The 72,089-nt window shown below is 47.2% G+C and overlaps 2 protein-coding genes, 1 long non-coding RNA gene and 2 pseudogenes across 3 annotated transcripts; 1 reads left to right on the top strand and 4 right to left on the bottom strand.

The window, feature by feature from the left end:
- The first annotated feature begins 2,211 nt into the window (after positions 1-2,211).
- Positions 2,212-3,283, top strand: LOC147957200 (putative carboxylesterase 13). The gene has a single exon (XM_087538118.1). The coding sequence runs from the start codon at positions 2,215-2,217 to the stop codon at positions 2,755-2,757; it is 543 nt and encodes a 180-aa protein (XP_087394244.1). The 5' UTR covers positions 2,212-2,214; the 3' UTR covers positions 2,758-3,283.
- A 20,382-nt stretch (positions 3,284-23,665) lies between these two features.
- Positions 23,666-40,505, bottom strand: LOC147957199 (uncharacterized; annotated as a pseudogene).
- A 9,083-nt stretch (positions 40,506-49,588) lies between these two features.
- Positions 49,589-50,424, bottom strand: LOC147957198 (uncharacterized). Its single transcript, XR_015612368.1, has 3 exons — positions 50,144-50,424; positions 49,976-50,033; positions 49,589-49,890 (listed from the first exon to the last, which is right to left on the bottom strand). It is a non-coding gene; the product is annotated as an uncharacterized LOC147957198 (long non-coding RNA).
- A 2,005-nt stretch (positions 50,425-52,429) lies between these two features.
- LOC125525093 (agamous-like MADS-box protein AGL61) lies at positions 52,430-53,165 on the bottom strand. Its single transcript, XM_048690119.2, has one exon. It carries the CDS (start codon positions 53,125-53,127, stop codon positions 52,519-52,521), a length of 609 nt encoding a protein of 202 aa, XP_048546076.2. The 5' UTR covers positions 53,128-53,165; the 3' UTR covers positions 52,430-52,518.
- Positions 53,166-54,467: 1,302 nt separating this feature from the next.
- Positions 54,468-55,471, bottom strand: LOC147957197 (uncharacterized; annotated as a pseudogene).
- Between the last annotated feature and the right edge of the window lie 16,618 nt (positions 55,472-72,089).

Here is a 72,089-nt window from a genome sequence, read left to right as displayed (position 1 = left end):
GCCACAACCATCTCCAGCGACGGTCTGAATGAGAAAAAAACAACGTTGACAAAAGAAAAGAAGGCACGAGAAGGCAGGGCGGCTTCTCACCCTACTGTTTGTAGCGAGGCCGGACGGCATGGGGACGAACGACAGAGAATTCAGGACGGCAGCAACGGCAGTCAGCTTCAAGGAAGAAGTAGGAGACACCCGCGGCTTCAAATTCTTGGTCCAGAGGAGACGCGGGGCCCGTCACGGTCCCTGGAGTTGCTCGGGGAGGAGGACGACCGTGACAGCGTCGCAACGGCGGCTGACGGAACAGAGGAAGGCGGCCTCGGTCCAAAAGTTTGCTGCATGCTCAGTGTCCACGAATAGCATCAGAACGATGGCCGGAGCTGAACAGAGTTAGAAAAAGTACCTAGGATCAAGGACTCACTGGAAAAATGAGGCAATGCATGGCAGCGTCCAGCGGGCCTGCATGTTGGACCCTGGGGCGTGGATGTCGAGCCGGACGGAGGGCTGGTGGATCCCGCCCGTTCCTATGGCTGGCGTTGCAGCGGCGAGCTCGACCAGAAAGATGATCCAGGAGGAAGAGGAAATGGATTGAGGAGGGAGGTAGTGGAGTAGGAGTAAAACGTGAAGGGGCAGGGGGTTGCGGGCGCGTGTCCTGCGAGCTGGCGCTGCCCGCCTGACTGGTGGGTTCACGAGAGGGACCCACTGGTCAGTAGCAAAGGGAGAGGTTGAAAGAAAAAAAATGAAAATGACTGTAATATCTCTTCCTCCTCTACTCCCTCATAATCTACTCAGTATTAATTTCAGTGCTCAAAACTCATCAGAAATATCTTGAAAAAATTCACATATGCTACTACTTATATAACTCTATGAAAATGTCCAAGACTTTTCAAGAGTATTTGACTTCCCTTTTTCAGATTTGAATTCAAATATGCCCCGAGTTTGGGTTTGAATTGTAAGCCGGTGATATGAAATTCCAAAATTCATTAATCTTTTACTAGAGTTTGTAAATAACACACAGCTCCGAGATATAGCATGGAGTATGACTTAGACTTGTCAAACTATTTTAACATTTTGTTTGCAGATAACTCTTGGTTTGGATTAGTTTTTTTCGTCTTAGAAAACATGTATCATCATGAACCATCAATCCGTACTTTTTTCCATATGTTTCATTCTGTATCTACATATTTTAATGCACACTCTTCCAATACTTGGCTTGCACTCGGCCTTTGCGCCATTGGCGCAACGGGTCATCTAGTTCCCTCAAAGGATCAGCTTGCAGATGGATTCACAAAAGCATTGCCTACTAGAAGTTTTAAAGAATTCAGACGTAATCTCAACTTAGTATAATTGTGATTAAGGGAGAGTGTTGGAAATATTCTTTGTATGTCACGTACCAATGTGGGCGTGTACATCAAGTATAGGTCAGGGTTTAGTTAGAGATAGTTAGAGATTTTCCTGTTTATCTTCTTATCTCTCTATCCCTCGCATGTATCTTTCTCTAGTCGTTTGTACGATCAACCACCTGTAAACCTACGAGACCTAGCTTTCGGTCTAATCAATAAATACACCGCAGGCTCCTGTGTATAGGGGTTGAGACGCTTTACCCATTCTTAACAGAAAGGTCAAGGGAGACCAAACCTGTGAGGCAGCCGATGCTATAGACGGGCACTTGTCCCGTAAAACTGGAGGTGGAGAGGTTGAGATGGGTGAGCCTGGTGAGCTGATCGAACCCGATGGATGGGATTTCGGAAAGATTGAAGTCGTTTCCACCCAGGTTGAGATACCTAAGGGCATCTCCAGCCGGCCCCAGGAAGCCCTCCAGGAGCTTTTTTTCAGCACCGGCGATCAAAAACGCTCCCAGCTACACCCCCAAGGGCTCGTTTTGCGCTGGTATTAGCGAAAAACACGGCCGGCGCTCGCGAGAGAAACCCAAAAACCTGGGGGTCGGCCGGGGCGCCGGCACTACTTTTTTGCATACAAAACCCCACACGTCGGCCTCTATCTCCACATCTCTCTCTCTCCCCCGTCGCTTTCTCCGCCCCCACCTCCCCTCTCCCCGTCCACTCTTCTCTCTCTCCCCGGCCAAGCACTCCTTGCTGCGCTCCCGCCCGCAGCGTCGCCTCCGCGCCCGGCCGCCCGCGCGCCCCGCCCGCCACTTCTGCGAGGCCCTCTGGAGCTACGTGGGACGGCGCCGCCGACGCCGCCACCAACCGCTGCGCCATGGATCCCGACGCCAAGATCGCCTTCGACTTCCCGCCCTACCTCTGCCAGTACAAGAGCGGCCGCGTGCACCGCCCGGGCGGCGACGCCTTCGCCCCCGCCGGCACCGACCCGCTCACCGGCGTCGTCTCCAAGGACATCCACTCCGGCCCCGCCCGCGCGCGCGTCTACCTCCCGCCCAACGCCTCCGCTGCCACTGCCGCGGCCCCCGGCAAGCTCCCCGTCGTCGTCTACTTCCACGGCGGCGGCTTCGTGGTCGGCTCCCCGACCCGCCCCTCCGGCAACGCGCTGCGGGGCGCGCTCCCGCCCGGCCTCCTCCGGCTGCGCCGCCTCGAGGCGTTCAACGGCAGCCACCCGGTGCTCCCCGGCGCCGTGAACCTCATGGCGTACGACGCGTCTGGCAACGGCTTCGAGGGCCCCGTGGACGCCGCGGCGGTCTGCGCGTCCTCGCCGGGCTCGTGCGTCGCGCTGGAGCCGTCCTCGCGCGGTGCCTCGGCGACGTCGGGAAGGAGCGGGTGGGGGTGGGGGGGGGGCAACGACTGAAAGAGATTGGAGCCCCTGAGTAAAATTCTCACCGGCAGCCCCCCAGGAGGCGAGAAAAATGCCTCCTGGGGAGGCCAACGGCTGGAGATGCCCTAAGGGAGGTCAACTCGAAAAGCACATGATCGACGTGGTGACTCTCCAAGCCGCGATCACCCAAATCAAGAGAAGTGACACGGCCGCTGGTGATACCGCACCGCATGCCCTCCCAACGGCAGCAGTCCGTGCGGGCCCTCCATGAACGGAAGGCCGCCGCAGACTTGGTGGTGGTGGCGAAGGAACGTTTCAGACCGAGCAGCGCCGAAGCTTGGTCCGGCAAGCACCGAACAGGTATTTTGGCAGTGTGGTTGGAGAACGTAGCAGCAGCCCAAGGGGGGTGTGAGCTTACTTTACTTCCACGAGCTGAATTTGTAGGAGAAACAACAGCAGTACTAATGGCACAGGATGTGGCATCATGGAGAACATATGGGTAACAACAACAGTACTAATGGCTCAAGGCTGAAAGAGAAGAGATTGGTAGATTTCTACCCTGCCTCACTCCCATTTATATACACAGTGGCTGAGCAGTCTCACACAATCTTGCCTTCTATGTTTGTGCAGTACCGTAACGATAACACACCAGTGGCAGCAAAGCCGTCCACGAGGTTTGCCCTTGAACTTGCACACTGTCTGGACTGGACACGTCCTTATCTTGTACCCAGCAATCAGCATCTTGGGCAATTGGAATTTCGTTACCAGCTAGTGAATGAATGTATGCATCTAATTACCATATCGCCATCCTCCGGTCAGTCAAGCTTGTCCTCGCCACAACAACTCCACGGAATGTTCAAAGCACAGCGACATCAGCCAATCAGGAGCCACCTATCACTCTCCTTCAGTTGCGATAAATGTTCAAAGTTTTCTTGTTGGAATTTTGGAAATAAGAAATACAATTTATCAATCATGTTTAACAAAAAAGCATGTACCTAACGCACTGGAGTTAATTGCACGGAGGTAACACAACTGGGACAGTATGTGCGGATTGGTACCCGCGCCACCGCATAACTCGATTCTAATGGCAGGCATCCATTCATTTATACACTGACTAATTGCGAAAACTTCGAAAAATAAGTGCGCGCACGAGCACGCCAGGATTCAGACCCGAGCCAAGTTGTTCGCTGCGTGCCATCGCCGCTGCGCTACTGCATCCCTTCATTCACTTGACACACTTATAACTTTTTATACTTCGGCCCGTTTCGGTTTTTTGTATATGTTTTATTTTCGTATTTCTTTTTATCTTTATTCAGATTTTGGGTATTCTTCGGGCTGGACGCAGTGGGTGTATCATATATAGAAAAAAATATACACACATTAAAAAATGTTCAATATATATACGATGAACACTTTTATAATACGAATAAAGTTCATCCTATATTTAAATAAGATCATTGTAAATAGGGCCTTCTATATTGTTTTTAATATTTAGATTGAAAACTTGAAAATCAGATGCATGGATTTGTTTAAAGAACTATTTTCAGAATTCGAACTATTGATCAAAGCTAGATTTTGAAGACTGTGCCAATATCCAAATGTCAACAGTCAAATCCTACTGTGTGATAGATATATCGTCTACCCAGCCAAATCCTACTATCATGTTTGTTTGTGTTTCCCTATTTACACAAAAGTTCACCGTGTATTACAATAATGTGTATATTAAAAATTCCATATCAAATGTTACACGATACTAAAAAGGGTTATACAATATTAAAAATGTGCATCGCATCGTATAATTAGAAAGATGTTCATTGCATCATATATTGAAAAGTTCATCATATATTAAATGAACAAGGATGGGTGTTGGACTTCGCTGAGATGTGTGTGGTGGGTGTCGGCGGCGACAGTGCTTCTCCAGTGGTGGCGGTGCCCTCCCTGGTGAGGGACCATGATGGTTGGGTGCTCTCCATGCTCCTGTAGTGCCCCTGACCGGTGCCCGTGGTTCCTAGACAGGAGGGGATAGGGATCCCTTCTGTTGGTGTCACTCCACTGAGCCGTAGAGCCAAAGCTTATAATTTTGATCTTGGTCCTGGCTGTTGCTCTTTCGTTCATCCTGGCGGCTTGTCTTTTGTGTGCTCGGGTCTCTGGATTTTGGCGATGTTCTGCTCGGTGAGAAGTTGGCGACAAGACGGGACTGCTTGGTTCCGCTCCTGTGGTTTGCATCGATGCCGTCCATCCAGGTTCTAGGGTGAACATGTCCATCTGACGATGGTGCGGTGCCTTCCGAGCTAGGCGAGGAGGCAGGGGCCTTCTTCGAAGATGGATCTGGATGGTAGTGCTTTTCGCTGGGGCCCTAGTGTTTTGGCGACGGCTGGCTTGCTCGGTGACGTCTGTTCTTCCTCTTCTGCGCCGGCATTTTCCTACTTCTAGACTTCGTGTGTGCAAGAGGGCCTTGTCATCCCCAAGCTAGGTGCTCATTGTCGATCTTCTTTAGCTTGTTGTATGCTAGGTCTGTGAGCTGCTCCCTGGCATCGTTGTATCTTGTCGTCTTTTTTTTATTTTTCCTTTTCTTGGTGAGTTGTGTGTTTGGTTTGTCGAGATGTAATCATCGCCGGTTGATGACTTTGTTAATTCAAAGCCGGGCTCTTCGAGAGCCTTCGTTTTAAAAAAAATAGTTCATCGTATATTACAAAAGCGTATCATATTTTAGAAAAATGTTCATCACATCGTTTAGTATGTATTGAATATTTTTAATATACAATTATCTTATCTTATTTAAATATAAGGCGAACATTTTTTTAAATATATGATGATCTTTTTTCGTATTATAAAAACGTTCGTCGTATATACATTGAAGATTTTCTAATATAACATTTATATATAAAAAAATTATATATATATACTACGCACACTGCATATGGTCCAAAGAATACCCCAGATCTGAAAAAAGATAAAAGAAATACGAAAAAAGAAACATATGCAAAAAAACGAAACAGCCGAAATTAGAATATTGTTTACGCGTGCGATTTGAATAAAACAATGCAGTGGCGCAGCGGCAGCGACGTCGCGCTGCGAACGGCCTGGCTCGGCGGGCACGCGCTCGTTTATTTTTCCAAGTTTTTGCAACTAGTCTGAGTATAAATAAGTAAACGCTTGCTATTATAGTCGGTGTATCCAGTGGCGCAGCGGTCAGAGCACGCACGTCTGTTGTCTTCGCTCTCGGGTATGAATCCTGGCCGGCGTGGCGGGCCTCAATGGTCAGATACACCGTCAATACACTATTATCCACGGTTTAGACTTTTTTTTAACAAACTGCCCCAAACATGATATTGACATGTAAAAATTATGAAAAGTGGTATTAATCCGCACGTATTGCTTCAACTGTGATACCTCTGTGCAATTAACTCAACACTCTGTAAAGAAAAAAAGGCAAAAATGTTCCAGTGTTTCCAGCCTCCCCTGGCAGTCTAAACTGCTTATCATTTTCTTCGATAAAATAAATGAGTGATCATGTCCTGTAAATGTCAGTAATTGTCATATCACCATCCTCAGGTCAGTCAACCTTGTCCGCAGCACGCAACACAGCGACATCGGTCCAATTGGGAGCCTTCTATCACTCTCCTTTATAATACTCTCTCCGTCTTAAAATTCTTATTTTAGATTTGTCTAGATATGTGTAACAATAACACACGGGTGGTAGCAAAGCTATCCGTTGGTTTTGCTCTTGCACTTGCATACTTTCTCGAAGGGGTCGTTATCTTTTGCTCTTGGGTAAGCAATACGGCCACCTGTCAATGAACGTATGCAGCCAGCTTCTGGACGGGTCGTTATCTAGTGTCCTGCATCCTGGGCAAGGATTCGGGTCACTTGTCAATGAACGTATGCAGCGAGCTACCATATCACCGTCCTCCGGTCAGTCAACCTTGTCCTCACCACAACATTTCCATGGAATGTTCAAAGCACAGTGACATCTCGGTCCAATCAGGAGCCTCCTATCACTCTCCTTTATCAAAGATGATGATTTCCATCCCAACAAGAAGCACTTACTTTGATCATCTTTGATTTTTCTTTCCTTTTTGAAATTTGGTAATAAGAAATACAGTTATAAGTTATAAATCGTGTTTAACAAAAAAAATGAACAAGAGTGTATCCTAGCACTCTATAGAGAAGGGAGAAACAAAAAGGAAAATTAATTCCCATTGCTTTCTGCTCCCATGGCAGACTAAACTATTGATCATGTAGACATCAGGAATTACTCCAAGGAATAATCACCCAGCTGCCAAGGATTTGAGATATATATTTTTTTCAACCAGATCGGTGAGTGAGACAATAGTCCTACCATCCTAGGGTTCTTGCGCTTGCGCAGAGGGTGTTGGGAGGGAGAAAGGGAGAGGATTTGGCTGAGCCAGAGAGGTACTTACTGAAGGAGGCGAGTGGAAGGAGAGGCGATGGTGATCCATCCGGTGTCAACATGGCGGCGATGGCGGTTTGCTCCGGCGCCCGATGATTCCGTATGTTCTGCATCTCATGGTGATTTTTTTTTGAGACATTCATCTCACGGTGAATAGAGCGACTAGGGTGGGCTGGGCTTGTAGCAAATTAATGAAGAACTCGAGAAGAGTGGGCTGGGTTGGGCCCACCTGATGCTTACCTGGGCTGGGCCCATGTCCCTGGATTCAGTTTGATTTTCCTTGGATTTTTCACATTTTATTGAAAAGGTTAATCTGTTAAAAATGGAAATCAAAGAAAATTAAAAACTGATTTTGAATATTTGAAAAAAATTCATCATGCATTCGTAAAATGTTCATCGCATATTGTAAACATGTCCGTGCATATTGAAATGTCACCGACAAGGTCAAACCGGCTCCGGTAGGGGAGCGTGACAGCGGCGCGTCGGCAGCTCGTTCTGGCGGCAGTGGTGATCGTTCGGTGTTCTCGAAATCTTAATGTAATTTTTGTTATGTTTGAGATGCTTTGTACTTCCTGTGAACTTCTATAATAGATTCAATTCTTTTCAAAAAAACAAAATGCCTAATTGATAAAAAAAACTATCTCGTCTCATTTGTTTTTTTTAGAAGAATTTAGTCTCACCTGCCAAATGTGGTGTGCGCCAAACTTGGGCTACCCGATCAGCCTAGTACTCGTGCTTGGGCCAAATTTGGACTAGCCCAAACTGGAATGTCTCCTTGGCTCAGACGCCTCTCCATCCATACTTCCCTCGAAGATGACGAGTAGGCGGAGCCGATCTAAAACAAAATTAGTTGATTTGAAAAAACTAGCAAAAGAGCCCGTGCGTTGTAACGGGAGAGAAAACATAACACACGCTCTTAACTCAACAACCATCACTCAAGACCACAATAGGTCCATCTCCTGTATTTTTGCGAGGCATCATATTTATGTTGCCGCTTATCCTCCTTCTCACCCTCGCCGGCGATGGCCTTGGTGTTCACACAAAACAATAAAAAATATGTGTTCAATATGGTTAATCCTAAGGCGTCTCTCTCTCCCTCTCTCCTCCCTCTCTCTCTCCATCTCTCTCTCTCTCTCTTTCTCTCTCTCTCTCTCTCTCGCTCGCTTTCTCTCATTCTCGCGATGAGAAATCTGTTGTTTTCCCCAGCGACATTTTTCAGACGTATGCATGTGTAGTTATCGATGTTTTCTTTTCCCTATATGGTTATAGTGGGGTGTTTATTTGCAATCTGGATCGCCGCCGGTATGAAAAAAACGGATCTTGCGCTATAAATTATAAATTTGCTTCCATACCAATATTTTTAAAATATTTAACAGGTAAAATTAATATCATATTTATATTCCACACATTTTTCAAATAATTTCATATATAATATGTTAAAATCGAAGTTACGGTTTAAAAGATACAAATAATTTAGAAAATCATTTAGTTTGACTCAAATATGTTCCAAAATAATATTTAAAAATACTTAACAGGTAAAAATAATCTTATATTCATATTCTACATATTTTTCCAATCAAATTTCATATATAACATGTTCAAATCGGAGTTACGATTTAAAAGATATGGATGATTTTAAAAAGCATTTGTTTGACTTAAATATGATCCGCGGATGAATTACCTAAAACATCACGGTTTTTTTCGAAAAATGTAAAATAACGGTTCGGGTGTGACTTAAATCCGGACGGCGGGTTGATTTCAAGAAAAGACATGGACTTTTGTGTAAAATACGAAAAATACGATTCGTTTTAACTTAAAACAGGACTGTGGTTTGAATTCTTTGAAATAGAGGGACTTTTCTGAAAAATACTATAACGGACGAAAGAAACCTAATTTGCTTTATTATTAGGTAAATATTTGTTTGACTTAAATATGATCCGCAGATGAATTACCTAAAACGTCAGGGTTTTTTTTGAAAAACATAAAATAACGGTTCAGGTATGACTTAAATCTGGGCGGCAGGTTGATTTCAAGAAAACACAGGGACTTTTATGTAAAATACAAAAAAAATGATTCGTTTTGACTTAAAACAGGACTGCGGGTTGAATTATTTGAAATAGATGGACTTTTTTGGAAAATGCCATGACGGAGGAAAGAAACCCAATTTACTTTATTATTAGGTAAAGATAGTTCACGAATTTGAAAAACTTCATGCATTGAAGGAAACAAAAAAGAAAAAGGAAAGGGGAAAGAAAATAGAAAAAGAACAACAACAAAAATGAACAAGGAAAAAAAAACGTGACCTCTCTATTCACCGAACTGAACAAAGAATAAAGCAGGAAAATAGTAGTCACGGAAGATGGCGTAGTGGTAACAACCGTTCTGTGTTACTCGATTGGTCTCAAATTCTATCACCATCGACTGCACCTTTTTCTGAAGCTTAGCAGGAAAGAGAAAAAAAATGTCAATGCGCCGGCCCAGCTTGGACGGGCGGTTTGCGCCAGATGGTGAAAATGCCTTTAACCAGCGTCTGATGCGCCAAATAGGGAATGCAACCCCTCTCCATCCAAGAGAGAGACGACAGGTGCCGCCGCCGATCGGGAGCCACTGGTAGATGGGAGGCCCGGCCCCTGAACGTGCATACATGGATGTAAGCAGGTGCGCCGCCGGTGCCAACCAATGCTCGTTGAAAAATCCAGCCTAGTCTCTGTTCGGTTCTTGTTATTGCCGGTACTGACCTCCTGGCCTTGAACAATCCCCGGCTTTTCTTCAGTGATGAAGCTGCAGGGATGGGGTATGACGACTTGGTGGTTCTTGAGCCTGATTACATTGTTTTACTATTGTGCATTTTCCATGTAATGGTGTAAAACGTAGGTTTTGAGGAAACTGGCTCAGCCCTCAAAGGGGTGGCCTATCACATATATATAATGATGACATACAAGTCGAATACCAATAAGGTATGGTTTACACAGTTGGGCTACAATACGAAGTCTAACACCCCCTCAATCTCAACTCACTCCTGAAGTATCTAGGAGGTTGAGATTGCGCCTACAGACCTCAAACATGGGAGAAGGTAGAGGCTTGGTGAAGATGTCCGCAGATTGATCTTTTGAAGAGATAAACCTGACTTGTAGTAGCTTCTGTGCAACACGTTTCCTCACAAAATGATAGTCAATCTCAATGTGTTTAGTCCGTGCATGGAACACCGGGTTTGACGACAGAAACGTAGCACCGATGTTGTCACACCAAAGGACCGAAGGATGTGGCCGAGCAACTCCTAGCTCTCGAAGTAGGGACTCAATCCATATAAGTTCAGCAGTTGCATTGGCAACCGACTTGTACTCAACTTCTGTGCTGCCGCGGGAAATAGTGGCTTGCTTGCGTGCACTCCAGGCGATCAGATTAGGACCCAAGAACACAACATGTCCTCCGTGGATCGCCTGTCATCTAGACACCTAGCCCAATCAGCATCAGAGAATGCAGAAAGAACTCCGGAGGAACTGGGGCGCAGGTGAAGACCAAAGGGGACAATGAGACGCACCTAACGCAGTATGCGCTTCACAGCAGACCAGTGTACATCAGTAGGAGCATGAAGATACTGGCACACCCTGTTAACCGCAAAGGAGAGATCAGGACGCGTGATCGTCAGATACTGCAGGCCACCAACAATACTCCTGTACTCAGTAGCATCCTCAGGAGAGAGAAGAGCACCATCAGCAGCAGAAAGGGTGTCAGTGGAGGACATGGGCGTAGGCGATGGCTTGCACTTGAGCATACCAGCACGGCGCAAGAGATCAAGAGAGTACTTCTTCTGGATGAGAGCCAAACTGCCATGAGACTGATGAGCGACCTCAATACCCAGGAAGAAATGAAGTTGTCCCAAATCCTTAACTGCAAAATCACGATCAAGTGCAGTCACAAGAGCATCAGTAGCCGTTGGAGATGAGCTCACCAGGACAAATCATCCACATACACAAGGAGGTACATGGTCACACTCGGTCGCTGAAACAAGAACAGTGAAGTACCAGCCGTCGAAGGAATGAACCCATGAGTGCGTAGAGCTGAAGTCAGGCGAGCATGCCAGGCACGGGGAGCCTGCTTCAGTCCATATATGGCCTTCATCAGATGACAGAGATGATGAGGTTGAGTGTGATCAACAAATCCAGGTGGATGCCGCATGTAAACCTCTTCTTCAAGCAATCCATGAAGAAAAGCGTCCTGCACATCAAGCTGGCGGAGAGACCATCCGCGAGAAACTGCCAGAGACAGAAGAAGTCGAATAGTGGTAGGCTTGACAACTGGGCTGAATGTATCCTCATAGTCCAGGCCCTGATGCTGTTTAAAGCCCTTAGCCATGAGGCGCGCTTTGTAGCGCTCAATGGAACCATCTGCATGTTTGTTCACCTTGAACACCCACTTCGAATCAATGATGTTGACGCGAGACAGAGGGGGAACAAGTGTCTAGGTCTTATTCCTCATAAGAGCATGATATTCTTGTTCCATAGCAGCCCTCCAGTGTGGAATACTCATAGCGGCTTGATAACTGCGTGGTTCGGCGGTTGGATCATCCACAGCATGAGCCAGGCAAGCAGCAAGATAGGTGACCGTGCCATCGGTGCGCTCCTTGGGACGAACAATGCCACTGCGGCTGCGAGTGTGTGGACGCCGCGGGGGAGCAAACACCGGGGCCAGCGGGATGTCCGGAGAAGGTGAGGCCGTTCCAGGGGACTTCGGCGAAGAAGGACCGGGTGACGTCGGGCCGGGCGACAGCAGGCCAGGCGACATAGGGCCCGGCGGTGTGTGAACCGCTGCAGACCCGGGCGAAGTAGGCACCAAGGACGCCCGCGCGGATGGCGAGGGCGACGATGGAGGGGACTCCGGGCGAGGAGGTGGCGTCGGAGACTGCTCAGAGGAGGCCGTCGCAGGCTCTGGCCCGGTCGTAGTAGCCAGCATGGGCTCCGGCCCAGGCGCGGTTGGAGATGGGGCGCCCGGTGCGGGGTCGAGGGCGGGAGGCGGTGCATGCACCGGCCGATCGACGTGCACCATAGGCGACGTAGCGGGTCCATCAGGGAGGAGTTCCAGGCGAGCTCCACGTCCAATTCCTGCACTATGATTAGGTAACAACACAGACGAATATGCAACATCTTCAAATTGGTCAGGCATAAGAGGAGATGAATGCATAGATGGTGCTGTGGTGGATGACTGCACTATGATTAGGTAACAACACAGACAAATATGCAACATCTTCAAATTGGTCAGGCATAAGAGGAGATGAATGCATAGATGGTGCTGTGGTGGATGACTGCGGCATGGCAGAAAATGGGAAGACAGTCTCATAAAAAACAACATCCCGAGATATGTAGACTCAATTGGTTGGGACATGGAGACACTTGTAGCCTTTATGGAGAGAACTATACCCTAAGAACACACACTTTTTTAGAGCGAAACTCAAGTTTGCGATCATTATAAGGACGAAAATGAGGCCAGCAGGCACACCCGAACACCTTAAAAAAGGTATAGTCAGGAGTTTCACCTAAGAGCTCAATTGGAGTCTTCATATTAAGAACACGCGTAGGTAATCTGTTAATGAGAAAACACGCGGTAGCAAAAGCATCACTCCAAAAACGAAAGGGTACAGAAGCATGAGCAAGAAGTGTGAGGCCGGTCTCAACTATATGGCGATGTTTGTGCTCAACAGCGCCTCAGCGCCATTCTGCTGATGTGTATGCGGGCATGATAAACAATGAGAGATCCCAAGCTTATTAAAGAAGGTGTTGAGGTTGCGATATTCGCCCCCCCAATCTGATTGAACATGGATAATTTTATGCTTGAGTAGACGTTCAACATGCAATTGAAACTGTATGAATATATCAAACACATCAAATTTGCGCTTAAGAAGATAAAGCCAAGTGAAGCGACTATAGGCATCAACAAAACTGACATAATAGTTGTGACCACTACAGATGTTTGTGCCGGATCCCACACATCAGAAAACACAATTTCAAGAGGGTTCTTTACTTCTCTAGTAGATGAAGCAAAAGGTAGCTGATGACTCTTGCCTTGCTGACAGGCATCACACACGGACATCTCTTTATTGCTAGACACTAATGGAAGGTCATGACGGTGGATTATGTGGCGAACGATGGGTGTGGCGGGGTGACCAAAGCGAGAGTGCCACTGGGAAGGCGACACACGAACACCGCTGAAGATGCACGGGGCTGATGGATCCTCCAAACGGTACAAGCCTTGGCTCAAGTGGCCACTAAGCAGAACATTCCGGGTTGCTCGATCCTTAACAAAAAGATTAAAAGGGTGAAATTCATATAGGACATGATTATCAAGGGTGAGCTTAGGACAGATAAAAGATTACGTGTTACCGAGGGTACCCGTAAAACATTACGAAGATGGAGCTGCCTAGAGGGATGACTAGTTAAAAGAGATGCTTGGCCAATATGAGAGATGGACATACCTACATCATTGGCGGTGTGAACCTGATCATGCCCGTAGTAGGGCTGGTAGGTGGAGAGTTTGTTGAGCTCGCTCGTCATGTGATCCATAGCGCCGGTGTCCATGTACCAGGCTGGATCAACAGGGTAGGATGGTGTGTATCCCTGCTCGACGCGCGGGTCCTTGCCCTTGGCGGCGATGTGGGCAGACGGGGCGGCAGCGATGTGGGCAGCCGGGACGGCGGCGGGAGGACCAAAGTCTGCCATGGCAAACTGGCGCTCGTTGCCCTTGCCATCGTTGCCGATGCCAAAGAAGCTACTCTAAAAGCGGCGGTGACACTTGGAGGCGACATGGCGTTCACAACCACATAGCTGGCACACCACCCTAGTGTTAGGGCCCCCACCCAGGGTCGATGCAGGGGGCGGGGCTGTCATGCCAGGTGACGGGGCAGGTGGGCGCTGGCCACGAGAGGCCCAGAAGGCCGCCGGCTGGGCGGTGATGGTGGCAGAGGAGCGACGAGCCTCGACGCGTTGCTCGGTGAAGAGGAGGCGTGAGTAGAGCTCGTGAGGAGGCATCGCTGGCTTGGCGTTATGGACGGCCTCGGCGAGATTGTCGTAGTCGGCATCGAGGCCTTTGATGACGAAGCCGGCGAACTCCTCGTCGCTAAGTGGCCGACCAATAGAGGTGAGCGTGTCCGCCAGCACCTTCATCTTGTTGAAGTAGGTCGTAGCGGAGCAGTCTAGCTTCTTGATGTCGGTGACTTCGCTGCGAAGGGCCATCGAGCGAGAGGTAGAGACCTGGGCAAAGGCGTGCTCCAGGGTCGTCCAGGCGTCCATGGAGGTGGCAGCGAAGAGACAAAGGCCAGCGACCCCGTCGCCGAGGGAACCCTGGATGGCAGAGAGGATCGCCTGGTCCTGCTGCACCCACATACGGTGTTCTGGGTTGATGGTCGGGCCGTGGACCATCAACAAACCCGAGGAGAGACCGGCTGCGTAGCAGCGGTAGGACCTTGGCGCGCCAGAACAAGTAGTTGTCCGGCGTGAGTCAGATGGCGAGCAAGTTGTGGAAGTGGAATGGCCCGGTGGGCGTGATTGCGCCAGCAGCAGGGACGATTGGCGGCGGAGCCGCGACAGGATCCACGACCGCGATCGATGCCGCGGGTGGCGGCGCGGGGACGATCGGGATCACGGCCGCGGGTGGTGCCGTGAGCGAGGCCGTGGGTGGCTCCGCGGGAAGCGTCTCCCCCGAGGTCGCGGGATGACGGCGAGTGTCGAGGAGGATCCAGAGGAGGCCTTCGCGGGCGGCGGCGGCGTGACTGGTGCTGAGGCCGTCGCGGGCGATGACGGTGTCGAGGAGGATCTAGGAGGGGCCCCCGTGAGCCCATCTCCGCCGCTTCCCCGCCGCCCGGCTCCTTCCCAGCGCGCCCGGCGACCGCCGCCCGGCTGCCGGCGAGCGCCGCCGTGGATCCACGCCGCCGGCCGCCCCGACCTCCGCCTCCCGTTGCCGCCTCGCGGGCTGCCGGCACCGCCTCGCCCGACCCCGTCTCGGGCCACCGCCGCCGCAACGCCGCCGCCCCGGCCCGGCCACCTCGCCTCCCCTCTCCACCTCGCCGAAACCACCTCGCCGGAGTCCTTGAAGTCCGCGCTTGGTGAACAGTACCCGGATCTGGATCTGAGATCTACTCCTCGGTTGACTTTTTCTTCCCCAAACCCTAATTTTCGAGCATACTTTGACCGGTGATATCTCGGCATCCGTAGCTCCGATTTGGACATATAGTATATCAAAATGTCCGTCTCAATGAGTACATCATTTCATTCCATTGCATCATTTTCATTTGAGTTCATCTTGATTCCCGAAATGCTGTTAGAAGGAGGCTTCGTGAGTTAATTGTCAGATCTGCTAGTTCATCTTAGACTTTTGTCATTTTTGCCATGATTGTTGTGTGCATGATATGCCTGTGAGTCCTTCATATGTTTTGTTAAGCATCTTGTTATCTTTCCAGAGGTGCAACCCATGCATTTTTAGGATGTGTGTGGTGACTTGTGCAAGCTTGCAAAGAGAGGCACCCGGTAAATCTGTTTTCAGGGACTTAGTTGTTTTCACTAAGTCTGGGATTATTTAGTTCATGATGCCATATGTTCTTGCTGTTTTCTAGTGATCCGTGCCTATTTTGAGGATGATCAGTAAAGGAGTTTTGTTAATCTTGTTATGCTCTATCCATCCATGTCTTTACTTGCAATTATGGAGCACCATAGCTTGAGTCAATCGAGCTCTACTTTTGCTTCATTGTGAATCTGGGCAGATCGTCAACTCGTTTGCGATTTTGCCGATGCTATTGTAGTTGATCCGTGCATGCTATGCCTTTGTTCTTGTCATGTCTAGCTAGAATTTTGTGCCTTCTTAATGGATGTATGCTTGACTCACCATGACTTGCACCGTGGTGAGTGCATCGAGCTCGTTTACATGCCTTCGTGAGTTATATTTCAGCATGTCTCAGTTTTCACCAAGTCTGAAAACTGATTGTGTTTTAGCTATGTTCGTGTGCTTGTTAGTATTTTTTGTGATCCCTTTTGGCCCCAGGTCACTTAGGGACTTTTGTTAAGCTTGTTGAGTAGCTCCATGCCATGTTCTTATTTGTGATGTTCAGGTCATGTATCATATTGTTTTGCTGCTCCGAAGAGGGCTTCATGATCTGAAATTTCAGACAAGTGTTAATTTCACTAAGTCTGAAATCTGTTTTGCATTTGCGTTTTTGCCATGCTTGTTTGAACCTCATAATGGATGAATTGGCCATAGCTCAGTGCTAGTCTTTTGTTAAGAATCTTGAATGCTTTCCTGCCATGTATTTTTTTGTCATGTTTAGTGGCTTTAGCATGTTCATCTCATTGCATTTAGATGCCTACTTGCTGTAAATCGCAGACCGGTGTCATTCTTAAATCGCTTGCCATTTCCAAACCGTAACTCCGATTCCGGCGTTCTTTATATCGTTTTCAAGCGATTTCATCCCATATTTCCAGTGGCACACTTGGTTTTCCAAGTTGAGGCCAGGTTCATGCATTTCCTGTCATATCTTGCATTTTGCATCCCGCATCGCATCCCGCATAGCATACCATCATCGCATCTTATTGTTTGAGCTTGCACGTGGTTGATTGTATCCTTGTTGCTTGTTTGTTTTGTTTGGGTAGAGCCGGGAGACGAGTTCGCTAACGAGGAGCCCGTTGAGTTTGCTTTTGAGGATCCAGTCAACTCTGACAGCTTTGCAGGCAAGATGATCATACCCTCGAAATCACTACTATCTTTGCTATGCTAGTTTGCTCGCTCTTTTGCTTTGCTAATGCTACGATGCCTACCTTTTTCTTGTCAGCCTCCCAATTGCCATGTTGAACCTCTAACCCACCATGTCCTAGCAAACCATTGATTGGCTATGTTACCGCTTTGCTCAGCCCCTCTTATAGCGTTGCTAGTTGCAGGTGAAGATTGGAGCCGTTCCTTGTTGGGACATTTATTTAGTTGTTGGGATATCATTATATTGCTATGTTATCTTAATGCATCTATATACTTGGTAAAGGGTGGAAGGCTTGGCCTCTCGCCTAGTGTTTTGTTCCACTTTTGCCGCCCTAGTTTCCGTCATATCGGTGTTATGTTCCCGGATTTTGCGTCCCTCACGCGGTTGGGCTATAATGGGAACCCCTTGATAGTTCGCCTTGATTAAAGCTTTTCCAGCAATGCCCAACATTGGTTTTACCATTTGCCACCTAGCCTCTTTTTCCCTTGGGTTTCCGGAGCCCGAGGGTCATCTTATTTTAGCCCCCACGGGCCAGTGCTCCTCTGAGTGTTGGTCCGACCGAGTAGACCGCGGGGCCACCTCGGGGCAACTTGAGGGTTGGTTTTACTCGTAGGATGTCTCATCTGAGTGTGCCCTGAGAACGAGATATGTGCAGCTCCTATCGGGATTTGTCGGCACATTCGGGCGGTGTTGCTGGTCTTGTTTTAACCTGTCGAGATGTCTTGTTGTACCGGGATACCGAGTCTGATCGGAATGTCTCGGGTGGAGGTCTATTCCTTCGTTGACCGTGAGAGATTGTCATGGGCTAAGTTGGGACTCCCCTGCAGGGATTGAACTTTCGAAAGCCGTGCCCGCGGTTATGGGCAGATGGGAACTTGTTAATGTCCGGTTGTAGATAACTTAAACATAAACTTAATTAAAATGAATCAACCGTGTGTGTTACCGTGATGGCCCCTTCTCGACGGAGTCCGGGAAGTGGACACGGTGTTGGAGTAATGCTTGCGCAGGTTGTTCCTCTAGATTCTCGCTCGCGCTTTGCCTCCTCTTCTCGCTCTATTTTGCGTATAAGTTAGCCACCATATATGCTAGTCGCTTGCTGCAGCTCCACATATATTTGCCTTACCCTTCCTATAAGCTTAAATAGTTTTGATCGCGAGGGTGCGAGATTGCTGAGTCCCTGTGGCTCACAGATACTATAACTCCAGATGCAGGTCCAGGTGTTTCCGCTCCAGGTGACGAGTACGAGCTCAAGTGGGAGTTCGACGAGGATTCTCAGCGTTACTACGTGTCTTTTCCTGATGATCAGTAGTGGTGCCTAGTTGGGGTTTGATCGGGACCGTGTCGCATGTTGGGTTTTCTTCTATTTTGGCGCCGTAGTCGGGCCATGAGTGTTTGGATGTTGTATGTTATTTATGTACTTTGATATGACGTGGCGAGTGTAAGCCAACTATGTATCTCCCCTTTATTTCTATATATTACATGGGATGTTGTGATGATTTGCCTAACTTGCGACATTGCTTTCCATGCGGTTATGTCTCTAAGTCGTGCCTCGACACGTGGGAGCTATAGCCGCATCGAGGGCGTTACAAAGGGGCGCGGCCGGGCGAAGCCCGGGCGTTACCGGCGGCGGCGGGGCTCCTTCGTCCCCGCTCGTGGGGTATGGCGCGGGCCAGTTCTCGCGGCTGGGCGGGGCGCTTGATGTCGGGCGTGGCGGCGCCCCGGAGCAGGCATGGTGGTGGTGCGGGGTGGTGGTGGCTTCGGCAGCGCTTTGGCGTCACGTCCAGCGCCGCGGGTCACGGTTGACCGGGTCGCGGGCGGCCCTCTCGACGTGATGCTCTGGTGGGGGGCGGCGCGGCAACGGAGGTGGTGGGTTGCTCCCACCCAGTCTGCCCCTCGCGGCTGGTTGGCGGCGCTCGGCTCGGGTGGATCCCCTTGTGGTGTCTTTAGGCGGCGGCGACAGCTCAGCAACCCTCCCTCTCCGGCTTCTGGCGTCGGCCGATGCCGCCTGATGCTCTGGGCCTTCAAAGCGGGGGCGGAACACGGTTCTGGGGGGAGTTGGAGCTGACACGGGTGTCGGTCGTGGCCATGGGCCACTTCTCCGCCTTCCCCTTCCCCCGGTGTGCTCTCGGCCCCTCTCGTGGCAGCTTGGCCGCCGACGGTTCTGGAGATGGTTGGGGTCGTGGATCTGGACACAGTCGTGGCCTTTGGTGGCTTCGGGGTGGTCTCATGGCGGGGCGGCGGCCCTAGTGGTGGGAGTCACGTTGGTCGTGGGCGGACCGCGCGGATCGGATGCGGGCAGGCAACCATGGCCGCTAGGGCGGCATGGCTGTGGGTGTTGGCGGACCGGGGTGGCGGCGGGGGAGCTGAAGCACCGGGGTACATCACCTACCCAGTCCCGCTCTGGTCGACGGTGACGACGTTTATGGACATCGCGTTCCTCCTTGCAGGCTCCATCGTGGTGCTTCTTCTCCCTCCATCTTACTCCGGGTGAAAACTTGATCTTCGGATCAGACGGTGGCGACGTTCTTACTCGTGCCCTTCCTGGAGGCACCGTCTTGGAGTCCTCGGTCCGGCGTGTCCGTCGCACATCCTCCCAGATGATCGCTCCTTGGTGGTGGTCTCCGTCGGCTCTTAGCGGATCCTTTTTCGCTCATCTTTCAGATGCTTTGTGTCGTTGATGTTGTGTGTCGGTGCCCGGCATTCGCGTATCTTCCCTTGGGTCTGTGTGGCGTGCGTTTGTATCGGATGCTTGATGTTGTGGTTGTGCTTTATAATATAAAGCTGGGGGGGGGGGCTTTTTCGTAAAAAAAAGCACACACATGTTTCAGCGGTATACATATGTCTTCATTCATTTCGACGTATGCAATTTGAAACGAAAGCACACACCTGAAGAAGAACCCCTTTCTCACACACTGATTAATTGGAGGGCTTGGTTAATTCACAAGGCCCCATCGTACCTCTTGAGGCAAAGCGACACTTGAAATTTGCCGATTCCAGCAAAAGAACCAGTAAGTATTTGAACAGCACACCCAACTAATAAAAGGAGCGCATCTCTTTTGTGCAGGTTGAACAAAGAGGCTAGAAACCAAGTGATTCCAGCACAAATAAGCAAAACTACGTGAAACAATGCACAAACTCTGTCAGTGGAGTAAAACAAAGTTTGGCAGCGTTGTTAAAGATATAGAAAAAACACGTACCCAAGTAGAAGAACTTATGATGATGAACACTCACAGAATGGAGATACGAAGAGCTACAGATAACATGAAAGAACTGCTATATAGAGAGGAACTTATGTGGATGCAGCGTTCTCGTGTTACTTGGTTGAAGGATGGCGACCGCAACACAAAAATTTTTCCACGCCAAGTCTGTGTGGTGTGCTAGGAAAAATCGTATAAAGAAACTTGAGGACATCAATGGTGTTATCCATACTGACAGTAAGGCGATGGGTGCAGCGGCAACTAGATATTTTGAGGATATTTTCACGGCTGAAAGTAATCTGGACTGCTCACCTATCATAGATCTTATTTCACCTTTGGTAGGAGAGGACATAAATGATATGCTGTGTGGCGAATTCACAGAGAAGGAAATATCAGCCACTCTTTTTCAGATTGGTCCTCTTAAGGCACCGGGTGCGGACGGTTCCCTGCACACTTTTTTCAACAGAACTGGTCTACGTTGAAGGAAAGTGTTATATCCGCTGTCAATGAATTCTTCCGTACAGGAGTAATGCCACCTGCGGTAAATGATACAGTGATTGTCATGATTCCAAAAATTCAGAACCCAGTGAAGGTTACTGATTTTCAACCTATTAGCTTATGTAATGTTATTTACAAAGTGGTGCCGAAATGCCTGGTTAATAGACTTAGACCTGTTTTGGATGATATTATCTCCCCCTATCAAAGTGCTTTTATCCCTGGTCGTATGATTACTGACAATGCACAGATAGCCTTTGAATGCATCCATCATATCAAACAAGAGAAGGACCCAACAAGGAGTTTCTGTGCATACAAACTTGATCTATCAAAGGCATATGACCGGGTAGATTGGTCTTACCTTAAGCAAATTATGCTAAAGCCTGGCTTTGCTCACCAATGGGTTGACTGGATAATGACATGTGTGACCTCGGTGAGATACTCCGTGAAATTTAATGGAGCCATCTTGGATTCTTTTTCACCGACGCGTGGTCTTCGACAAGGTGATCCACTATCCTCATATTTGTTTCTATTTGTTGCTGATGGTCTGTCTACTCTAATAAATCAAGGCATTGAATTGGGCAATATTTCTCCACTGAAAATCACAAGAAGGGCCCCTGGTATATCCCACTTGTTATTTGCTGACGATACTTTGCTCTTCTTTAAAGCTTGTGATCAACAAGCCACACATGTTAAAAATATTCTGGATGCTTATGGTCATGCTACGGGACAACTTATCAACCCAGCCAAGTGCTCTGTTTTATTTGGTAACTCCACACATGTTAAAAATATTCTGGATGCTTATGGTCATGCTACGGGACAACTTATCAACCCAGCCAAGTGCTCTGTTTTATTTGGTAACTCTTGCCCTGAGAACACAGTTGATTCAGTTAAGGTCGTCCTTTAAGTCTTAACTGTTGGTTTCGAGGAAAAATATCTTGGGCTTCCAACCCCTGATGGAAGAATGACAAAGGGTAAATTCGAGAATCTCCAAGTTAAACTTATGAAGCGCTTGTTTTCTTTCGATGGCCACCCAACTCAAGCTGGTAAGGAGGTGCTAATTACATCTGTTGCACAGGCAATTCCAAATTATTTAATGTGTGTCTTTAAGCTGCCTTTTGAAGTTTGTGATGATCTGAACCGTATGGTCAGAAATTATTTTTGGGGAGCGGAGAAGGGGAAGATAAAAACACATTGGTATGCATGGAACAAAATGACGAGGCCTAAGTGTCAAGGTGGTTTGGGCTTCAGAGATTTCAGATTGTTTAATCAAGCATTGTTAGCACGGCAAGCATGGCGTCTCTTAACTCATCAAGACAGTCTATGTGCTAGACTACCGAAGGCAAAATACTATCCTAACGGGAGATTGGAGGATACTGTTTTCATGGGTAATCCATCGCCCACTTGGCAAGCTGTATGACATGGCCTTGAGCTGTTAAAAAAGGTATAGTTTGGAGGATTGCAAATGGTCAAAATGTTAGAATTTGGCGTGATAGATGGATTGTTCAAGATCCTACTGGTGGACTCATATCTCCTAAAGGACGATGCAGATTTAAATGTGTTTATGAGCTTATGGACCAAAATGGAAACCGGGACAACGTAAAATTGCAGCAATTCTTTCTTCCAGTGGACATCTGTGAGATCCAAAAAATTTGACCCTCTCATCGCCTGGGCTCCAAAAAAGTCAGGTGTTTTTACAGTGAGGAGTGCTTACCGTTTGGCCTCGGATGACCTTCATAACGAGCGCACGGTCACTTCAAGTAACCGGCCGGATGGACGCCGTGAGGGCTGGAGGGCCCTATGGTCTTGTCCAGCTCCCCCAAAACTGTTGAGCTTTGCATGGCGCCTTGCAAATAATTCCCTTGCTACATGGTCTAATAAGTTGAAACGTAATCTGGAGACTAGTTCCCTATGCCCTGTTTGTGGCGTTGATGAAGAGGACACGTTTCATACCTTTTGTACATGCACAAACGCAAGAGTCCTTTGGAAGGCTATGGCTGCTGAATGGTTTCTGCTGGATGTTTTTTCGATCAAGCCAACGGGGTCTGATTGGTTCATTCAGTATATTTGTGAGATTGACGAGCATACATGAGTTCGCTTGTTGATGCTCTTCTGGAGGATCTGGTATGTTAGAAATGAGCTCGTACATTATAAGCCCGCCCCCCCTGTTGATGTCTCCGTTAGATTTTTGTTAAGCTATATATCCTCCTTACAATCCATTGCGTCTAGTCCTGATGATGATCATGTGAAAGGAAAAGCACCGCTTCAGTTCTGTTTCCCTCCAAGCTCACACATGCAATAACGCCACCACTGAACTAGTCCCTTGGACTCCTCCGGCCACTGGGCATGTAAAACTGAACACAGATGGATCCATTCTGGACGGCGTGGGAGGAACGGGCATGCTGCTCCGTGACCACACCGGCGCAATCATATTCAGTTCTTGCAGGCATCTTTTTTCCGGTGATGATGTATTGGAGGCTGAGATCTTAGCGATCCGAGAAGGACTATTGCTAGCTTTACAGTGGAGCAATCTACCAATTGATGTGGAAAGCAACAGTTTGGAGGCAGTCAACATGGTGAAAAGTGGAGATACAAACAGATCAAAATACGCCTTTCTTTTTAGACAGATTAAAGATAGTATGACCGAACGTACTTCTTGTATTACTCATATTCGACGAAGTTGTAATAATTCTAGTCATGTTTTGGCAAACTTTGGGAGGACTCAAGGCTGAACTGCTGTATGGCTTGGGTCGGGACCCGAGATCGTTTTGGACGCTGTTAAGCGTGACTGTACCTGTGATTTGATTGAGTAATACAAGAATTCTTCCGCAAAAATAAACAACTTAGTGCATTTTTTCTGAATGGGAAAATGTAATACATATTCGTCAACTGTAACGATCAAACAGCAAACTGAAAAACAAACTAACTGCAAAAGCTTGAGTAAAAGCCTCCTACAATGTTCTCAAAACTCAAGGTTGAAACTAACAGAAAAAAACATTGACACTCCTTCCACCATGAAAATCACCTATCCATGTTGCAGAAGGTCTGATGTTTTCTCAGAAGAAGCTGGTAGAGCTGCAAGCAGTAGTTGCAGATTGACGATCATTGGCCATTGGAACTGAACATGCTTGGGTACACCCAGAAGGCATGCACATTTTTGTACCAGTTTCTCTTGCAGAAAAGATTGGGGTTGGTGGAAGGATCCCACGCAGCGTCTGCCTCGTTACCCAAGCCATGTACGATCAAAGGCTGAGAGTAATGGGAGTAGTACAGCCGGTTACTCCGCCCTCCCCATTGTTCCGGGCTCAAGCAAGAAAATGATGGGCTCCTCAAATCAGGACTTACAAAGAGTGCCGAGTTGTCCAGCTTCTTCACCTCCATCCATTTTGCAGGTCTGGTCGACATGTCAAGACGGTAGGTTTTATAGAGGACTGGTGCTTCAGATTTTTTATTTTTTTTCTAAAAGAGGGACTCTCCGGCCTCTGCATCAGAACGATGCATACAACCATCTTTAGAAAAAAGCAAATAGGATCAACAAGGTCTTGCAGTCTGAAACATAGTAACGGCAAACTCACAAAGAGCCACAACGCCAAAAACACAAAAGCCAAGAGGCCACAACTGGCTAGCATAACAAAGATAGGAAAACTAATCGCCTATCCTATTACATGACCGCCATCCAAACCGGTTGAAGATATCCAGTGCTACCATCTCCCACCGAATAGATCCAGTAACGAAACGCTCCCTGGTCTCCGTCGGAGTGAGTAACGACCACATACGGATCAACGCAGTGGCTCGGAATATAACCTGCAAAAAATGAATATTTGTTGTTCTGTTAAAAGCCAAATCATTTATGCAGTTTCAAATTGCCCACAACAAAGAACATACTCCTAGGCGAATGTGTCTAGCTATTTCGGACTCTATCCCAACAAGCCACGTTCCAAATAACGTACTGACAGAATTCGGAGGAGTAATGTTAAAGGCAATGTGCACCCTCTGCCACAAAACTTTGGCCAACGGGCAATAAAAAAAAGGTGTTTGATAGTTTCATCCCGATCACAAAAACTACACCTAGTAGATCCTGTCCAGTTGCGCTTTACCAAGTTATCCTTTGTTAATATGACTTGTTTATGTACAAACCACATAAACACTTTAATTTTCAAAGGAACTTTGACTCCAAACATATTCGGAATTAGGAATGGCGCTAGAGTTGATGACATCGATATACACCGATTTAACTGTGAACTCTCCAGTCCTAGTAAGCTTCCAGCACAACTGATCGGGCTGATGAGATAGTTGAACCTCCATCAGTCTACTCACTAAATAAAGCCACGCTTCCCACCGGTTGCCAACAAGCGTCCTCCTAAAATGAATATTAAGGGGGATGGACTGCAGTATTGTTGCAACATAAGCATCACGTCATTGAACAATACTATACAGGGACGGATACTGAAGCGCCAGCTGCGTCTCTCCAAGCCAAGTATCCTCCCAGAAGTGCGTGGTAGTGCCATTACCGATTATAAACTTTGTCCTATTGAAGAAGGCTGCTTTGACTCTCATAAGCCCCTTCCAAAAAGGCGAGTCCGTCGGTCTCACTATCACCTGTGACAAAGTTTTTGACTGCAGATACTTACTACGGAGAATCTGCATCCACGTGGCATCAGTCTCAACTGATGACTTATACAACCACTTACTGAGAAGACATCTGTTCTTGACTTCAAGATTCTCAATGCCAAGGCCCCTCTGGTCCTTTGATCGACAGATGATATCCCATTTGGCGAGTTTGTACTTTCTTTTTAGTTCATTGCTCTGCCAGAAGAATCTGGACCACTAGAAGTCCAGCCTTTTCCTAACACCAACTGGGACTTCCAAGAAAGACAAGAGAAACATAGGCATACTCGTGAGCACTGAATTAATAAAAATCAATCGGCCTCCGTATGACATGAGTTTGCCCTTCCAGCAACTCAGTTTCTTCTCAAACCGATCCTCGATACACTTCCATTATCTGTTTCTTAGCTTACGATGGTGAATGGGTATACCTAAGTACGTGAAAGGTAATGTCCCCAATTCGCATCCAAACAATTGCCTATAAGCCTCTTGTTCCTCATTGGCTCTACCAAAACAGAACAACTCGCTTTTATGAAAGTTAATCTTCAACCCGGTCAATTGTTCAAATAAGCATAACACCAACTTCATATTTCTCGCTTTTGCCAAGTCGTGCTCTATAAAGATGATCGTATCATCAGCGTACTGTAGGATAGACACACCTCCATCAACTAGATGAGGCACCAAGCCACCCAACTAACCAGCCTCCTTTTCCCTACCTATCAAAATTGCCAACATATCAACCACAATGTTGGACAAAATAGGAGACATTGGATCACCATGTCTCAGGCCCTTGTGTGTCTAGAAATAATGACCTATGTCATCATTCACTTTAATACCAACACTCCCTTTTTGCGTGAAAGATTCTACCTGGCGTCGCCAGGCTTCATCAAAACCCTTCATGCGTAAGGCCTGTTGAAGGAAAGGCCATTTGACTTTATCGTACGCTTTCTCGAAATCCACCTTGAAAACAACTCCATCTAGTTTTTTCGTGTGAATCTCGTGGAGCGTTTCATGAAGGACCACAACCCCTTCTAGGATGTTTCTGTCCGGCATGAAAGCAGTTTGAAAATGCTGCACCACAGAATGCGCAATTTTCGTGAGCCTATTATTCCCGACCTTGGTAAAGATTTTGAAACTAACATTAAGCAGACAGATGGGCCTGAATTGCTCAATTCTCACAGCCTCTGTTTTCTTAGGAAGCAGGGTTATCGTTCCAAAATTCAATTGAAATAGCTGAAGTTGTCCAGAGAATAAATCATGGAAGAACGACAACAAATTTCCCTTAATAATATGCCAGCACTTCTTATAGAACTCCGCCGGAAATCCATCCGAGCTGGGAGCCTTATTATTTTTCATCTGCGAGATGGCCTCAAACACCTCTTTCTCAGAAAAAGGAGCAGCCAAAATATCATTCTGAACAGCAGTAAGTTGAGGAACATCCTCAATCCTAGACTCATCCAGAGAAACACAATTATCCTCTGGAGGCCCAAACAACTGCTTGTAATACTCGGTTATGTATAATTTTAGGTTCTCCTGTCCTAAAATCGTTCCTTCATCTTGTTCAAGCTGAAAGATCCTCTTCTTTCTGTGTTTGCCATTGGCGATCATGTGAAAGAATTGAGTGTTCGCGTCCCCCTGGACAACTCGTTGGACCTTGGCCCGCAGCGCTCACTTTAATTCCTCTTCATGAAGAAGCTCTTTCAATCTCATCTCCGCGTCAAGCTTGGCATGAAGCTCCGAGGCCGGCAGAACCGTGGATTCTGCTTTTACATCTAGGGATTGAATAAGGGTAAGGAGCCTTTCCTTTTCGACCTTGTAAATCCCACTAAGATGCTTAGCCCACCCACGTAGGAAACTTCTCAAGTGCCTGATCCTTAGCTCAAGCGCAGTCCTGCCTCCTTCATCCTTAGCCCATTCCCTGGCTACGAGATCAAAGAAGCCGTCTCGTTCGAGCCAAGCCAGCTCGAACGAAAACGAGTTTTTGTTTCCCAAGTGGGTAGCCTCACCAGATTCTACAAATAAGGGCGTGTGGTCAGAAATACCATGGGAAAGTGCCTGAATTGTTACAAAGGGAAACCTATGTTCCCATTCGACGCTAGCTAGTACTCGATCCAGCTTTTCAAACGTCGGATTTGGCAACGCGTTAGCCCAGGTGAATTTTCTTCCCAAAAGCTCTATCTCTCTCAGATCCAAGCTTTCAATGACAGTATTAAACATAAACGACCATCTCCCGTCGAAATTATCATTGTTCTTCTCCTCACGCCTTCTAATAATGTTGAAATCACCCCCACTAGGATTGGAAGCTGCCCAGAGCCGCAAATCCGAACCAGATCAGCCAAGAACTCAGGTTTGAGTTCGGGCTGTGCGGCACCATATACCGCCACCAGAGCCCAATTAAACCCATCGGCCTTCGACCGCACCCGAAACTTTACTGCAAAGTCTCCCATCACCACACTTCGGACTTCGAGCGAATCGCATCTAACTCCGAGTAAGATCCCACCCGATCTTCCTCTCGGTGGCAGACAATGCCAATCGAAATCAATACCTCCCGATAAAGTATTGAGAAATTGTGGCGAAAAATTATCTCTACCAGTTTCCGACAATGCGATAAAATCTAGCCTATGCTTGATTGACGCCTCTGCAAGAAACATTCTTTTAGCCAAGTCTTTCAGACCTCTGCTATTCCAAAAGATTCCTTTCATATTTCGTCATGAAATTTTTTAGCAGTATGGATCCTAGCACTCCTACGCACTGCCAAAGCCGGGTAAATCTTCCGCTTCCACTTGCGTTTAGGTTTGTTCTGACCCTCCAGCCGGTCCTCACAACCAGGCTCAGTGGACCTAACCACGACAGTCTCAGAGGTGTCATCCTCCTCCTCATACTAAGGGAGGGGTGGTACAAGATCCGCACAAAAATTATCGAGCACCCTGACCCCCAAAGCATCAATATCGGAATCATTCATGGGTTTAACCGCTGCTAAGTTACAAATCATCTCTAAAGCCCGCTCCGCCTCTAAATCCAGGATATCATTGACGAAATTTGAAATTTCACTATCATTACTACCTAGTGAAACTCCTAATGGGTTTGCATTATTAATAATCTCATCATTAGAAAAATGCAAAATGGAATTAGAGGTATTAACCGACATACCAGTAGTGACCTCAACGTCACGAAGCTTGGCCGCCGTCATGGTGCACCGCTGCTGTATGTCGTCAACCTCCGGATGATCCTGGAGGCGGCAGCTCAACCGTCGCCCCACAGAGACCGGATCCGGAATCCCTCCAAACGCAATAACCTCCTCCCGAGTGACCCTGCTCGGGGTGGGGCCTCCTGCCTCACCCCTAACACGCAGCCGGTCGGCCTCCGTCGACGAAATAGCGGGAACGCTTGAAAGCGGTGGGGCACTCCATGGCACCGCCGACGTCGACCGCGCCCCGCGGCAAAGAGTCAGAGACGTACCAGGGGAGGGGAGTGCCTGGGCCTCCTGCCCGTGCTCCCCACCCACCCCGACCCTCTGGCAAGAGGGGCTCGCCGGCACCACAGGGGAAGAGGGCACCGAGGCCACCTGCCCCGAGCCCCCTCCAGAAGGCGGAGCCGCCACCTGCAGCTCCAGCACCGTGAGAGGAGAAGAGGGTACCGAGGCCACCTGCCCCGGACCCCCTCCCAAAGGTAAGACCTCCACCACCGAAACCGCGTCCTGAGGAGAGGCAACGCGCTGAGCAGGAGAGGGAGTGGCCGCCTGCCTAGACTCCTCCTCGTCTCCCCTGACCGAGGTCGGCGAGCCCCCAAGAATGGGACTCACAGCATGCTCAAAATCCAAGGTAGGTAACATGTGCTCCAAAACCTCGTCTGACTCCATCCGGTCACTCCAAAGTCTCGGAGGCGCATAAGCAGGCTCGAAAGACCCAAATCTCAGAGAGGTCATAGGCACCGAAGAGGGTGGTGCCGTCCCATCCCCGGGCGTCTGAGAAACGGGCCCCGGTCCATTGGACAACTCTCGTCCAGCAGCATCGACCGGTGCCTCCTTAGCTCCCGAGCTGTCATCTCTCTCGTGCATGTCAACATCAGACCCATTGGCAGCCTTGGCGAACAGATCCTCATCCTCAAACTCAATCACAAGGTTATAAATCTGGCCTCTATATGTCCACTTGACCACATCAGGCACGAACTCAATATCCAGAACACTCACCAGCAGTCGGGCTACCCCGTGAGCTCTGGTAAATGCCATATCCACTCTCTCGGCAACCCCGGCGGCATCAGACTGCTCAACGACCACATGCTTAGGAGGCTGCCGTTGACGAAACCGACCACCTCGGCCACCTCGACTACCACGATGACCGCGGTATCCGCCACGCTGCCGATAGGCTAGGCCAGACGCCCCCTCAACAAAACCACCCGGAGGACCGAGAAAAGGTCTCTCCGCAGAACCATCACTCTGCAAAGCATATTCACGGCCACCACACGTCGACGAAGAACCACGGTGTTGGCCATCCCCATAGGCATTGTACCCATCATCTCCCCATTGACCCCGGGGCGTTCCAGAAGCACCTCAAGCACTCGCAAATTGAGGTGGCGGCGCCTGCGTCTGCACCGGCCCAGACAGATTCTGCATCGGCCTCGCGACGTAGTGAGGCGGCGGGGCCGCCCGCGGCAGTTGACCGGGCGTCACACCCTGATTCCCTGGCATGGGTGGCCTGGGCGCAGTCGCACCACCCCGGCCCGCAGCGGCAACCACCGCCAGACCTTGCGCCGGCGGGCGAGGACCGAGTGCCGTCCCGCCTCGACCCCCAGCAGGCAGCCCCACCGCGCCCTGCGTCGGCGGCCGAGCCCCTGGAAGAGCAGCACCACCTCGTCCCACAGCCGCATTTGCCGTCCCAAGGCCCGTGTTTTGATTTTCGGCCGTAAAAAACCAATTTCGGTCGAATTTTGGCCATTTCGCTAAGGTCCGGCATATGTCCCTGTCGGCCAAAAATTTCGGCCCAATTAAATTTTTTTTGGCCCAGCCTAGCTTCCAGCGAGTTCCACTGTGTCGATCGGGTGATACAAAGCGAGGAGACCGAGCGCCCTAACCCTAGAAAGCTCTTTTCCTCTCGTTCTCCTCCTGTGTGCGCCGCCGCCGCCGCGTACAGGGCACTTCTCGTTCTCCGACCAAGGCGCCCCACCTCCAGTGCCCCCTAGCTTCCTCCACCTCATCCACCTCCTATCTGTTGTTTCTCCAAGGCTACGGCATGATGCTCGCCTGCTGCGGAAAAGGAGGTGAGCGAGCGGACCAGTTCAACGCAGGAAGGAGCAGAGAGCAGCGGCAGTAGCATCAAGGGCAACAAAGATGGTTCGAACTGATGTTAGTACTGTTATAATGTTACGTTGGAGGCTGATGGTTGTTGGACAGATGAAGTTTCATTAATCCCTAGAGCGCTTATTTGCTAAATATTGTATAATTCTCCTGATGGTTCTTGCCTTGCTGTACTTATGCTCTATTTCATTTCAAATTTTGTTCAAATTTCGCCAAATTTCGTCCAAAAATTCAAATTTTGTTTGTGAAATTTCGTCCGAGATTTTGCCAAAATATTTGAAATGTCCGAAATTCGGCCATTTCGGCCAAGGACGAAAAATAATGCAAACCGAAAGTCAAAACACAGCCCAAGGCCCATCGCAGCTCCCCGGCCAGTAGCAGTGGCCGACGGCGGCACTCCGCGACCGAAGCCAGGGACCGGCAGCGGCGCCGCACCATGGCCATTGGCAGAGCCCGGCGGCCGCCCCCCCCGGCGCGGCCAGCCCCGGCCGGCACGGCGTGTTTCTTTCCGGCGGCAAACCTGCCCCGCGGCCCATCATGGCCCCTAGGGGAGGGATTCGCCTAGCGCGGCCAAGCCCAGAAGAACGAAGCCGCAGTTTCCTTCATTGGAAAACCCTAGGGCACAAGGAGGACGATCGCGACGTAGATGGAATACTGATGCATGCAACTTCGCGTTCGCTGTCGATTGAAACCGGACTAGTCTGGGCCACATACCCAACAGTCCCTTGCCCAACGACATCAAGCAAAAAATCAGCCAAAAACGGCCCACTTCGGCCCAGGAGCGAAATCAAACGCTCCTGACGAGCCGCCCGCCGTGTTCGTCAGCGTCGCCGCCGCGATCACCACCGGCGCCGATCTAGGCCCTGCCCGGCACGGTTTCTTCCTTCTCGTAATCGTAATCCACGACTCCAGACGAATCAAATCAAAAAGCGTCAAGTTTGGTAGGCTTACCTTAGGCTGGGGGCCCTTCCATGGCCTGATCCCCGTCTCCGCCATTTTCCGATGAACCACATGGCGAAGCATCTCCTTCTTCTCTCCCGCATGAAGCCCTATCCTGGCCGGATCATCGGGGGGCAGGACTTTGTCGACCGTCATCGCCACTTCATCTTCGTCGTAGCCTGAGTTGAAAAATTCGCAAATGTGGTCAGATGACAGCAAGCCAACGTAATCACAAATGATAAGAAGCATGTCAGCACACACAACTAGCCATGGGCTTTGTGGGCATGTGGCCATGCCTTCCCAAAACCTGTTGGTTATTATCTGCTGCAGGCCAAGCTGGAGGGCCAACTTCAGAATGTAGACACTTTGGTCACTGGCCATCTGAACTATGCATGAACAGCAAATCTTGAGTTGATACCAAGAGTCACTTCCAACCGGCCAATCAAACAAGAAGTGAAGGGTGCTGACAACACTAGTAGAAAACGGGCCTATTGTCCAGGTTCGTAAGGGCCTTTTGTCCCGGTTCCAGAACCGGGACTAAAGGGTCCTTACTAATGCCCTGACCCTTTAGTCCCGGTTCTAACCAGAACCGGGACAGATGGGCCTCCACGTGGCATGCGTGCTGAGCCCAGGCAGGAGGGCCTTTGGTCCCGGTTGGTGGCACCAACCGGGACCAGTAGGCCTCCACGCGTCAGCATTTCTGTGGCTGGGGTTTTTATTTTTTTTGAAGAGGGGGGGGGGGTTTGGGGGTTTTGGGGGGTTAATTTAGGTATTTCATATATTGTGTTAGATAGCTAATTAATAGAGAGAAATGTCCTCTCTTATGTCCGTGCTTGGTCGACGCTACGTATACTATACATACGTATAGAGAGGACTAGACACGCTGCTAGCTAGCCAGTAAGCAAACGAAGGAAACAGAAGATTGTATTGAACATATATGCATACAGAGAGAAGTGATATCGACCACCTCTCCTTATCCGAGAGATTGGTCGAACAACAAGTTCTCGTATATCTATTGTCCGACACTACCGGCTACATATATACAATAATTATCTCTTACAAATATAATCTGCTACATTATGGACGCATGGTCCACATAGTATTCTCCGTCTTCAGCGATCACGTGGTCAAGAAAGAATGCCGCCAATTCCTCTTGAATTGCTCGCATGCAATCTGGTGCTAGGAGTTCATTCCGCATCCGAAACATCTAATTTGAAGAAGGGGGATCAATACATATATATATATAAATGAATGAAACTCAACACAAATGATGGTAATAAAATAAAATTATGAATATTGTTATTTACGCACTTCATATTGTTCGTCAGTGTACCCGCCCCGCTCACAGGTCATGTGGCGGATGGACTCGCAGACGTAGTATCCACAGAAATCATTCCCTTGTTCCTGCCACAACCATTTTACAAGAAATAGAGGTCAATAAAATTGATAAGCAAGAATGCCAAATGGTATTGATGAAACTAGCGCTTGAATCACTAGGAGATGCGCGGAACATGCTACTATAGTACTTACTTTCGGGTGTCTAATTTGCAGCTCCTTCGGCAGTCCCGGAGCTTTTCTGGTGAATTTTCTCCAAACCCTGCCGGACAAAGAAAACAATTAGTTGATATGAGGAAATGAACAAAGTTGCTGATATGGTGGATAATGATCGATTTAACTTACTTCTTGAGGATTTCAGTCATGTCCACATACTCTTGGGGATCTTTTCGTCTAGAGTCCAAGATAGTTACTACTCCCTTCTCAAGCATAATCTCTAGGAGAATATAGTGGAACCTGCGCACGCATGCATAACTCATCAATTACATTACTATAACCTGGACTAATATATAAGGGAAACCGAATATGCACAAGACAGTAACACTCACTTGAAGTTGTAAGGAAAGAGTATTATATCTTTGTGTTCATTTATTTTGAATGATCGTAGCAAGTTGGCCTCGGTTTCTTCGGGCCTTTTGTCAACCTCAGTTGCATCTATGAGATATGTGTTAACGAACCCAATATCACCGATTTGTCTTTTCTTCAATTCGGCGATCTTCAATCTGCATAATATAGTGAGGATAATTATAAATACATGCAATGAAAGAGCTGAGCTATATAGAGAGACTTAATGACAGAAGTAGTAGTACTTACAGACAGTAGCAGGTGACCGTTGCTTTATCGAGGGCCAATTGATTGAGAAACTGATAGAACTCCTCAAATGGAATAGGCAACAGTTCAATTCCAACGAGGTCATGCTCCGGTTTAACTCTCGCATACAAAGTACTCCTCCCCCCAGACGCTCTGCAAATTTTCAAGTACCAATCATGCAATCTTCGCATCATCGTTGATAGAGATTTTTCATCTTTGACGAGAGGCTTCCCGTACTCGTATCTGTGTATTTGCACATCCATGGGATCATAATGTACTTCGTCGGGCAGGTAATCGTCAAGATTGCTATAACCGGGCACCATCCTCGGATCGACGATGTCGCTAGGCACCTTGAGCGGGGGGCACGATTGCTTCGCTTGTTCGCCGAGCTGGGCAATTTGTTTCCCAGCTGCCCGTCGTTCTTTCAGCCTCTGATCACTGACTGTACTTCCCGACCGCTCTGCTTCGGCCCATGTCTTTGCAATAATGCGCTCATAGTTGCCTTTCGGCGGAGACTTGGGTGGTTTTGCCAGGGCAGTGAGAGTGCGCTTCACTTTCACCGGATCTACCTTCTCCTCCGGAGGTGGATGTCTCTTGGCTTTCAACCCTTGAAACCAGTCATCCACCTCGGTTCGCGCAATCCTCGCGTTCTCCTCCGGGGTCCTCTCGTATGGTAACTTCTCTGGAGTCTTCAAGAAGGACCGAATCTGTATTTCCTCCCTCCTCTGGCTGTACTGCTAGACGCCGGTCAACCAGACGGAGCGGCCGTCTTCTTTACTTGCTTACGAGGCGGAGGAGAAGGACTACGACACGCCGGAGCAGCTGCCGGAGCGGCGGCGGGTCTCTTCCGCCCTTGCTGACGAGGCGGAGAAGGAGGAGGCTGGCTGCTCGGGCGCGCCGGCGCAGGCGGAGAAGGAGGCGGAGTGCCGCCACGCGCCGGAGAAGGAGCCGGCTGAGGGCCGTGATCGTCACTCGCCGGAGGAGGAGGCGGTGGAGGAGGCGGAGTGCCCTGACTCGCCGGAGGAGGAGGAGGAGGCGGAGGCGTCCAGTTCGGAAGGTTGATGAGCTCCTTCCGCCATAGGCATGAAGCTTCTTCTTCGCAGCATTTTTCTTGTTTGTCGCCGACATCTTCTTACTCTTTTCCGATCTCTTGTGGGCCACAAATGCAGGCCAGTCATCTCTGATCTTCTCATATATGCCCTTGAATTCTGGTGTCTCTTTTTTCTCGACAAACCTATTCAGGTCTTGCATCCACCTCCTGAATAGGTCTGCCATCCTCTTAAGAGCAAAAGACTTGATTAATTGGTCTTTAACTGGCTTCTCCGGATCATCCTCTGGCGGTAGGGTGAAATTTGTCTTCAGCTCAGTCCAAAGATCATTTTTCTGCATATCATTGACATAAGACACCTCAGGGTCTTCTGTAGCCGGCTTGAACCATTGCTGGATGCTGATCGGGATCTTGTCCCTAACCAGAACCCCGCACTGAGCAACAAATGCCTTTTTTGTTCGGATGGGTTCAATAGGTTGGCCGTCGGGCGCGATTGCTATGATCTCAAACCTATCATCCGAGCTCAACTTTTTCTTCGGGCCTCGTCTCTTTACCTCAGTTGTGCTCGATCCGGAGGGCTAGAAAAAAGAGCAAAGACTTAATTAATATGTGTACATACCAAAACAATAAATGCATCAATTAGCTAGTCAGCACAGGCTTAACTAATATATATACCTGGCCGGACTCGGTTCGGTCACCGGAGCCATCATCATGGTCTCCTTCTTGCACCGGCATTGGGTCACCGGAGCCGTCCTCACGTTCTTATTCTTGCACCGGCATTAGGTCACCAGAGCCAGCTTCTTCACCCTCTCCTTCCAGACCATCGGTGTCGTTGAGAAACAACGAGACGGCATCACTTCCTTGTGTGATTATGTCCCTCAACATCGCTTCGTTTGCTTCGTCTCGGGCGATGTCCATAGTTTCTACAAATATTTACAACATGGCAATTATTATTCAAACATGACAAATGGATATATTAGTGGCAAACGTAGAACTAGCTAGCTAATCATAGTAAGGAATCATATATATTAATTAGTGGCCTCAACGCTGCTTCTCTAGGGTTTGGGGTGGCCTCGACAACGCTTCAAGGGTTTGGGGTGGCCTCGAGAACGCTTCAAGGAGGGGGTAATATCGACCCCCCCACGTGTTGAAGCTATCGGGAGGGGGTATATCGACAACGACGACACTACATCTATGTCCTTTGACGACCCTCGTTCCCGATAAAAAAAAGAGGAAGAAGAAGAAAAAAAAGAGGAGAAGAAAGAATAGAGGAGAAGAACTAGACGGCCCTGGAACCCTCGACCCTCGATCCCTAGACCCTATAGAACCCTCGAACCCTCGACCCTGAAACCCTCGACCCTTGACCCCTTAATGACCCTCGACCCTAGTTCCCGACCCTCGACCCCTCGGCGATCCTCGACACCCTCGTTCCTGATAAAAATTAAGAAGAAGAAGAAAAAAAAAGGAAAAAAGAGGAGAAGATCGAAGAAAAAAAAGAAGAAAAAAAGAGGAGAAGAAGAAAGGAATAGTGGAGAGGAAGAGAAAATAGAATATTCTATTTCCTCTCCTCTTCTTCTTTCTTTCCTCTTCTTTTTCTTCTTTTTTCTTCTTCTTATTTATTTCTCCTCTTCTTTTCCTCTCCTCTTCTTCTTTCTTTCCTCTTCTTATTTTCTTCTTTCCTATCCTTCTTTTTCTAAAACTGTAACTTTTGCATATATAAAACTTTTCTAAAATTGTAACTTTCTATATATGAACAAAAAACTTTCTATGAACAAAAAAACATTTTTAACATATATATTTAGCAAATTCTAGCCACATACATCAAATACACATATACATTATAGCCACATACACATATAAACTAATAAAAAAAACATATTGCAACATATGAACAGAAACATATAGCCACATACATACACATACATTATATATATATATGAAAAAAAATTAAACTAATAAAAAAAGTGGTGGCGCCGGCGGGGCAGAGGGGCATGGCGGCAGCTGTGGCGCCGGCGGGGCAGGGCAGGGGCGGCGGCGCGGCGGCCGCGCAGGAGAATGGCGCAGGGGCGCGGGACGGGAGGGGGCTGTGCTCACAGGGGGCGGCGGCGACGGCGAAGGCGATCAGCCTGACGGCGTCGGTGGCGGCAGCGACGGCGAAGGCGAGCAGCCTGACGGCGTCGGTGGCGATGGTGACGAGGAAGAGCAGTGGCGTCGGGCGGCGACGGCGACGAGGAGGAGCAGGGGCGTCGGGGGAGAAGTGCGTGATTTGGTCGAAAACTGCTAAGTGTTTGCTTATATATAAAAGGCTTTGGTCCCGGTTCGTGGCATCAACCGGGACCAATGCCCCCCTTTAGTCCCGGTTGGTGCCACCAACTGGGACCAAAGGCCGCCGCTTCCCGCCCTTTGGCCTGCTGAAAAGGGACCTTTGGTCCCAATTCCCCCTTTAGTCCCGGTTGGTGCCACCAACCGGGACCAAAGGCATTGTGGTGCCTCGCGCCCAAATGTTTAGTCCCACCTCGCTATTTGAGAGGGAGCCGCACCTGTTTATAAGGTGCGGTGCGCCTTCCGTCTCGGGCTCCTCTCTAAAGCAGGCTTTCGGGCCTAACCGTGCAATCTGTGCTTGTGGGCCTACTGGGCCTCCTGCGGGCCTGAATCCTGGCCCATGGTAGGGTTTCTAGTCGTATTCAGGCCGTGGGTGCCCAGTAGGTGGCACTTTTTTGTTTTTTTGTTTCTACTTACAACAAAATACTTATTGTTGCTATATTTAATTTTTTTTCCAGTTTTTTTGTTTTGTTTTCTGCATTATTTATTTTCTTTTGTCTGGTTCCTCTTGATTTTCACCAGCTCCCCCCGTTGCAGCATCACGGTATTCAGGGGGCACATAGTTGTCTTCGTACTCTTCTTATTCGTCGTCTTCCATCATAACCCCTATTTCTCCGTGCCTCGTCCAAACATTATAGTGTGGCATGAAACCCTTGTAAAGCAGGTGGGTGTGAAGGATTTTCCGGTCAGAGTAAGACTTCGTATTCCCACAATCAGGGCATGGACAACACATAAAACCATTCTGCTTGTTTGCCTCAGCCGCATCGAGAAACTCATGCACGCCCTTAATGTACTCGGAGGTGTGTCTGTCACCATACATCCATTGCCGGTTCATCTGCGTGCATTATATATAATTAAGTGTCCAAATTAATAGAAGTTCATCATCACATTAAAACCAAAGTACATACATAGTTCTCATCTAACAACATATAGCTCTCCAGAGCATCTAATTAATTAAACCATACATTGAAACTATGTAAAACATTTAAATGCGAAAACAAAGGCGATCATAATCGCAACCAAGGTAACAATTGATCCAACGGCATAATGATACCAAGCCTCGGTATGAATGGCATATTTTCTAATCTTTCTAATCTTCAAGCGCATTGCATCCATCTTGATCTTGTGATCATCAACGACATCCGCAACATGCAACTCCAATATCTTCTTCTCCTCCTCAATTTTTTTTATTTTTTCCTTCAAGAAATTGTTTTCTTCTTCAACTAAATTTAACCTCTCGACAATAGGGTCGGTTGGAATTTCCGGTTCACATACATCCTAGATAAATAAAATCTATGTCACGTTGGTCCGCATAATTTTCATAAACAGTAAATGAACCAATAGTTATAAAGATTAATATATATACCACATCTGAATCATAGACGGGACGAGGGTCGACGGGGGCGGATACCAAAACCATCGCACTATATAAGATGCAATAACAAAATTAAGAAAATGATACAAGTATCTATCTAAACATACAAGTAAGAATATTTTTCCTTTCAGAAAGAAGATAAGAACAAGAGGCTCACCACGGTGGTGTCGGTGATGAGATCGGCGCGGGTAATCGACGGCGGTGAAGACGGGGGTGGGGTGTGACGAACCGCTAAATCTAGACAAATCTCGAGGAAAATGGAGCTTTGAGGTCGAGCTTCGAGAGGAGAAAGCTTAACTAGTGTGGCTCGGGCATTTCATCGAACACCTCATGTGCATAGGAGGTGAGCTAGAGCACCACAAACCCCTCCCTTCGCCGGCCCAGAAAAACAGAGCACTGGAGTGCTCTGCTCGCGGGCGAGGGTATATATAGGCACCTCATTGGTCCCGGTTGGTGGCATGAACCGGGTCTAAAGGGGAGCCTTTGGTCCCGGTTCAGGCCACCAACCGGGACCAATGGTGGTGGGCCAGGAGCCAGGCCCATTGGTCCCGGTTCGTCCCACCAACCGGGACCAAAAGGTTCAGACGAACCGGGACCAATGGCCCACGTGGCCCGGCCGGCCCCCTGGGCTCACGAACCGGGTCCAATGCCCCCATTGGTCCCGGTTCTAGACTGAACCAGGACTAATGGGCTGACCCGGCCTGGACCGTTGCCCCCTTTTCTACTAGTGCAAGTAGATGGCAGTTGGGTGATGCAGGGGGAGCTGTCATGGTGCCACAGTATTAGAACTCAAAGTCGCCATTCAGTGGGAGACATGGAGGTGAAATCTCGACACCAGTGAAGACAACAAGAAAATTTCCTTTGAGGCAGCATTTGAGATGCCCATAGGAAATACCGACAAGTTGCATGTTCTGAAAAGTTTCTTAAGGAATATGGCAGCAAAGCGCCCTGTCCTGGTTGGCTAGATCAATGAACTTACATGTGCGTAGCTCATGACAGCCATTGCTAGAAGGGAGATGGGGAGCTTGGACAAGGAAATTGGGTAGGATGAAGAAAGGCAGGAATACGACATAGAAGGTTGATTTGGTTGGGTATGACGAGAAAGCAGCACGCCAAGAACGACATGTGCTAACAAACACACACTAGTAGAAAAACAGGGGTTTCGTTCCGGCCAGAAAACAACATTAATCCCGGTTGAGTTACGAACCGGGACTAATGTGAGCATTCACTAGTGCAGAACCGGTCAATAGCACCAGTTCGTAAGGCCCTTTAGTGCCGGTTCCATAACCGGCACTAAAGTGTGGTCACTAAAGGCCCCCCCTTTAGTACCGGTTCAGCACGAACCGGTGCTAAAGGGCAACCACGTGGCACGAGCCAGCTTCGGGGGCCGGGAGCCCTTTAGTACCGGTTGGTAACACCAACCGGTACTAAAATGTTTGCGGGTTTTTTGGTTTTATGATTTCCTTTTCATTTAATTTTGTGTTTTCCATTTTAATTCTTTTTCGTTTGCTGGTATTTTACGAAACTACACATTATACACGTTATGAATATATATATATATATATAAATAGAATTTCTAGTAGAACCAATCATATATATATATCATCAATGTCTCACAAACCACCATATTAATTCACACATACACACATGTATAGCTATATACAATTTCTCCTACATATGCATGTTGCCTTCGGAGCCAATGTCATTAGCCTAATTGGTGCCTTCGGAGCACGATGACAATTGGAAGTGGTTCATGGGGGTGGTAGCGGGTAATAGTATTCGCCCTTCGGATTTATGACCTGGTCGAGCAAAAATCCCGCTATTTCCTCTTGAAGTGCTTCTACGCGCTCCGTTTCTAGGAGCTTGTCCCGCACCTCTGTGAACTGTTAAGAAGGAGATCAATATGCATGTGTATTAGTTGTGTGACTAGATATCGATAATGGTGTAAAAATTGTGAATAGTGTTCTGACAAGCGTACCCATTCCTGTCTTTGAGATCTGCTCCTTTCGGACACCATCATGCGAATGTTCTCGCAAATGCAAAATGCACACAGATCAGTCCCCTGCGCCTGCTGAAGGGCCTTTACGAGAATGGAATTTGATCAGATAATAATTAATCAAGCATGATAATTAAAGAGATGGCAGCTAGCTAGCTAGCTAGCAAGTACTACTTAATTACTTACCTTGGGTCGAAACCATTTCAGCTTTTTTTCCATTCGCCTGGAGTGACGCTGATGAACCTTGCCCAAGCCCTGCCCGCCGACAAAGAAAATGAATAAAGGGGTTATTAAATAGTTCATATCAGGAAATGACGAACTAAATAGGCCAAGATATATAGTTTAATAATGATTGAAATTACCTGTTGACTATCCCATACAAGATGTTGTAGTCAGTTTTTTTTGAGTAGTGAGTCCAGTATTTCAACTGTTCCGGCGTCAACTTTAATGATACACAAGATCCAGTGAAATTTGCAAGCACACACGTTTGCATGTCTTAATTAAGCGGGCATATGTAAGCAAAAACATGTAGCAAGCTAGTAGGCAAAAAAAGAGAATTTGTAGTACAAGACAGTGTGACTCACTGGAAGTTGTAAGGAAGTAGTATATCTTCATTGTATTTGAGGCGCTTCAAGAACTCTAGCATGCTGTCCTCTACAAGCTTTTCATGATATGAATCTATTTTCCATGTGTATTCATTAACGGTGTTTGGGTCAATGAACCCAATGCCATAGCGTCCACCTTTTCTCATTTCATACATCTTCATCCTGCATAATACCACAGAAAAGAATATAGTGAGGATAATATTACAGGTAATGATTGATCAAAAGGATCACAGCTAGCTTGAGAGACTGAAATTACAGAAAGAAATCACTTACAGACAATAGCAACTGACGATAGATTTGTCGAGTGCGTCTTGATTGTATAACTGAAACAGTTCAGAATACTCAACGGCCACAGCTTTCTCATGGTAGTAATGATCCTTCTTGACATACACCATGAGGGACTCTCGATCGGATCTCTTGGTAATGTCCATGTACCATTGATGCAATTCATACATTCTCGTTGGGAGCTTCTTGACATCTTCTGGCTTGACCAAAGATTGGCCCCGGGCATATTTCCGTTTTATTTCCTCCTCTGTAAGCACAGGCCTGTCCTCGATCTCGAGGAGTTGTCCAACAGTGATGTTGAGAGTTTCAGCCTGCATTATATGCTCCTGGGTTATTACCACATCGCCCACCTCGAAAACGTAAACTGTTTGCCCACAATAATATTGGGCGCGCGTACTATCACGTGTTGTTGGCGGCACAACAAGCGGTTCGATCGATTGCGCCGCCTGTTCTCCCAGCTGGGCAATGGTTTTCCCGCATTTTTTGACAGCTGCTTGTTGTTTGCTCGAGCTCGAGCTCGCCTCCTTCTGTAGACGTTGTCGATGTAACTTCCTGATGTGGCGCTCATAGTCTGTGTCAACAGGCTTAGGAGCTGGTGGTTGAGCCATATGAATGAAGTGATCAACTACTTCCACAGGCACTTTCTCCCTTGGCGGCGGTGGCGGTTTCGGTCCAAAATGGGCGTCGACTTCTGCCCGCACTATGGCATTGGTTTGCTCCTTGGTCCTGTCGTAAGCCCTCTCAGGAAGAGGAGTATTGAGGTTTGGACCATATTCATATCGCTTGCCTCCTCCTGTACTTCCTGTACTATGACCTCGACTCGTACCGCTACGCACCATAGCTGCGGGGTGTCTCTTCTGCGATTGCTTAGGCGGCGGAGACGGCTGACGGGGCTGAGTTAGACGAGGAGGAGTGGCCTGAAGCTGTGCCGGACTTGGAGGAGGAGTGGCCTGAGGTTGTGCCGGACTTGGAGGAGTGGACGTCTGACGCTGTGTCGGACTTGGAGGAGGAGTGGCCTGACACTTTGCCGGACTTGGAGGAGGAGGAGTGGCCTCACGCGTTGGTGGACTTGGAGGAGTGGGAGTCTGCTGAATCGGTGGCGGACTTCGATGAGGAGTCGGGTGACGCGGTGTCGGTGGCCTTCGAAAGATGATGCAATCCTTTCTCCATAGGATGATACGATGTTTGGCCTTTCCGAGTGTGTGCTCCTCGTCACCTCCAGGAATGTCAAGCTCTAGCCCCGAATATTGGTCCACCACCTCATCAACCATGACACGAGTATAGCCTGCTGGAATCGGGTTGCAATGGAAGGTTGCATCGGGGGAATTTGTATAAGCAACACCGTCCGCCACCTTCAAGGATATGTTCTTAATTTTGAAGTGTAGCTCGCAGTTAGTGTTATGCGTGATGTCATCCACGGGGTATCTATCCAGCATTGCGTCAAACGGGGCGGAACCCACGCTGCTTCTCGGCATGGATGGGGCGGTGGTATCCAATGCTGGATCATCCGCTAGCTGCTGCAGCTGCTGAGACCCCCTTTGCTGGCTAAGTGAGTCGATCTTCTCCTGCTGCCGCTGGAATTTGATTGCCAAGTCCACGTGCGCTGATTCTAGGCCTTGAAGGCGTTCATAGTCCAGCCTCCTCATCTCCTCCTCCATCTTCCTCTGCTTCTCCTCCGCAATCTTCCTTCTCGCACGGGTTCTGTAGTCGGTGTTCCAGTCCGAAAACCCCTCATACCACGGAATAGCGCCCTTGCCTCGTGTTCTTCCCGGGTGTTCAGGATTTCCCAGGGCACGCATAAGCTCGTCGTTCTCTCTGTTGGGCTGGAACACCCCCGTTCGAGCCTCTTCTATTGCAATAATTAGCGCATCGTCGGCTCCGTTCAGACATGCCTTCAACAAAACTTCGTCTGTCTTCGGGTCCAACTCCCCCCCATGCGCATAGAACCAACTCCTGCAGCTGGGGGGCCAGCTCCTAGTAACCGGAGTGACACCTGCATCCTCCATCTCTTTCTCAGACTTATCCCACTTAGGCATTGCCACCGCGTAGCCACCTGGCCCCAGCTTATGGAACTTATCCTTTTTATCGGCATTCTTCTTGTTTATTCTCGACCGTTCCTTAGCTAATTCTGAATCCTTGAATTTCACTAAATCGTCCCAATGAGCACTTTGATTCTCTAGTGTTCCCTCAAATACTGGAGTCTTCCTTCCATCCTTGATGTACTTGTCCCATACACGATTCTTGTGGTTCTTGAATAAAACCGCCATCTTCCTAAGAGCGGCGTCCTTGACTTTCTCCACATCTGCATCTGTGAAATGATCTGGTAGGGTGAAATGTTCCACGAGAGTATCCCAAAGCAGGTTTTTTTGTCTGTCGTCGACAAAAGTAACATTTGGACGTGGCTTTGCTGGCACTCTCCATTCTTGAAGGGAGATCGGGAGTTGGTACTTCACAAGAACTCTGCACTGACGAACGAACTTGTCCGCAATCTTCTTAGGCGCTAATGGTTCGCCATTAGGTCTGATTGCCTCGATATTGTACTTTACGCCCTCCTTCAACTTTTTGTTCGGGCCTCGTTTCGTCCTTTTGCCTGAAGATTTGCTCAATCCGGATGGCTGAAAGAAGAAAGATCGATTCGTTAATGTATCTTCAACTCATTTAAAACATGTGATGATCACCAGATGCCTGCTTCTATAAATATATATACCTCGCCAGTGTTTGTTGTTTCAGGATCAATATGTTCTTCGTCACCGTCATAATCGTAGTTCATGACTTCATCAATTCGGTCGTCGCGATCGAATACCATATCACCCTCTCCGGTGTTGTTTAGAAATTCGGAGCCGTCATAATCTTCTTCATTCTGATCATCATCTGGCCCGCGTATCATATCGAACATGGTCTGTTCTCTCTCTCTGTTGGTATTTTCTGCCATAGATTTTATCTCGAATAATAGATATAATCTCGAATACATCGTCTCGAATAATAGATATAATCTCGAATACATCGTCTCGAATAATATATAATATTGAATAGTACATCACTGGCTAGGTAGCTAATTAAAGATCGAATACTACAGAAGAATCTAGGACACTCGCGGTTCCTACGGCGCGGGCGGTGGACACCCAAAGAGAAGGAACCCTCACAGGATCATAGCTGAAGTGAGATCCCTGAAGAAACTGCCAGGTATTGGAGAACCTGCCGCCCTCTAACGCAACCATGTAGCGATGGACGTGCTCGTCCTCCTCCCTGACACGGCGACGTACCACCTCCGGCGGGGCCGGCTCCCTCCGAACCAAAACTGGCCCACGCGAATGCCATCAAACGAGATCAGGGTCGACGACGGGACCCGGGGCCGGGTTCCTCATCAAGCGGCTCGCCCCTCCAGGCAGCACCTCCCAGTGCCAGCCCGGCGGAGCCCAGTCCCGGACATGGGTCAGTCGGACGTCGTCGCGGACGGGTCGACGGCGAGGATGCGGGCCGGGCATCGTCGAGAACAAATACTAGCTATATGCCCGCAAAAAGTAACATTTTTTTAATGATTGGATTTTGATAACTAAAATCTAACATTTCTATATAACACTAATTATGCTATCATTGCATATGTCAAAATTCTATATGCTATTTCATACTAATTAAGCATCTAACACTAAAAACAGAAAACACAACTTCTATACATCCATTAAAAAACTGAAAAACAACATTATATAAAAAATTTCCATACTAATTAAACACTAATTATATCCATCTAACATGCATTCATACATATATACTAGTGAAAAAATAATAATCTAAAAAATCTAAACTAATTAAACATACAAAATACGTATATACTAATATATACATGCATTAATTCATACATATGTACGTGTGTGTGTGTGTTCATCATGCTTGTGTGTGTATGGGCTCGGGGAGGGGCGGCGCCCATGGTGGCCGCCGGGGGCGAGGGAGAGGGGTTAGAGGGGGAGAGCTCACAGCGGGGTGACGGCGACGGCGATGGCCGGGGGCGGCGACGGGCCGGGGCGTGACGCGGGGGCGGCGATGCGGGGACGGCGCGACGGGGACGGGCCCGGGGCGGCGACGGAGACGAGGGCGGCGACGGGGACGGGGGCGGCGACGGGGGCGGCGACGGCGTCGATCGATGGGGGCGCGCGGGCGGTGCTTCAATGGGAAAACAGAGGAAGAAACAGAGGGAGAATGAAATTTTCGTAAGTGTTGTATATATAGAAGGCACCTTTAGTACCGGTTGGAGCCACCAACTGGTACTAAAGGCCTGTTTTGGCCAGGCCAAGCGGCGGGAACCGCACACCCTTTAGTACCGGTTGGTGGCTCCAACCGGTACTAAAGGCCCCCCTTTAGTACCGGTTGGTGCCATGAACCGGTACTAAAGGGGGTGCGCTGGCGCAGGTGCGGTGCGCAAGTTTAGTCCCACCTCGCTAGCCGAGGGGCGACCGCACTGGTTTATAAACCCCAGTGCGGTAGCTCTCGAGCTCCTCTCCAAAGCAGGCCTATTGGGCCTACATGTTCTGTGCTGCCCTGTGGGCCTACTGGGCCTTTGCGGGCCTGCATCCTGGCCTAACAACGGGTTGGGTTTCTAGTCGTATGCAGGCCGCTCTGGCCTAGTAGGCGGGCTTTTTTATTTTTGATTTTTTTTTGTATTTAGAGTTTCTTTGTGAATATTTTTGCTTTAGGTACAAAAAATTACAAACTTTCTGTTAGTGCCCGTAGTTTTCAAATTTAAATAGTTTAAATTTTGAATTATTTGAAATTAGTGTGAATCACTAGTTTGTGAATAACTTAACTTTAAAAATCAGTAAAGGCATGAAAGAATTTGTTTGCACATAAAATTTCTTCGCGTTTCAAATGCCAAAACACATAATTAACTACCCTAATTATTACAGAGATTCCCTTCTGGGTGTGAAACACAGAAGAAAGTGAAGGTAGTGAAGCCGATCACATCCCAGATCTTTGGGTGTGAAACTTTTTCTTCGCGTGTGTCCCTTTGCGCCGTAACCATGGAAAATCTTCATCATTTAACGGGATGCTCGAGTCAATATTCACTGTGAATGGAGCAATTTCATCAAACTTTTCATAATCTTCTGACTTGTCTGTCTTGTCATCCACTCCCACGATGTTTCTCTTCCAGGAAAGAACTATGTGCCGCTTTGGCTCATCGTACGATGCATTCGCTTCCTTATCTTTTCTTTTTCTTGGCTTGGTAGACATGTCCTTCACATAGAAAACCTGTGCCACATCATTGGCTAGGACGAATGGTTCGTCTGCATACGCAAGATTGTTGAGATCCACTGTTGTCAATCCGTACTGCGGGTCTTCCGTTACCCCGCCTCGTGTCATATTGACCAATTTGCACCGAAACAAAGGGACCTTCAAACCACGTCGATAGTCAAGTTCCCATATGTCTTGTATATAACCATAATATGTTTCCTTTCCCGTCTTGGTTTCTGCATCAAAGCGGACACCACTGTTTTAGTTGGTGCTCTTCTTATCTTGGGCGATCGTGTAAAATGTATTACCATTTATCTCGTACCCTTTGAAAGTCATTATATTCGAAGATGGTAACTAGGACAGCAAGTACAGGTCATCTTCAATAGAGGTGTCATGCATGGTACGTGTCTGCAACCAGCTGGCGAAACTCCTGGTTTGTTCATGTGTAATCCAGTCATCAGACCGCTCCGGGTGTTTGGAGCGTAGCAAATTCTTGTGTTCATCCATATACGGAGCCACCAAGGCAGAATTCTGTAGAACTGTGTAGTGTGCTTCAGTGAGAGAATGTCTGTCCATACATATTATTTGTTCCCCTCCTAGCGTGCCTTTTCCATCCAGTCTGCCCTTATGCCGCGATTCAGGAACACCAATCGGCTTAAGGTCAGGAATAAAGTCAATACAAAACTCAATGACTTCCTCATTTTGACGGCCCTTGGAGATGCTTCCTTCTGGCCTAGCACGGTTATGAACATATTTCTTTAAGACTCCCATGAACCTCTCAAAGGGGAACATATTGTGTAGAAATACAGGACCCAAAACGTTAATCTCTTCGCATAGGTGAACTAGGACGTGCGTCATGATGTTGAAGAAGGATGGTGGGAACACCAACTCGAAACTGACAAGACATTGCACCAAATCATTCTATAACCTTGGTATGATTTCTGGATCGATTACCTTCTGAGAGATTGCATTGAGAAATGCACATAGCTTCACAATGGCTAATCGAACGTTTTCCGGTAGAAGCCCCCTCAATGCAACCGAAAGCAGTTGCGTCATAATCACGTGGCAGTCATGAGACTTTAGGTTCTGGAACTTTTTCTCTGCCATGTTTATTATTCCCTTTATATTCGACGAGAAGCCAGACGGTACCTTAATACTGAGCAGGCATTCAAAGAAGATTTCCTTCTCTTCTTTGGTAAGAGCGTAGCTTGCATGACCCTGATGTATGTCGTCTTTTCCGTGCATACGTTGCTGGTCCTCCCGTGCCTCAGGTGTATCTTTTGTCTTCCCATACACGCCCAAGAAGCCAAGCAGGGTCACACAAAGATTCTTCGTCACGTGCATCACGTCGATTGCGGAGCGGACCTCTAGGTCTTTCCAATAGGGCAGGTCCCAAAATATAGATTTCTTCTTCCACATGGGTGCGCGCCCGTCAGCGTCATTTAGAACAGGTTGTCCACCAGGACCCTTTCCAAATACCACCTTCAAATCCTTGACCATATCATGTACATCAGCACCAGTACGGTGGCGAGGCTTCGTCCGGTGATCCGCCTCACCTTTGTAATGCTTGCCTTTCTTTCTTACGGGATGCCTGCTCGGAAGAAATCGACGATGTCCCAGGTACACATTCTTCTTACAATTAGCCAAATATATACTGTCGGTAGCGTCCAAACAGTGCGTGCATGCGCGGTATCCCTTGTTTGTCTGTCCTGAAAGGTTACTGAGAGCAGGCCAATCATTGATGGTCACGAACAGCAACGCCTTTAGGTCAAATTCTACCCCCATGTGCTCATCCCACCCACGTACACCTGTTCCATTCCACAGCTGTAAGAGTTCTTCAACTAATGGCCTTAGGTACACATCAATGTCGTTGCCGGGTTGCTTAGGGCCTTGGATGAGCACTGGCATCATAATGAACTTCTGCTTCGTGCACAACCAAGGAGGAAGGTTGTACAAACATAGAGTCACAGGCCAGGTGCTATGGTTGCTGCTCTGCTCCCCAAAAGGATTAATGCCATCTGCGCTTAGACCAAACCATACGCTCCTTGCGTCATCTGCAAACTCCTTCCCGTACTTTCTTTCGATTTTTCTCCACTGCGACCCGTCAGTGGGTACTCTCAACTTTCCGTCTTTCTTACGGTCTTCTCTATGCCATCACATCGCCTTGGCATGCTCTTTGTTTTGGAACAAACATTTCAACCGTGGTATTATAGGAGCATACCACATCACCTTGGCAGGAATCTTCTTCCTGGGGCGCTCGCCCTCGACATCACCAGGGTCATCGCGGCTGATCTTATAGCGCAATGCACCACATACCGGGCAAGCGTTCAAATCCTCGTACTCACCGTGGTAGAGGATGCAATCATTAGGGCATGCATGTATCTTCTGCACCTCTAACCCTAGAGGGCAGACAGCCTTCTTTGCTTCGTACGTACTCTCGGGCAATTCGTTGTCCTTTGGAAGCATATCCTTTATCATTACCAGCAACTTTCCAAATCCCTTGTCAGATACACCATTCTCTGCCTTCCATTGCAGCAATTCCATTGTGGTGCCCAGCTTTTTCTTTTCACCTACGCAATTCGGGTACAACAATTTTTTGTGATCCTCTAACATGCGCTGCAACTTCTTCTTCTCCAAATCACTTGCGCAGTTTCTCTTTGCATCGGCAATGGCCCGACCTAGATCATCAATGGGCTCATCTGATGCCTCTTCTTCAGCTTCTTCCCGCATTGCCGGCTCAGCTTCTTCCCGCATTACCGGCTCAGCTTCTTCCCCCATTGTTGTATCATCGTATTCAGGGAACCCATGGCCAGGATAGCTGTCGTCGTCCTCTTCTTCTTCTTCATTGTCTTCCATCATAACCCCTCTTTCTCCATGCTTGGTCCAAACATTATAGTTGGGCATGAAACCGGACTTAAACAGGTGGACGTGAATGGTTCTTGATGTAGAGTAATTCTGACCATTCTTACAGCCAACACATGGACAAGGCATAAAACCATACGCCTGCTTGTTTGCCTCAGCCGTAAGCAGAAAAGTATGCACGCCCTCAACGAACTGGGGAGAGCATCGGTCATCGTACATCCATTGCCGGCTCATCTTCATTACACAACACCGAATAGACCAAATTAATACAAGTTCATACATAAATTTCATACAACACTTAAATGCAACAAACAAATAACTCTCTAGCTAAAGCATTTAAATGCAACAACAAATGCGATCAAGATCGCAACTAAGGTAACAATGGATCCAACAGCATAATGATACCAAGCCTCACTATCGATGGCATATTTTCTAATCTTTCTAATCTTCAAGCGCATTTTCTCCATCTTGATCTTGTGATCATCGACGACATCAGCAACATGCAACTCCAATTCCATCTTCTCCCCCTCAATTCTTTTCAATTTTTCTTTCAAGTACTCGTTTTCTCTTTCAACTAAATTTAACCTCTCGACAATAGGGTTGGTTGGAATTTCCGGTTCACATACCTCCTAGAAAAAATTTCTATGTCAACTTGATGGGCATAATTTGTCATAAACACGAAATGCAGCTAGTTTTAAAAGAGAATATATATACCACATCCGAATCATAACAAGGACGAGGGCCGACGGGGACGGATATCAAAACCATGGCACTATATGTATAACAAACAACGTACGGGTAAGATAATTATACGAGTAACTATATATCCAAATCACACAAACATCAATTTTTATATAAAATTTCATGAACAAAGAGGCTCACCACAAGGTGGTGCCGGCGACGGGACGGTGCGGGCGATCGACGGTGGTTACGACGGAGATTTAGAAGGCACTAAGTAAACCACACCTACATATGCAAACTAAGTGTTATTTTTGACCTCAAATTGCATATAAATCAAATACTAGCACATATATATATTTCCTCCCAAATTACTAAACTCACAAATTAATCACTATATAAAGCATTGCAAGAGTTAATCTAGCAATGAGAGATGAAAGGACAAAGTTGCTAACCTTTGTGATCATTTGAATGGATGGGGGCCTTCAAATCTAGACAAATTTTGGGCAAAATGTGTGATGAGCTCGAGAGGAAGAGGGGAAGAACAGAGAGGAGAGGGGAAAGGGGAAGAACAGAGCGAGCTCGGGTGGACGAAGGGTTTATGTAGGACGACCTTTAGTACCGGTTCGTGCCAAGAACCAGTACTAAAGGGGCTGGAGGGGCCTCTAGTCTGACAACATCCTGCCACCACTCTCATTAGTACCGGTTCGTGGCACGAACCGGTGCTAAAGGTTCGCCACGAACCGGTACTAATGAGAGCGGCCCGGCTAGCCGTTGGAACCGGCACTAATGTATATATTAGTGTCGGCTCAAATACAAACCGGCACTAATGTGCTTCACGTTTGACCCTTTTTCTACTAGTGATTAGTCCCGGTTCGAGCGGCGGGGGCACCATACAGGCATTACTCCCGGTTCGTGGCATGAACCGGTACTAAAGGTCTAACCTTTAGTACCCCCCCCCCCCCCCGCCCGTGTATCGCCTTTTCAGTTTTGTAAAAAGAAAAAGAAAATGATAAGAACTTCAAAAGTTAAAATCCTTCGAGATGTAGTTATGTTACCACATCTACTAGTTAGGAAAATTTAAAAACTTAAATTTGGACATGTTTTGCAAAAAGTGCAGGGAAAACGTAAAACGGCTATAACTTTTGCGTACGATGTCAGAAAAAAACGTATAATATATCAAAGTGTTCAGCAAGAAAATCCGCATCCGATTTTGGCAGCCTACGGCCTGTTTGCAAATTTTTAGAATCCTCAAATTCTAAAAGGAAAAAAGTTATGCCAAATTTCAGTTTTTTTATTTTTGTTAAATCTAGTCAAACTATGGTCAAAATACTTATTCAAGAAGTATTAGTATTACTATATAATTATTTCAGTTTTTTTGAATTTTGGTCAAATCTGGTCAAACTGTGGTCAAATTGTGATCAAACAATGGTCAAACTACTTATTCCAGAAATATTAGTGTTACTAAATAATTATTTCAGTTTTTTGAATTTTGGTCAAATCTGGTGAAACATTAGTCAAACTATGGTCAAACTGTGGTCAAACTACTTATTCAAGAAATATTAGTGTTACTACATAATTATTGTTTTTTAGAACAATAGTTTCAAACTCAAACAGTGAAATGTGTGACTTCATGCTGCTAAATTACTGAGGGTTAATAGGATTGACATCTTACTATTGTCAGGAAAACAACAAGTGCAGACTAGGAAACGAGGAAGAATAGAACCCGGAAGTTAAGCGTGCTCAGGCTGGAGTAGTGAGAGGATGGGTGACCGTCCGGGAAGTTAGATGATTTGGAATGATGAGGGGTGATTAGAGATTAGAGGTTAAATTGAGCAGTGATGAGGGGTGATTAGAGAATAAGAGTTGTGGAAAAACTGAATGATGCTGATTTGGTGTTGTGCTTTCTACAGATGCAAGGAACAACATATTGTGTTGTTCAGCGAAAAAAAGGTGGTGTTGTTGTTATCTTGCTTCAAATTTTCATATCAAATTGTTTGATGTAGATGAACCGTTGATGTGAAATATAAAAGAATGAAAAAACAATACATTGGCATTCAGGATGGGGGAATTTGATCATTTAATCAACTGCCGTGCTTTTTGTCATAATCATTTCCTAATTGTTTCAGCTCAAAACATCCAAGCGAAAAGACCCAAATACAACTATGGCAAACTTGCAATTTCTCTCATGTATGCTCTGTACCTGGCTCAATAGAAGAGAATCGATCATCCATGTTTGTTATTGTGAAAATGCTTCAATGAACAGGGCAAAAAAAAAAAAGGGTAGCCGACCCTCCAAAACACTCATTGGAGACCAGACCATAGATATGGTTTGAAGAAATCACTGGCATGAACATAATTCTATGGAAGGTGAACACAGCAAAATACTTCCATGAACAGGAAAATTTGAGCTCATCAACCACCAAGATATGATTGCAGAATCCACAATTTGCAAGGATTATATATACACATAATGCATGCATTCTTAGTTTTGAGATAAGATCGAAGCTGTAGTAAGGCACCGCTAATATTTTTTTTCAAGAAACTAACCATTCACTAGTTAGCCACTACTTTGTAGATTAGATGTTCATGCGGGCCAGGGGTGCAGTGGCGTCAAAGACTGCTATAGGCAGCTGCAGCGCGTCGACCCGGCGGAGGAGGGTGTCCCTGAGCCGCCGGAGCGCCGTCTCGAACTCTGGCAGCTCCGCCGGCCCGAGCGCCTCGACGTCGGCTTGCCACCACAGCGCAGTTAACCTAGCCGCCATGGCCCGCTCCACGTTTGCCTCGACTTTTTTCATGCGCTTCTTCTCCGCCTCCACACGCGCCTTGGTGTCGTCCAGCTCCCGCCGCAACGCCGCCAGAGCGCCAGCATCGTCCTCGCCATGGACGGCAAGAGCGGCGGCAGCGTTGTAATCCTCATTGAGGCCGCCATCTTGGTGGTAGCGTTGGAGGACGGCGTCGACGGAGGGGCTGCCGAAGGCGTAGGCGTTGCCGCGCGAGGAGCGGGAGAAGACGACGACGGCGACGTGAACGCCGCAGAGCGCGGAGAGGTCGCCGGCCATGCCGAAGAGGGTGGGGCGGCGCTTGGAGAAGGCCACCTGCCGCTTGGCCGGGTCCTGGATGAGCTTCATCTCGTCCCTCTTCTTCCTCCCCGCCCCTCCCTTCTTCGTCTTCATCTTCATCGCCATGGATTGGTCGGCAGGAAGATGCAGATGCTTAGCTTCGATCGATGGGTTTGGTAGTATAGGGGTACTAATATCTATATATGGAGATGCAATTAATACGTATGGATCAATTCTATCCTTATGGGATTAGCTTCCATGTATGATTATTTGAAACGAAGGTTCCAAGAACCTTCCTTCAAATCCAATTTTTTAAATAATTTTTTATTGGTGGTTTACCAAGCTGACCACTTGGTTCCTTTAAATCTCTGCTTCTAGTGGACGACTTAGTCTTCGTTCCAGGGTTTTTTGTCTCGTCCCACCTTCGTCTGGTTTTTTCCATCCCTCCTCCCACCTCCCCTGTAACAATTCCGTTGCATGAAAAAAACGGACGAAGACCAAGTAGCGAGCCCCCTCGCACGAAAGAAAATCAGACATAGAGCATGTACCGAACCCTCTCGCATGGAAAAAACAATGGACAAACCGGGAGCGAGTCACCCCTCGCACGAACCAGGGATTCTCTCCCATGGTCTCACCTCTCTCCCACACGAGCCCACCCTCCCACCATGGGGTAACCCTAGATGGTCGCGGCCGCCGCGTCGCCTCCTTCTCCCTTGGCCATCAGTCACCCAGCGACTGCTGCATCATCTATACTCCTAATGGACGACTTGGTAGTCTCCGTTCCATGGTTTTTTCTCGTCTCCTCCCACCTTCGTCTGGTTTTTTTCCGTCCCTTCTCCCACCTCGCCTGTAACGATTCCCTTGCACGAACAAAAAAACGGATGAAGACCATGTAGCGAGCCCCCTCACACGAAAGAAAATCGGACAAAGAGCATGTACCGGTCCCCCTCGCATGAAAAAAACAACAACGGACAAACCGGGAGCGAGGCCCCCCTCGCATGAACCAGGGATTCTCTCCCGACAAACCAAGATGTTCAGGTGCATTTTTCTGTAGTCATGCACCTGAAGAAGAATCCCTTGATAACTGCAAACATGTGAGTGATCCTCCCACTGTCAACATCTCCTACACTGACAGCAAAAGAGGTAGTGAGGTACGGTTCTCTTCCCTGCTCGAATATCCATTTTTCGCGACAAAGCTAGTAGAGCTAGCTTAAAGATAAACATAATTTCCATGCATGCTGAACCGGGAGGCTACAAATTCACCATGACATCGTTATACCACAAATATATCCAACATACAAAGGTAAAGTACTTGTTGGATCATACCTACATAAAGTCAACATGTCCTACAGAGGGGAGCTGGTACGGTGAGCAGTAATAGCCATGCATCAAGGCCAACGATCATCACATACATGAATAGGACATAGTGGGCACAACCCATGTAGGTTGCATCATACTCCCACTGTTTATGGGAATGAAGACTCTTTCCTATTACAGCAGTATATGCAGTTGCTTCTCCCTCCCTATCTCTCCGGGTTCATGCAACACAAGGGCTGGATTCTCTCGTCGATACTGATGAAGATCGCCCAGTTTTCTAGCTTCTCCACCTTTACCCACCTTGCAGGTTCAGTTGATAAGTCCAGTCGGAAAGCTTCAAAAGTGTCCTCTGACAACCGACCATGAGAAGCATGTCACCACATGCGACAAGCCATGGTTGCTTAAGATGCCATTTGTTGGTCATGCTTCCATCCAGATCAACTGCTATTTTCTGTATGCGTATCCGGGGTTCCAAGTGCACGATATAGAGCCTGCGATCATGATCCATGCCCAAGACCTGGTCTTTGAAGAACACGAGCTTCTTAATTGTTCCATTGCGAGGAGAACGTCTCAACCAAGAATCGCTACCAACACGCCAAAAGAAATTGTGGCACCCAGAATTGACCAGGAGATATGAGTTGGGTGACGAAAGAGGAGCCGTGAAGGCAGCATAGTGGAGGAAAATGTATCCGTCGACCGGGAGCTGTGGAGCTGAGACACTGACGCCTGTGAAGACATCAACAACAAGACATGATTGTTGTTGGTTGGCCAAGATGAGATGGCCATAGGAAACACTCCCCAAAGAAAAACCATCAAGCAAACCCGGTATGGATTTTCTGTCACCAAAACAAGCAAATTGGGGGATCTTATGACACATGTAGGTGTCTTTGTTGGCAAGATCAGTAACATAGCATGAGTGTTTAGGAACGAGGTTGTTGCTCAATGGGCGAGGACGAGCAGAGCACACTGGGACATCAGGCTGGAGGAGGAGAGGTGGCAACAATGTCGATTTGGAGGGGTAGGAGAAGAGGGAAGCACGCCAAGAGGGGCAGGTGGCAGCGAAAGCAAGAAGATCAGGGAAGGATCCCAACCGACCAATAATGGAGTGAAGCAGGACATCTGGGAGGTCTGCCCAACCTTGAAGCCCGGACATAGCTGAGACGGTAGAAAGAAAGACAGCAGGCCTTGTGTTATAAGTGATCGCAGCTTCTCTGAAACAAATTATGAATCAAAGAAAAGCTATTAGAAGAATTAATTGTATATTTAAAAAGGTTGCGAACAGAGAAGCAACAAGTGCCAAGGAATTGGCTAGTGCATGTGTGTTTCCTGAGATGCTTGCCGTGAGCACAGATAACAAATATGCGCTCGGATATAAAAACATAAAAGACACAAGTGACACAGTAATACAGCAAGGGGTTGGATCCCTAGGGACAGTGTAAACCAGTCTCCTGCTTTGAAAACATCAGTAATTACTCCAAGCAGACGTAAATAAAGCAGATGAAACCAAAAGCTCTATAGAGCCGCGAGTCCCTACGATCATATGTGCTTTAGATGACAATAAATGAGTGATACTGATACACTTACCGAGATAAGGAATTTGATTCGATTGATTTGAGAAAATAGTCATGTCATGATTCTTTCCTGTAGTTAATTAAAACTTCTTTTGGCATGTTTACTACAAAACTAGGGGCTCTCTTTTATACCCCTTTACTTGTGCACGGACAGTTAGTGTTGGGGAACGTAGTAATTTCAAAAAAATTCCTACGCACACGCAAGATCATGGTGATGCATAGCAACAAGAGGGGAGAGTGTTGTCTACGTACCCTCGTAGACCGAAAGCGGAAGCGTTAGCACAACGCGGTTGATGTAGTCGTATGTCTTCATGATCCGACCGATCAAGTACCGTACGTACGGCACCTCCGAGTTCAGCACACGTTCAACCCGATGACGTCCCTCGAACTCCGATCCAGCCGAGTGTTGAGGGAGAGTTTCGTCAGCACGACGGCATGGTGACGATGTTGATGTTCTACCGAGCAGGGCTTCGCCTAAGCACCGCTACTGTATTATCGAGGTGGACTATGGTGGAGGGGGGGACCACACACGGCCAAGAGAACGATTCGGGAGGGGGAAAGAGGAGGGAGAGAAGGAAGTGGGGGCGCCGCCCCCCTCTCCTTGTCTTATTCGGACTAGGGGGGGGGAGGGGCGTGCGGCCCAGCCCTGGACGCCTCTCCTCTTCTTCCGTACAGGCCCACTAAGGCCCATTTACCACCTGGGGGGTTCCGGTAACCTCCCGGTACTCCGGTAAAATCTTGATTTCACCCGGAACACTTCCGATGTCCAAACATAGGCTTCCAATAATCAATCTTTATGTCTCGACCATTTCGAGACTCCTCGTCATGTCCGTGATCACATCCGGGACTCCGAACAACCGTCGGTACATCAAAACATATAAACTCATAATAAAACTGTCATCGAAACGTTAAGCGTGCGGACCCTACGGGTTCGAGAACTATGTAGACATGACCGAGACACGTCTCCGGTCAATAACCAATAGCGGAACCTGGATGCTCATATTGGCTCCTACATATTCTACGAAGATCTTTATTGGTCAGACCGCATAACAACATACGTTGTTCCCTTTGTCATCGGTATGTTACTTGCCCGAGATTCGATCATCGGTATCTCAATACCTAGTTCAATCTCGTTACCGGCAAGTCTCTTTACTCGTTCCGTAATACATCATCTCGCAACTAACTCATTAGTTGCACTACTTGCAAGGCTTAAGTGATGTGCATTACCGAGAGGGCCCAGAGATACCTCTCCGACAATCGGAGTGACAAATCCTAATCTCGAAATACGCCAACCCAACAAGTACCTTTGGAGACACCTGTAGAGCACCTTTATAATCGCCCAGTTATGTTGTGACGTTTGGTTGCACACAAAGTATTCCTCCGGTAAACGGGAGTTGCATAATCTCATAGTCATAGGAACATGTATAAGTCATGAAGAAAGCAATAGCAACATACTAAACGATCGTGTGCTAAGCTAACGGAATGGGTTATGTCAATCACATCATTCTCCTAATGATGTGATCCCGTTAATCAAATAACAACTCTTTGTCTATGGTTAGGAAACATAACCATCTTTGATTAACGAGCTAGTCAAGTAGAGGCATACTAGTGACACTCTGTTTGTCTATGTATTCACACATGTATTATGTTTCCGGTTAATACAATTCTAGCATGAATAATAAACATTTATCATGATATAAGGAAATAACTAATAACTTTATTATTGCCTCTAGGGTATATTTCCTTCAGTCTCCCACTTGCACTAGAGTCAATAATCTAGATTACACAGTAATGATTCTAACACCCATGGAGCCTTGGTGCTGATCATGTTTTGCTCGTGGAAGAGGATTAGTCAACGAGTCTGCAACATTCAGATCCGTATGTATCTTGCAAATTTCTATGTCTCCCACCTGGACTAGATCTCGGATGGAATTGAAGCGTCTCTTGATGTGCTTGGTTCTCTTGTGAAATCTGGATTCCTTCGCCAAGGCAATTGCACCAGTATTGTCACAAAAGATTTTCATTGGACCCGATGCACTAGGTATGACACCTAGATCGGATATGAACTCCTTCATCCAGACTCCTTCATTTGCTGCTTCCGAAGCAGCTATGTACTCCGCTTCACATGTAGATCCCGCCACGACGCTTCGTTTAGAACTACACCAACTGACAGCTCCACCGTTCAATGTAAACACGTATCTGGTTTGCGGTTTAGAATCGTCCGGATCAGTGTCAAAGCTTGCATCAACGTAACCGTTTACGATGAGCTCTTTGTCACCTCCATAAATGAGAAACATATCCTTAGTCCTTTTCAGGTATTTCAGGATGTTTTTGACCACTGTCCAGTGATCCACTCCTAGATTACTTTGGTACCTCCCTGCTAGACTTATAGCAAGACACACATCAGGTCTGGTACACAGCATTGCATACATGATAGAGCCTATGGCTGAAGCATAGGGAACATCTTTCATCTTCTCTCTATCTTCTGCAGTGGTCGGGCATTGAGTCTTACTCAACTTCACACCTTGTAACACAGGCAAGAACCCGTTCTTTGCTTGATCCAGTTTGAGCTTCTTAAAAACTTTGTCAAGGTAGGTGCTTTGTGAAAGTCCAATTAAGCGTCTTGATCTATCTCTATAGATCTTGATGCCCAATATGTAAGCAGCTTCATCGAGGTCTTTCATTGAAAAACTCTTATTCAAGTATCCCTTTATGCTATCCAGAAATTCTATATCATTCCCGATCAACAACATATCATCCACATATAATATCAGAAATGCTACAGAGCTCCCACTCACTTTCTTGTAAATACAGGCTTCTCCAAAAGTCTGTACAAAACCAAATGCTTTGATCACACTATCAAAACGTTTATTCCAACTCCGAGAGGCTTGCACCAGTCCATAAATGGATCGCTGGAGCTTGCACACTTTGTTAGCTCCATTTGGATCAACAGAACCTTCCGGTTGCATCATATACAACTCTTCTTCCAGAAATCCATTCAGGAATGCAGTTTTGACATCCATCTGCCATATTTCATAATCATAAAATGCGGCAATCGCTAACATGATTCGGACATACTTAAGCATCGCTACGGGTGAGAAGGTCTCATCGTAGTCAATCCCTTGAACTTGTTGAAAACCTTTCGCAACAAGTCGAGCTTTATAGATAGTAACATTACCGTTAGCGTCAGTCTTCTTCTTGAAGATCCATTTATTTTCAATTGCTTGCCGATCATCGGGCAAGTCAACCAAAGTCCATACTTTGTTCTCATACATGGATCCCATCTCAGATTTCATGGCCTCAAGCCATTTCGCGGAATCTGGGCTCACCATCGCTTCTTCATAGTTCGTAGGTTCATCATGGTCTAGTAACATGACTTCCAGAACAGGATTACCGTACCACTCTGGTGCGGATCTTACTCTGGTTGATCTACGAGTTCCAATAATAACTTGATCTGAAGTTTCATGATCATCATCATTAACTTCCTCACTAATTGGTGTAGGCGTCACAGAAACAGATTTCTGTGATGAGCTATTTTCCAATAAGGGATCAGGTACAGTTACCTCATCAAGTTTTACTTTCCTCCCACTCACTTCTTTTGAGAGAAACTCGTTCTCTAGAAAGTTTCCGAATTTTGCAACAAAAGTCTTGCCTTCGGATCTGTGATAGAAGGTGTACCCAATAGTCTCCTTTGAGTATCCTATGAAGACACATTTCTCTGATTTGGGTTCGAGCTTATTAGCTTGAAGCTTTTTCACATAAGCATCGCAGCGCCAAACTTTAAGAAATGACAACTTTGGTTTCTTGCCAAACCACAGTTCATAAGGCGTCGTCTCAACGGATTTCGATGGTGCCCTATTTAACGTGAATGCAGCCGTCTCTAAAGCATAACCCCAAAATGATAGCGGTAAATCAGTAAGAGACATCATAGATCGTACCATATCTAGTAAAGTACGATTACGACGTTCGGACACACCATTACGTTGTGGTGTTCCGGGTGGCGTGAGTTGCGAAACTATTCCACATTGTTTCAAATGTAGACCAAACTCGTAACTCAAATATGCTCCTCCACAATCAGATCGCAGAAACTTTATTTTCTTGTTACGATGATTTTCAACTTCACTCTGAAATTCTTTGAACTTTTCAAATGTTTCAAACTTATGTTTCCACTAGTGCAGAACCGGGCAATAGCACCGTTTCGTAAGGCCCTTTAGTGCCGGTTTAGGAACCGACACTAAAGTTTCGGCACTAAAGGCCCCCCCTTTAGTACTGGTTCAGCACGAACCGGTGCTAAAGGGGATCCACGTGGCACGAGCCAGCTCCGGGGGCCGGGAGCCCTTTAGTACCGGTTGGTAACACCAACCGGTACTAAATGGTTGTGGGGTTTTTGGTTTTATGATTTCTTTTTCATTTAATTTTGTGTTTTCCATTTTAATTCTTTTTCGTTTGCTGGTATTTTACGGTACTACACATTGTACATGTTATGCATATATATATATATATATATATAAATAGAATTTCTAGTAGAACCAATCATATATATATCATCAATGTCTCACAAACCACCATATTAATTTACACATACACACATGTATAGCTATATACAATTTCTCCTACATATGCATGTTGCCTTCGGAGCCAGTGGCATTAGCCTAATTGGTGCCTTCGGAGCACGATGAAAATTGGAAGTGGTTCATGGGGGCGGTAGCGGGTAATAGTATTCTCCCTTCAGATTTATGACCTGGTTGAGCAAAAATCCCGCTATTTCCTCTTGAAGTGCTTCTACGCGCTCCGTTGGTAGGAGCTTGTCCCGCACCTCTTTGAACTGTTAAGAAGGAGATCAATATGCATGTGTATTAGTTGTGTGACTAGATATCGATAATGGTGTAAAAATTGTGAATAGTGTTCTGACAAGCGTACCCATTCCTGTCTTTGAGATCTGCTCCTTTCGGACGCCATCATGCGAATGTTCTCGCAAACGCAGAATGCACACAAATCAGTCCCCTGCGCCTGCTTCAGGGCCTTTATTACGAGAATGGAATTTAATTTGATCAGATAATAATTAATCAAGCATGATAATTAAAGAGATGGCAGCTAGCTAGCTAGCTAGTACTACTTAATTACTTACCTTGGATCGAAACCATTTCAGCTTTGGTTTCCATTCGCCTTCTGTGACGCTGATGAACCTTGCCCAAGCCCTGCCCGCCGACAAAGAAAATGAATAAAGGGGTTATTAAATAGTTCATATCATGAAATTAATGACGAACTAAATAGGCCGAGATATATATAGTTAATAATGATTGAAATTACCTGTTGACTATCCCAAACAAGATGTTATAGTCACTATTTGCTTTGAGTAGCGAGTCCAGTATTTCAACTGTTCCGGCGTCAACTTTAATGATACACAAGATCTAGTGAAATCTGCATGCACACACGTTTGCATGTCTTAATTAAGCGGACATATGTAAGCAAAAACATGTAGCTAGCTAGTAGGCAAAAACAGAGAATTTGTAGTACAAGAAAGTGTGACTCACTGGAAGTTGTAAGGAAGTAGTATATCTTCATTGTATTTGAGGCGCTTCAAGAACTCTAGCATGCTGTCCTCTACCTCTTTTTCTTGATGCTTGTTCATTTTCCATGTGTATTCATTAACGGTGTTTGGGTCAATGAACCCAATGCCATAGCGTCCACCTTTTCTCATTTCATACATCTTCATCCTGCATAATACCACAGAAAAGAATATAGTGAGGATAATTACAGGTAATGATTGATCAAAAGGATCACTACAGCTAGCTTGAGACTTAAATTACAGAAAGAAATCACTTACAGACAATAGCAACTGACGATAGATTTGTCAAGTGCGTCTTGATTGTATAACTGAAACAGTTCAGGATACTCAACGGCCACAGCTTTCTCATGGTAGTAATCATCCTTCTTGACATTCACCATGAGGGACTCTCGATTGGATCTCTTGGTAATGTCCATGTACCATTGATGCAATTCATACATTCTCATTGGGAGCTTGTTGACATCTTCTGGCTCGACCAAAGGTTGGCCCCGGACATATTTCCGTTTTATTTCCTCCTCTGTAATCCCAGGCATGTCCTCGATCTCAAGGAGTTGTCCAACAGTGATCTTGAGTTCTTCAACCTGCATTATATGCTCCTGGGTTATTACCACATCGCCCACCTCGGGAACGTAAACTGTTTGGCCACAATAATATTGGGCGCGCGTACTGTCACGTGTTGTTGGCGGCACAACAAGCGGGGGGATCGATTGCGCCGCCTGTTTTCCCAGCTGGGCAACGGTTTTCCCGTATTTTTTGACAGCTGCTTGTTGTTTGCTCGAGCTCGAGCTCGCCTCCTTCTGTAGACGTCGTCGATGTAACTTCCTGATGTGGCGCTCATAGTCTGAGTCAACAGGCTTAGGAGCTGGTGGTTGAGCCATATGAATGAAGTGGTCAACTACTTCCACGGGCACTTTCTCCCTTGGCGGCGGTGGCGGTTTCGGTCCAAAATGGGCGTCGACTTCTGCCTGCACTATGACATTGGTTTGCTCCTCGGTCCTGTCGTAAGGCCTCACAGGAAGAGGAGTAGTAAGGTTTGGACCATATTTATATCGCTTGCCTCCTCCTGTACTTCCTGTACTATGACCTCGACTCGTACCGCTACGCACCATAGCTGCGGGGTGTCTCTTCTGCGATTGCTGAGGCGGCGGAGACAGCTGACGGGGCTGAGTTGGATGAGGAGGAGTGGCCTGAAGCTGTGCCGGACTTGAAGTGGCCTGAGGTTGTGCCGGACTTGGAGGAATAGTGGACGTCTGACGCTGTGTCGGACTTGGAGGAGGAGTGGCCTGACACTTTGCCGGACTTGGAGGAGGAGGAGTGGCCTGACGTGTTGGTGTACTTGCAGGAGCGGGAGTCTGCTGACTCGGTGGCGGACTTCGACGAGGAGTCGGGTGACGCGGTGTCGGTGGCCTTCGAAAGACGATGCAATCCTTTCTCCATAGGATGACCCGATGTATGGCCTCTCCCAATGTGTGCTCGTCGTCACCTCCAGGAATGTCAAGCTGTAGCCCCGAATATGGGTCCACCACGTCATCAACCAAGACACGAGCATAGCCCGCTGGAATAGGATTGCAATGGAAGGTTGCCTCGGGGGGATTTGTAAACGCAACGGCGTCCGCCACCTTCATGGATATGTTCTTCATTTTGAAGTGTAGCTCGCAGTTAGTGTTCTCCATGATGTCATCCACGGGGTATCTATCCAGCATTGCGTCGCCCGAGGCGGAATCCACGCTGCTTCTCGGCATGGATGGGGCGGTGGTATCCAATGCTGGATCATCTGCTAGCTGCTGCACATGCTGAGACCCCCTTTGCTGGCTAAGTGAGTCGATCTGCTCCTGCTGCCGCTGGAATTTAGCTGCCAATTCCGCTTGACTTGCTTCTAGGCCTTGAAGGCGTTCATAGTCCCGCTTCCTCTGCTCCTCCTCCATCTTCCTCTTCTTCTCCTCCGCAATCTTCTTTCTCGCACGGGTTCTGTAGTCGGCGTTCCAGTCCGAAAACCCCTCATACCACGGAAGAGCGCCCTTGCCTCGTGTTCTTCCCGGGTGTTCAGGATTTCCCAAGGCACGCGTAAGCTCGTCGTTCTCTCTGTTGGGCTGGAACACCCCCGATCGAGCCTCTTCTATTGCAACAAGTAGCGCATCGTCGGCTCCGTTCAGACATGCCTTCGTCGAAACATTGCCTGTCTTCGGGTCCAACTCCCCCCATGCGCATAGAACCAAGTCCTGCACCTGGGGGGCCAGCTCTTAGTAACCAGAGTGACACCTGCGTCCTCCATCTCTTTCTCAGACTTATCCCACATAGGCATTGCCACCGCGTAGCCACCTGGCCCCAGCTTATGGAACTTATCCTTTTTTCGGCATTCTTCTTGTTTATTCTCGACCGTTCCTTAGCTAATTCTGAATCCTTGAATTTCACGAAATCGTCCCAATGAGCACTTTGATTCTCTAGTATCCCCTCGAATACTGGAGTCTTCCTTCCTCCCTTGACGTACTTCTCCCACGTCATTCTCTTGTGGTTCTTGAATGCAACCGCCATCTTCCTGAAAGCAGCGTCCTTGACTTTCCGCACATCTGCTTCTGTGAAATTATCTGGTAGGGTGAAATGTTCCATGAGAGTATCCCAAAGCAGATTTTTTTGATTCTCGTCGACAAAAGTAACATCTGGACGTGGACTTGCTAGCTTTCTCCATTCTTGAAGGGAGATCTGGAGTTGGTCCTTCACAAGAACTCCGCACTGAGGAACGAACTTGTCCGCAATCTTCTTAGGCGCTAATGGTTCGCCATTAGGTTTGAATGCCTCGACATTGTACTTTACGCCCTCCTTCAACTTTTTGTTCGGGCCTCGTTTCGTCCTTTTGCCTGAAGATTTGCTCGATCCGGATGGCTGAAAGAAGAAAGATCGATTCATTAATATATCTTCAACTCATTTAAAACATGCGATGATCACCAGATTCCTGCTTATATAAATATATATACCTCGCCGGTGTTTGTTGTTTCAGGATCAACATGTTCTTCGTCGTAGTTCATGACTTCATCTTCTCGGTCGTCGCGATCGAATATCATATCACCCTCTCCGGTGTTGTTTAGAAATTCGGAGCCGTCAAAATCTTCTTCATTCTGATCATCATCTGGCCCGCGTATGATATCGAACATGGTCTGTTCTCTCTCTCTGTCGGTATTGTCTGCCATAGCTTTTATTTAACTATGCCAAAAGAAATATAAAACAATTTAGTATAATCTCGAATAATAGATATAATCTTGAATACATCATCTCGAATAATAGATATAATCTCGAATACATCGTCTCGAATAATAGATTTAATCTCGAATACGTCGTCTCGAATAATAGATATAATCTCGAATACATCGTCTCAAATAATATATATAATCTCGAATAAATCATCTCGAATATTATATATCGAATACATCACTAGCTAGCTAATAAAGATCGAATACTAGAGAGTAATCTAGGCGGTGGACAACCAAAGTGAAGGAACCATCACTGGATCATAGCTCGGGTGATCTCCCCAAAGAACCTGCCAGGTATTGGAGAACTTGACGTCCATAGTAGCCATGTAGCGATGGACGTGCTCGTCCTCCTCCCTGAGACGACGACGTACCACCTCCGGCGGGGCCGGCTCCCTCCGCACCGAAAGTGGCCCACGCGAATGCCACCAAAGGAGATGAGGGTCGACGACGGGACCCGGGGCCGGGTTCCTCACCAAGCGTCGCGCCCCTGAAGGTAGCACCTCCTAGTGCCAGCCCGGCGGAGCCCAGTCCCGGACATGGGTCCTCTGAAGCAGGGGGTCGTCGCGAACGGGTCGACGGCGAGGATGCGGGCCGGGCATCGTCGACAACAAATACTATATGCAAATGTAACACTAATTATGCTATCATTGCATATGTCAAAATTCTATATGCTATTTCATACTAATTAAGCATCTAACACTAAAAACAGAAAAACAACTTCTATACATCCATTAAAAACAGAAAAACAACATTATATAAAAAAATTCCATACTAATTAAACACTAATTATATCCATCTAACATGCATTCATACATATATACTAGTGAAAAAATAATAATCTGAAAAATCTAAACTAATTAAACATACAAAAAACGTATATACTAATTAACTTAATTAAGGAAATGTGCGTGTGTGTGTTCATGCTTGTGTGTGTGTATGGGCTCGGGGAGGGGCGGCGGCCACCGGGGGCGAGGGATCGGAGAGGGGTTAGAGGGGGAGAGCTCACAGCGGGGCGACGGCGACGGCGAGGCGACGGCCCGGGGCGTGACGGGGCGGCGACGCGGGGACGGCGCGATGGGCACGGGGACGGGCCCGGGGCGGCGACGGAGACGAGGGCGGTGACGGCGACGGGGACAGGGGCGGCGACGGGGATGAGGGCCGCGACGAGGATGGGGGCGGCGACGGCAACGGCGCGCGACGGGGGCGGCGTAGGACGGGGGCGGCGTCGATCGATCGGGAAGAAACAGAGGGGGAGAATGAAATTTTTCGAAGTGTTGTATATATAGAAGGCACCTTTAGTACCGGTTGGAGCCACCAACCGGTACTAAAGGTCTGTTTTGGCTAGCCCAAGCGGCGGGAAGCGACCCCCTTTAGTACCGGGTGGTGGCTCCAACCGGTACTAAAGGCCCCCCCTTTAGTACCGGTTGGTGCCACGACCCGGTACTAAAGGGTGTGCGCTGCCAGGCGAGGGGCGCAGAACTTTAGTCCCACCTCGCTAGCCGAAGGGCGCTCACACCTGCTTATAAGCCCCGCCGCCGCTGCTGTCTCGAGCTCCTCTCTAAAGCAGGCCTTCTGGGCCTACCTCTGCTACTCTGCCCTGTGGGGCCTATTGAGCTTGCGGGCCTGCATCCTGGCCCAACAACGGGTTGGGTTTCTAGTCGTATGCAGGCCGATGTGGCCCGGTAGGTGGGCTTTTTTCATTTAGTTTTTTCTTTTCTGCTTTATTTATTTTGTTTTATTTATTTTTAGTTGTTTTTTGCTGTATTTAGAGTTTCTTTGTGAATATTTTTGATAGTTTTTAGAAACTTTCAGTTAGTGCCGGTAGTTTTTAAATTTGAATAGTTTAAATTTTGAATTATTTGAAATTTGTGTGAATCACTAGTTTGTGAATAACTTAACTTTAAAAATACATTTTCCAGTGATTCTTTTTTCTTATGTTTAATATTAGTGTGTTTTATCATTATATTCAATTTGGTAATGCTTAAGTTATTTAAAAAATGAAATGCCTTTGTAACGGATGAGTTTTCGTCCGAAACCTTGATACTTCAAAATAGATTGTCCATTTTGTACGCGAAGTGCATCCAGTTTTTGCGGTAACCCTCTCTACTTTTTTGCACATGCTATGTGGGTGAAATTATGATACCATGCCAACTTTCATCCTTTTCTGAGTTCATTTGAAATGCTTTTCAATTTCAGGGTCATTTAGCTGAAAAAATCAGTAAATGCATGAAAGAATTTGCTTGCACATAAAATTTCTTCGCATTTCAAATGCCAAAACACATAACTAGCTGCCCTAACTATTACAGAGATTCCCTCCTGGGTGTGAAACATAGAAGAAAGTGATGATAGTTAAGCCGATCACATCCCAGATCTTTGGGTGTGAAACTTTTTCTTCACGTGTGTCCCTTTGCGTCGTAGCCATGGAAAATCTACATCATTTAACGGGATGCTCGGGTCAATATTCACTGTGAATGGAGCAATTTCATCAAACTTTTCATAATCTTCTGACTTGTCTGTCTTGTCATCCACTCCCACGATGTTTCTCTTCCCAGAAAGAACTATGTGCCTCTTTGACTCATCGTACGATGCATTCGCTTCCTTATCTTTTCTTTTTCTTGGCTTGGTAGACATGTCCTTCACATAGAAAACCTGTGCCACATCATTGGCTAGGACGAATGGTTCGTCTGCATACGTAAGATTGTTGAGATCCATTGTTGTCATTCCGTACTGCGGGTCTTCCATTACCCCGCCTCGTGTCATATTGACCCATTTGCACCGAAACAAAGGGACCTTCAAACCACGTCGATAGTCAAGTTCCCATATGTCCTATATATAACCATAATATGTTTCCTTTCCCGTCTTGGTTTCTGCATCAAAGCGGACACCACTGTTTTGGTTGGTGCTCTTCTTATCTTGGGCGATCGTGTAAAATGTATTACCATTTATCTCGTACCCTTTGAAAGTCATTATATTCGAAGATGGTAACTGGGACAGCAAGTACAGGTCATCTACAATAGAGGTGTCATGCTTGGTATGTGCTTGCAACCAGCTGGCAAAACTCCTGGTTTGTTCACGTGTAATCCAGTCATCAGACCGCTCTGGGTGTTTGGAGCGTAGCAAATTCTTGTGTTCATCCATATACAGAGCCACCAAGGCGGAATTCTGTAGAACTGTGTAGTGTGCTTCAGTGAGAGAATGTCCGTCCATACATATTATTTGTTCCCCTCCTAGCGTGCCTTTTCCATCCAGTCTGCCCTTATGCCGCGATTCAGGAACACCAATCGGCTTAAGGTCAGGAATAAAGTCAATACAAAACTCAATGACCTCCTCATTTTGACGGCCCTTGGAGATGCTTCCTTCTGGCCTAGCACGGTTATGAACATATTTCTTTAAGACTCCCATGAACCTCTCAAAGGGGAACATATTGTGTAGAAATACAGGACCCAAAACGTTAATCTCTTCGCATAGGTGAACTAGGACGTGCGTCATGATGTTGAAGAAGGATGGTGGGAACACCAACTCGAAACTGACAAGACATTGCACCAAATCATTCTGTAACCTTGGTATGATTTCTGGATCGATTACCTTCTGAGAGATTGCATTGAGAAATGCACATAGCTTCACAATGGCTAATCGAATGTTTTCCGGTAGAAGCCCCCTCAATGCAACCGGAAGCAGTTGCGTCATAATCACGTGGCAGTCATGAGACTTTAGGTTCTGGAACTTTTTCTCTGCCATGTTTATTATTCCCTTTATATTCGACGAGAAGCCAGACGGTACCTTAATACTGAGCAGGCATTCAAAGAAGATTTCCTTCTCTTCTTTGGTAAGAGCGTAGCTTGCATGACCCTGATGTATGCCGTCTTTTCCGTGCATACGTTGTTGGTCCTCCCGTGCCTCAGGTGTATCTTTTGTCTTCCCATACACGCCCAAGAAGCCAAGCAGGGTCACACAAAGATTCTTCGTCACGTGCATCACGTCGATTGCGGAGCGGACCTCGAGGTCTTTCCAATAGGGCAGGTCCCAAAATATAGATTTCTTCTTCCACATGGGTGCGCGTCCGTCAGCGTCATTCGGAACAGGTTGTCCACCAGGACCCTTTCCAAAGACCACCTTCAAATCCTTGACCATATCATGTACATCAGCACCAGTACAGTGGCGAGGCTTCGTCCGGTGATCCGCCTCACCTTTGAAATGCTTGCCTTTCTTTCTTACGGGATGCCTGCTCGGAAGAAATCGACGATGTCCCAGGTACACATTCTTATTAGCCAAATATATATTGTCGGTATCATCCAAACAGTGCGTGCATGCGCGGTATCCCTTGTTTGTATGTCCTGAAAGGTTACTGAGAGCAGGCCAATCATTGATGGTCACGAACAGCAACGCCTTTAGGTCAAATTTTCCCCCATGTGCTCATCCCAGGCACGTACACCTGTTCCATTCCACAGCTGTAAGAGTTCTTCAACTAATGGCCTTAGGTACACATCAATGTCGTTGCCGGGTTGCTTAGGGCCTTGGATGAGCACTGGCGTCATAATGAACTTCCGCTTCATGCACAACCAAGGAGGAAGGTTATACAAACATAGAGTCACAGGCCAGGTGCTATGGTTGCTGCTCTGCTCCCCAAAAGGACTAATGCCATCTGCGCTTAGACCAAACCATACGCTCCTTGCGTCATCTGCAAACTCCTTCCCGTACTTTCTTTCGATTTTTCTCCATTGCGACCCGTCAGCGGGTACTCTCAACTTTCCGTCTTTCTTACGGTCTTCTCTGTGCCATCGCATCGCCTTGGCATGCTCTTTGTTTTGGAACAAACGTTTCAACCGTGGTATTATAGGAGCATACCACATCACCTTGGCAGGAATCTTCTTCCTGGGGCGCCGGCCCTCGACATCACCAGGGTCATCGCGGCAGATCTTATAGCGCAATGCACCACATACCGGGCAAGCGTTCAAATCCTCGTACTCACCGCGGTAGAGGATGCAATCATTAGGGCATGCATGTATCTTCTGCACCTCTAACCCTAGAGGGCAGACAGCCTTCTTTGCTTCGTAGGTACTCTCGGGCAATTCGTTGTCCTTTGGAAGCATATCCTTTATCATTACCAGCAACTTTCCAAATCCCTTGTCAGATACACCATTCTCTGCCTTCCATTGCAGCAATTCCAGTGTGGTGCCCAGCTTTTTCTTGTCACCTACGCAATTCGGGTACAACAATTTTTTGTGATCCTCTAACATGGGCTGCAACTTCTTCTTCTCCAAATCACTTGCGCAGTTTCTCTTTGCATCGGCAATGGCCTGACCTAGATCATCAACGGGCTCATCTGATGCCTCTTCTTCAGCTTCTTCCCGCATTGCCGGCTCAGCTTCTTCCCGCATTACCGGCTTAGCTTCTTCCCCCATTGTTGTATCATCGTATTCAGGGAACCCATGGCCAGGATAGCTGTCGTCGTCCTCTTCTTCTTCATTGTCTTCCATCATAACCCCTCTTTCTCCGTGCTTGGTCCAAACATTATAATGGGGCATGAAACCGGACTTAAACAGGTGGACGTGAATGGTTCTTGACGTAGAGTAATTGTGACCATTCTTACAGCGAGCACATGGACAAGGCATAAAACCATCCGCCCGCTTGTTTGCCTCAGCCGCAAGCAGAAAAGTACGCACGCCCTCAACGAACTAGGGAGAGCATCGGTCATCGTACATCCATTGCCGGCTCATCCTCATTACACAACACCGAATAGACCAAATTAATACAAGTTCATACATAAAGTTCATACAACAGTTAAATGCAACAAACAAATAACTCTCTAGCTAAAGCATTTAAATGCAACAACAAATACGATCAAGATCGCAACTAAGGTAACAATGGATCCAACAGCATAATGATACCAAGCCTCACTATCGATGGCATATTTTCTAATCTTTCTAATATTCAAGCGCATTTTCTCCATCTTGATCTTGTGAACATCGACGACATCGGCAACATGCAACTCCAATTCCATCTTCTCTCCCTCAATTCTTTTCAATTTTTCTTTCAAGTACTCGTTTTCTCTTTCAACTAAATTTAACCTCTCGGCAATAGGGTCGGTTGGAATTTCCAGTTCACATACCTCCTAGAAAAAATTTCTATGTCAACTTGATGGGAATAATTTGTCATAAACACGAAATGCAACTAGTTTTAAAAGAGAATATACATACCACATCCGAATCATAACAAGGACTAGGGCCGACGGGGACGGATATCAAAACCATGACACTATATGTATAACAAACAACGTACGGGTAAGATAATTATACGAGTAACTATATATCCAAATCACACAAACATCAATTTTTATATAAAATTTCATGAACAAGAGGCTCACCATAAGGTGGTGCCGGCGACGGGACGGTGCGGGCGATCGATGGTGGCTACGATGGAGATTTAGAAGGCACTAAGTAAACCACACCTACATATGCAAACTAAGTGTTATTTTTGACCTCAAATTGCATATAAATCAAATACTAGCACATATATATATATATCCTCCCAAATTACTAAACTCACAAATTAATCACTATATAAACCAATGCAAGAGCTAATCTAGCAATGAGAGATGAAAGGACAAAGTTGCTAACCTTTGTGATCATTTGAATGGATGAGGGCCTTCAAATCTTGACAAATTTTGGGCAAATTTTGTGATGAACTCGAGAGGAAGAAGGGAAGAACAGAGGAGAGGGCCGGAGGGGGAAAGGGGGAAGAACAGAGTGCTGGTGGACGAAGGGTTTATATAGGACGACCTTTAGTACCGGTTCGTGGCACGAACCGGTACTAAAGGTGCTGGAGGGGCCCCAGTCTGACAACATCCTGCCACCACTCTCATTAGTACCGGCTCGTGGCACGAACTGGTGCTAAAGGTTCGCCACGAACCGGTACTAATGAGAGCGGCCCGGCTAGCCGTTGGAACCGGCACTAATGTATACATTAGTGCCGGCTCAAATACAAACCGGCACTAATGTGCTTCACGTTTGACCCTTTTTCTACTAGTGTTCATTAAGTAGATATACCCATATCTGCTTAAATCATCTGTGAAGGTGAGAAAATAACGATATCCACCACGAGCCTCAATATTCATCGGACCACATACATTTGTATGTATGATCTCCAACAAATCTGTTGCTCTCTCCATACTACCGGAGAACAGCGTTTTAGTCATCTTGCCCATGAGGCACAATTCGCAAGTACCAAGTGATTCATAATCAAGTGGCTCCAAAAGTCCATCAGTATGGAGTTTCTTCATGCGCTTTACACCGATATGACCTAAACGGCAGTGCCACAAATAAGGTGCACTATCATTATCAACTCTACATCTTTTGGCCTCAACATTATGAATATGTGTATCACTAC

Source organism: Triticum urartu, chromosome 7A (genome assembly GCF_056163025.1).
Source record: "Triticum urartu cultivar PI428250 chromosome 7A, HENAU_Tu73, whole genome shotgun sequence".
NCBI lineage: Eukaryota > Viridiplantae > Streptophyta > Magnoliopsida > Poales > Poaceae > Triticum > Triticum urartu.
Note: the sequence above shows the minus strand (reverse complement) of the source record. Positions and strands in the feature narration are given on the sequence as shown.

Coding starts and splice junctions, on each gene's coding strand:
- LOC147957200 (XM_087538118.1), top strand. CDS start 2,215: ATGGATCCCGACGCCAAGATCGCCTTCGACTTCCCGCCCTACCTCTGC.
- LOC125525093 (XM_048690119.2), bottom strand. CDS start 53,127: ATGGCGATGAAGATGAAGACGAAGAAGGGAGGGGCGGGGAGGAAGAAG.